Below are 72,089 nucleotides of genomic sequence, written 5' to 3'. Positions count from 1 at the left end.
ACTCAAGCAAGGAAGCTTAGTCTCATGAGGTATGATGGTCGTGTGGAGAAACGGCTAGATAAGAAGCTTCTTCGATGCTGGGAAGGCCCCTTCAGGATAAAGCAAAAGTTCAAAAATAACACCTATCTTCTAGAGGATGCAAGTGGCCACCAAGAGGTTCCCGGATGTGCCAATGAATACCGGCGGCTAAAGATATTTTACCCTCGAGCACCATGGCCAGCAGACCCCCAAGACAAGTATGGAGGATCTGCTAGGGGGGGAAAGATGTGACATGAAAAATTGATATCTTTCATTTTTCAATTTTGTGCATATTTTGATGGTTTCTCAATGGTAATAAGGTGGAAGCTTGTCCAAGAAGATTACGGTGCCCACAATGGAATAACAGCGTGGTGATGCGGCGGCTTGGCGGCTACCCCGATAATAACAGCATTCTATCTTCAAATGTAATGGTTTTACTTGATTTAGGGTGCACATATTATAAATGCCACAAGTATGCTTGATAAATACTTTGGTATGGTAGATAGGCTAGTGATGTGGAAAATAAAAGTGGGCCTTCATGCTCACATGGATTCTAATTGTATTATTAATATGGTATTCACCATAAGGCTACAAGTTGGAAAGTGTGGAAGGCATGTGGAGGAGTGTGTGTAGGTGCATAATTGGGAAAGATTCTTCTAGAATGCCTACATGGAAGAGGAGAATTCTGCCATGTGTAAGTGGGATCTCCACCTACATGCCACTTGGACTTGGCTATTATCTCATCACACTTTCAAAGTCAAAAAGTCTTCAATTTAATAATCAATAGAAGACTTAGCCTAAGAGGACAATTGATGGTGACATCTACCCTTATGTCACTGAAGGGTTGAAGATTTTTATGTTGTAATTTGTAACAATGGAAGAGAGGGTGATTCTCCACCTATAAAAGGAGCCCTCCTCTCTCCCTTTCAAATCAAAGAATGGAGCCCTCCTCTCTCCCTTTCAAATCAATGAATGGAGCCTCCTCAATTGAGCATTTTGTGTCATTGCCATTCTCTTATCTTTCGAACCCCTATTCAAACACTCTCTTTATATGTGAATGTCTCATTTAGCATTAGCTCCTCATGCTTAACCCAATTTTGGACCTCTTTGATGATTTATGATAAGTGGGATAAGGAGTTATTATCTTGGTGGGCCTGTGACTTCTCAAGGTAGCCTTATTGCCACCCTCCTTTGGAGGTACCAATGGTTTTAGCGGTAATGAGCATGCGGAAAGACTTTGGGGACCATAGGTAAATCTTTACGAGTGTCCACTGAGCAATGTTAACCCTTACCCTCTAGCTTGAATCATGAAGGAGATGAAAGGCAAGAGGCTACAAGTGTGTTTTGATTCTAAGAAGTGCCTGAAGTTCAAACCCCAACTTTGTGTCACACTACCATGCACAATCTTGATAATTTATGCATGCATGAGTAGATTATAGTCCTTGGAAGATTATTATAACATTCACCTATTGGCATAAGGAGGTATACAATGGCCATAGGGCCATTATGCCAAATGGATATCAGGGGGTGGATATTACTGGCCTAGGGCTATTCCTCCAAATGGGCATGTTCGGGATAGATAATGTACTTTTTAATATGTTTTGATTTTGATTTGATACCATACACCATTACTAGTTGATGTGCCTTTTCCCTGAAAAAGGTAGACAAAGCATTCTCTTCTTCACTATCCATAAATACATTTTTTTCCTTCTATGTGTACACTTGAAGCTTAGACTCCTTGGGTTAGCATGGTTGAGGATGTGCTACAGAGTGTAACTATAAAAAAATATTTATATGATTATATTACAAAAGTGTTATCTTGATACAATTATTATCTTAATTATAATACCCTATTTTGGCTCTTGATGAGAGTAGTATTAAAATCCATTTTGAAGCTCTTGAGTATCACAATTTCTTAATTGATAATATATACTTTTTTTTAAAGAGTTCATTACATACAAATGAATTTAAAATATCATGAATAAGCTATTTAAAAGTTGTGTAATTTTGAAAAATAATTACACACTCATTTTTAAAGAAGATGTGTCCTTGATGTGACAAAATGCATAGAAATCAAATTTAATAAGAATAACACTTTTGTAATTAAAAAAGATTTCCTTTATGCATATTTCTATGCATAGAAATAAATTTTAAATCGACTATTAGTTTTGCAAATCAATGGAGTCTTACACATCTAGATCAAAACCAATGGATTACAGGTCATCACATGGACTATCTCATCTAGCTCTGCTATCATGAAGTTTTGGCATCTACTATGTAGTGATATTATTTATGATAAAAAGGTTACATGGTTACATAGAGAAGCATTTTTTTTAATGACCTCATCTCAAAATTATAGTTAAAGGTTACGACCATATGTGTTTTGGAGGTCCTTAGCCCTAAACCTATGTTCTACCTATATCACCTTATCCTAAGCATATTGTTTCTTTAATTCAATGATTTGTAAGATTTTTTTTATTATTTATAAGATTTTATTGGCTACTATTTACTATTTGGAATGAGATTTCAAAGATTTAACTGTGATAAAAATTTAAAAAATCTCATAAAAAATGTAAGAATATCTCAAAGTTAAGAAAAATAGCCCCCTAAAAGCTGATGTTTTACATCAAAGTTGATGCAAAACATCAACTTTTCCACAAAACTCAATGTTTTTCCATCAAAATTGATGCAAAACATCAACTCTACCACAAAACTTGATGTTTTGCATCAAGCTCCAGAGAAGAAAGTTGGAGGATCAAAGGTCTATTTTAACTAACGGCCTTTTTTAGCAATTCTATCTGCGATGGCATGCTCAGACAACCTATTCCATAAATTTTGAGTAGCAATATAACTATGTTTTGATGCGATGTGTAGACGTTACAAAGTGATATACTCATGGAACCAATCGCTCTGTGATGTCTGTAGACGTTACAAAGTGATATACTCATGGAACCAATCGCTCTGTGATGTCTGTAGTACAACATATTGAAACATAATTGTGTTGGTACTCAAAATTTGTGGAATAGGTTGTCTGACATGGCCACATGAACAAAATCGCATAAACAGACCATTTTTGAAAATCGACCTCCGTTCCTCCAACTTTCTTTTCCACATCATCTCAAACTTAATGCAAAACATTAAGTTTTGTATTAGAGTTGATGCTTTAAATCAACTTTGATGCAAAACATTGAGCTATGTGGGAAAGTTGATGCTTTGCATCAACTCGATGCAAAACATCAAGTTTTGTATTAGAGTTGATGCAAAACATCAAGTTTTATGAAAAAGTTGATGATTTACATCGAGTTGATGCAAAACATCAGCTTTTCCACAAAACTTGATTTTTTGCATCAAAGTTGATGCAAAACATCAAGTTTTGTGGGAAGTTGATGTTTTGCATAACGTTGATACAAAACAAGTATTGTAATAAAGTTGATCTTTTGCATAGAAAGTTGATGTTTTACATCAACTTGATGCAAAATATCAAATTTTCATAAAAGTTGATATTTGTATCAAGTTGATGAGAAACATAAACTCTTAGCTGAGAAGTTCTTCCTCAGCATTAAGTTGGCCGCAAATGTTGTAGCTAAAACATCCTTACCATGTGTAGTAACCAGTAGGATTTGAACCTAAGTCCCTGCTGCCTGATATTTTAGAAAAAAGTATTTCCAATCTTGATTTTTGTTCTACAATTCAATTTTAAAGCTGAAGAACTAGGAGCAAATACACATGGTGGGACCATCTATGTTGATGAGAGGGGGATGCATGGTGAGCCTGGACTCTGCCATGCATATGTGTAGTAGTATGCTCTCCAACATAGGGGACCTTGAATCTACTGTCGTCGCTCGTGAAAGCTCCAAGCTCTTCTCTACCACCATTTCAGAAGCCCTAAGCTCCTCTCTTTTCTCTTTATACACAAAGATAATGTCGCGAGCAAAGATTGCATCTCTTAGCATCCTTGGCATGTCCTCCAAATAATTATAACCAGAGTTTATTCTACACTACCCTTAGACATACCATCTCTCAACATCCTTCACATGTACTCATAATAATTATAACTAAAGCTCATTCCTCCACCACTCTTAGATATAACACCACCTACATTCATGATAATGGCTATTTGGATCAAACATCAACACATTCATATTATGAATTTCTACCACCACCACATATGTACATGATAGAGGCTATAATTTCTTCCATCCACCCTTATCTATATTGCATAATAACAAGAATTTTCTTCATGAAAACAAATGCCTATGTGGGTTGAAATTTATATCTATAGGCTATATGATGTCTGCCTCTAAAATTATCCTGCCAAAAAAATATTTTAATTTTCTACTCTTTTAACATGCTTAGGTTTACTCAAAGCCCCCATAGTTACCATCTTCTACATATATATATGAATATAAGTCTACCTTTGCACACCTATAAGTTGACCTCTTTAAACTCTTAGCATTGGTTGTATATCATGCCCACTATCTGCCTATAAATAATAGAGCAAATAATTATGTCATGCAAACTGTCAAGGTAGGCATATACTGAAGGCTTTGCTATTTGGGTCTAGAAATAGACTCACGGATGTTTGTAGAGTTTTTCATAAATTATGGAGCTTATATTGTTGTGTATTCTAATATTTTTTGAGTGTGTTGAAATTAGAGCAATGTGATGAGCTATCGTGGATCAAATACTAGAATCAACATCATTAACAAAGTGATTAGTAAATAATTAAGATGTGATTAGTGAGTAATTAAGAAATAGCTTAATGTAGGCATGGATAATCAAAAACCAGCAAATTCTCATTAGGCCAATGCCTCAATTTATAGAGTTTACATCCAAGCATCAAATCCCACTGATTTCTCCTTGATTCACTCCACCTCTCCCAGAATATCTCCACCTCTTTTGCTTGATTCTCTCCACCTCTTCACTTTTCCCAAAATATCTCCCCGAATATATCCACACTTCCTAAATCTTCTCATGCTACCCTTTATTCTCTCCCAATAGATTCTTCTCACCTTTTCACAGGTTCTTTCACATTTACACATCCTCTTTTACAGCCTCTAACCAAGGGCTTGTTCCCGCACACACCCTATTCACTTGTATATTTCAACACCTCCTCTCAAGTGAATACTCCTAGAACACCTAGACCCTATACCAAGTTTCCCTCTTACTTGATAGTCTGCGGACTAGTGTCCAGCACACCTCCCCTCAAGTTATCTTAGCACACGTGTACCAAGTTTCTCTCTTACTTGATAGCCCGTGACCAGTGCCTCAAGTCCCTAAACTCATAGTCCTTGACACTCTCTCTCTCTATGTGTCCAAGGCTACTACAAGTGCCCGCGACTTTGACTAAAGTGCTCACACATACATCTATCTACCACGTGGCCTACATCATCGGTGGCTCAGATGTGGTTTTACTTTGTTGGGGCAGGTTACATTGGGTTGTAGGGTCTCTCTCTCTCTCTCTCTCTCTCTCTCTCTCTCTCTGAAAAGATGATCCAACTCCACTTCCTTTGGAGCCTCCATGAAGTTTGCCGATGTCGTTCCTTCTCCACTGGGTTTGTTGTAGCTGTCTCTTGCCATGTGTCCTAGCCTTCCATAGTTGTGGCAAGTGAAGGTCCTTCCTCCTACTCTGCCTCTTCCTCGTCCTCGTCCTCGAGAGAATCCTCCTCAGGTGAAGAATTCTTTTTCTTCTCCTGCTGTTGAGTGGAGCCATTTCTTCTCTTGGCCTCTGGTCTCTTGCTCTAGTAGAGTTGCTTCTTCTATCTCGTGTAGCTTCAATTCAGGTACATTCTTTAGTGTTGCTATAATGTTTTCATATTCTCCTTTGTCCACACTCTTCAGAAGTACAGCTAGTGCCTCATCATCTTCTACCTTTTTGCCAATAGCTGCCAGTTGTTGCTTAATGCTTTTATATCTGTTCAAGTGTGTGATTAAAGGTTCACTTTCCTTCATGTCAAATTTGTAATGTCAAATTTGTAGAATTGCATTAACAGATTTATCTTTGAATTTTTTGCTTGTGTGCCAAATAATTTATTGAGTTCATCCCATGCATCTTTTGCCCATTGTATCCCTGTGATGTGATGAATGATTTCATCATTTAAACTGAGTGCAATAAGTCCCAATGCTTTTTCATTCTGTTGGAGCTCTATATATGGCTCACTCTACCTAACTTGGTCTCACCTATATATATGTATCTTGTCCTCAATATGAATCAGTCTTTGGGAGCGTACATGATGTGTCTCTTGTCTCGTCTCTTTCTCTCTACATTTCAACATGGTATCAGAGCATGTATGAGGGAAGCATCTATGTCTTCTTGTTAAATTCATGATTATAATTTCATGTCTTACAAGATTGTTCTTTGATTATGTGTTGTCTACATGATTTTATAGCTTAACTTGTTGTAATTAGAGTTGTTTCTTAATCGCGTCCTTAAAACCAAAACCAGTGCAGGTGCGTAGATTGTATTGTGCTGGTGAATCCTATCAAAAAAGTTTGTCAAACGGAGTTGTGAGTCAAAAGTTATGACAGTTCAGGCAAACTGCATCTGTAAAACAGCAAAACAGGTTCTTTGTGTGAGCACACAGGTTTCGTCTTCATCAAGTGTCTTTGTGAGCACACAGGTTTCGTCTTCGTCAAGCGTTTTTAGCAACCCGCCCAAATCTAGCTTCTTCGTCAAGCGTTTTTAGCAAACCGCCAAATCTAGCTTTTTCGTCAAGCGTCTACCAATGAATCTTGCGTCCCACGTCTCGGATTTTGCTATTTTTAGCAAAGCGACCAATCTAGCTTTTTCATCCAGTCTTGCGTCCCACATCTCGCTATTTTGAGGACTCTTTTCTTATTGACGTCTCTTATCTCTTGTAGTCGTCCTTGTCTATGGTGTGCAAATTTTGTGATTTTATCTTATACGTCTTCTCATAGATAGATATGGCTATGACTGTTCTCGTCAATGGTTTTCCTTCTGGCCAACGTTCTATTCCTTCTTTTCAAGGCCAAGGGTTTCCCGGTTGGAAAGCAAAGATGCTGTTAATTCTTGAAGGCGATGAGCTCTCAGATGTTGTTATTGGCAATTCTCTATGTCCGTCTCAGCCTATTATTCCGAATTCTGACAACGTTCTTATCAACGGAAGGCCCTGTTTTTGATGCATGGCATCTTGCTTATATGGATTGGCAGAGGCGTGATAAAGCAGCTCGTCGGTATATTCTTTCTGCTCTTAGTGATTCTCTCATGCTTGATGTGTATGACTTTCCTACTTCCCATGACGTATGGGAGTATCTTATAGCAAATTTTCAGAAAAAGTCTGTTACAGAAACACTTTATTTGAGAGGTTTGCTTTTAAAGTTACAGTATGAAGTTGTTACTGCTATGACGGGACATATTGATTCTTTCAAATCTATTATTAATCAACTTGCTGCTGCGGGTGATCCTGTTCCACGAAAGCAACTTATTACAATTCTTCTTGATACAATAAAGGATCCGTCTTATGACAACATTGTTACCATTCTTTCTAACAAGGACGGTCTTGATTTTGACCAAACTTGCATATCTTTGATTGAGTATTCTCAACGTCAACAACGACGTAGTGTTGGTCATGATGCAGCTATGTTTTCACAACAAGAGGAGCCTGAGTCTCAACAGTTGGAACGGGCCTTTAATGTGCGAAGGTGTTCTTTTCAACGAGGCAACCGTAGAGGTGGTCGTCGTGGTGGTAGTTTCTCTCGTCTCAAATTTCCTAACAAGCATTGTTCTTACTGCAATAGGAATGGTCATACTGAAGATGACTGTTGGGCACGTCAATATGATGAAGAACACAACATTACCACAAAACAACCACGTTTATCTAGAGATTCTTCTTCTTGTGATTATTGTGGAAAATCTGATCATCCCTCTTCCATGTGCTTTAAGCGTTGATTTGATGTAGATCGAAATCGAGCATATGCAGCCGAGCATCATGATAATGTTATGCCTGAAACAAGTTGTGTTTTATGTTCAGTTCCCCCAGACAGAATACTTCATGTACGTGATGGTTCACTTTTCATTATTGATTCTGGTGCTACAGGAAATATGACATATGAATCTAAGTGGCTACATAACTATCATTCTTTACCTGTTAAGCGTGTTGTTTATCTTGCTGATGATACAACTTGCCAAGTCAAGGGCATTGGAGATTTATATCTTGGCACCTTATCTTCTTCAACTCGAGTTTTACGAGGGGTTTTACATGTCCCAGAACTTCAACGTAATCTTCTTTCAGTTGCAAGACTTGTTGATCTTGGTTTGTTTGTTGGATTCGACCACACCAAATGCCGCATTTAGAAAGATGGACAGATTATTGCAACTGCTTCTCGTAATGGCAATTTGTTTGAGCTCTCTCTTAATGATGCTGTAGCAAATGTTGTCACTGCTCCAGGGGATCATGATTGCAAGATATGGCATCATCGCTTTGTTCATGCTGATTTCTCAAAGCTTCTTAATCTTCATCGTCAAGGTCTTGTACGCGGAATGGATCTTAAAGCTCATCCTCATATGGGAATCTGTGAGTTTTGTGCTCTTGGCAAACACAATCGTAAACCCTTTCCTCTCTCGAATTCAGTTCATTCTCATGATTTGTTGGATCTTGTTCATATCGACATTTGTGGACCTTTGCCTCCATCGAGAACACAACATCGTTATTTCATTACGTTTATTGATGATTACTCACGGTATACAGTTGTTTTCTTGCTTCAACAAAAATCTGAGGTGTTATCTGTTTTTAAGCAATTTCACAAGGCTGCCGAACTTCAAACTGGACGTCGCCTCAAGAAACTTCGCAGCGATATTCTCCACCTGGACGTCGCCTCAAGAAACTTCGCACCGATAATGGTGGAGAATATGTGTCTCGTGAGTTTGAGAGTTATTGTACGGACCATGGTATTCATCATGAACATACAATTCCATATTCACCTCAACAGAACGGTGTTGCTGAACGTAATAATCGCACGATTATCAATGCTATACGATGTATGCTGATTCATTCTGGGTTATCTCGTATCTTCTGGAGTGAAGCTCTCTTGACAGTAGTCTTTGTTCAGAATCATCTTCCTACTACTGTTCCTTCTGGTAAGATACCCATCACAGCATGGACAGGTGAAATTCCTTCTGTATCTCATTTTCGAACCTTTGGATGTATTGCTTACATTCATGTTCCTAAAGAAACACGAGCAAAGCTTGATGCTCCTGGCCTTAAAGTTATTTTTATTGGGTATTCTGACACTTCCAAAGGCTACAAATTCTATGACCCGTCCTCCAAGAAAGTGCTTGTGAATCGTGATGCTATTTTCAATGAACAGCTTATGGGCGGTACATGGTCCATGGATGATTCTGATGATACTAAATCTTTGCTTCAAGCTTTTCCATTCTTGTGTGATGATGAATCTTCTTCTATAGAGCAAATTTCCTCTTCACAACCATCTAAAGAGCAACTTTCCTCTTCACAACCATTGATTTCGAATGCTGTCATTGATGATGTTGACATTTTTATTGATCTGCCTATTGATTTTGAGCATGGTTCTTGTCATGTTTATGATGAAGATTTTGAGGCTAATGTTTTCTCTACTTCTGAAGATCCAGCCACGTACAGTGATGCTATATGTTCTCCACAAAAGGATCAATGGCAAGAGGCTATGGAAGCAGAGTATGATTCTCTTATCTATAAAGGTACATGGATACTCACTGAGCTACCTCCTGGCCGTACTGCCATTAAGTGTAAGTGGGTATATAAGACAAAATTTAAAGCAGATGGATCCTTTGACAAATTCAAGGCACGTTTAGTTGCCAAAGGTTATTCTCAAGTTGCTGGCGTTGATTATCACGAAACCTTTTCACCAGTTGTTCGCATTACTAGTATTCGGGTTTTATTGGCATTTGCTGTTCAATTTGACTTAGAAATTCATCAGATGGACGTGCGCACAGCTTTCTTGAATGGAGATTTGAATGAAGAAATTTACATGGAGCAGCCAGAAGGATTTGTTATTGCAGGGAAGGAAGATCTTGTTGCTCGTCTTCATAGGGCTTTATATGGTCTTAAACAAGCTTCACGGGCCTGGTACATCAAGTTTGATCTTTTTCTTACCTTCCATGGTTTTCTCTCTTGCTCTTCTGATCCCAACTTATTTACCAAACACCAAAATGGTAGTTTTGTAATCCTTGCCCTTTATGTGGATGATACAATCCTTGTTTCCAATGATTTGGGATTTCTACACCAAAGTAAGCAGTTGTTATCTTCGGCATTTGATATGGTGGATCTTGGAGAGCTTCACTCGTGTCTTGGCATTCACTCGTGTTACCATGCCTTCACAAAACACAGTGCAAGGCACCCAATGACCACATACTGGCAACACCATGGAAGAGAGTGACCCCTTGGATTCTAGGATACACCCAATGGGATCACCAGAGTCCAACCCTCCTCCCACAGCAACACCAACGCACACACATGCAGGCCCTTCTAGTGGGAGTAAGCGTGTGAAGAAGACCCCACAATGTAGCCACCCCAGAGATCAAGATAAAGAGGCCGATGATGAGTAGTTTGACTAGGTTGGTGAAAACATTCCCACATTGTGTAGCACCATAGGTTGCAAGACCCTACTACTAGGACAGGGTCCCCTACCTACTCGGGAGGAACTTGATACTACACAGGTACCACAACAGTAGGAGGAGGAGGATTCAGACTATGAGAGAGACCAAGGGGAGGTTCCTGCAAGTGCACGCAAGCGTAGAAAGGTCAAGATCTTCAAGCCAAGGAAGTCCCAACCTCGCCAATGCACCAACACAACATAGAGACCTCTAAGGAGAAGGATGCGCCAAGGGCATAGGGCTCTACAAGAAATCACGTTTTATCAGAGGAACACTGAGTTACTGATAAGAAGATCCCCTTTCGCTCGCACAGTGAAGGAGATTCTCAAACGATACAGAACAGAGTTCCGTGTGTAGGGGATTGCCCTTGAAGCATTGCAAGAAGCCATCCAGGCTTACCTTGTTGGGCTTTTTGAAGACACCAACCTCCTTGCAATACATGCAAAGAGGATTACCATTTCTGCCAAATGGACATGCAACTAGCTCGGCGTATTCGAGGCGAGCGAGACACAATCTAGAGATCTTAGATGTTAACCTACTTTTTGAAGCAACTCTTTTGTTTCAAACTCCCTTTTGTAACAAGCCTATCTGGCTTTCATTTGTAACCTTCTGATAATTTAAAATTTAAGTTTCTCTTACAATGTCTCGGTGTCATCATGCTTGTTTAACATGGAGTGTCTATCATATGCCAGTTTGTCACCCAAGGCATTAGAAATGCTCTTGGAGGACTGAGGAAGCTGTGCCAGAACAATGCGAATTTGGCCTCTGCAAAGCGATGTACGCTACAAATTTGCACTATTCTGGCACTTCTCCCCTAGCCACTCAAGATCATTTTTGATGCATTTATAATGAAGTTGAGTACATTGATGCATTTATAATAAAGTTTACAGTAATTGTGAGAAATAGTAGTTCACAAGATAAAAACACCTTTAATCATGTGTAAAAATACATTGTTTGTCATCCAATGCATCAGAATTGCTCCTAGAGGACTGGGGAAGCTATGCCAGAACAGTGTGAATTTAGGCTCTTTAGGTGGTGCAGGCTCCAAATTCGCACTGTTCTGGCATTGCTCCCCCAGCCACCATTGAGGATTATTTCTGATGCATTTATAATGAAGTTGAGTACACTAATTGTGAGAAAAAGTAGTCTACAAGATAAAAACACCTTTAATCACGTGTAAAAATACATTGTTTATCATCCAATGCATCAGAATTTCTCCTAGAGGACTGGGGAAGCTATGCCAGAACAGTGCGAATTTAGCCTCTACAGCAGCCGTGCAGGCTCAAAATTCTTACTGTTCTGGCACTGCTTCCCCAGCCACTCAGGATTATTTCTGATGCATTTATAATGAAGTTGAGTACACTAATTGTGAGAAACATTAGTTTATAAGATAAAAACACCTTTAATCACGTGTAAAAATATATTTTTTATCATCTAATGTATTAAAATTGCTCCTCGAGGACTAGGAAAGTTATGCCAGAACAGTGCGAATTTAGGCTCTGTAGTAGCGGCGGCGATGCAGGCTCAAAATTTGCACTATTTTGGCACTGCTCCCCCAGCCACTCGGGAATATTTCTGATGCATTTCTAAAATGAAGTTGAGTATATTGATTATGAAAAACAGTAATTTACAAGATAAAAACACCTTTAATCGTGTGTAAAAAATACATTGTTTGTCATCCAATGCATCAAAATTACTCCTCATCTCGACGACTGGGGAAGCTATGCCAGAACACTGCAAATTTATGATTTACAACGGCTTACAGCAGTACAGGCTCAAAATTTGCTCTGTTCTCGCACTTCTCTCCCAGCCACTCATGATTATTTCTGATGCATTTATAATGAAGTTGAGTACATTCATTCTGAAAAAGAATAATTTACAAGATAAAAACACCTTTAATCATGTGTAAAAATACATTATTTGTCATCCAATATATCATAATTGCTCATGAAGGGCTGGGGAAGATGTGCCAATACAATGTGAATTTGGACTCTTCAGTAGTGGCGGTGAAGGCTCAAATTTGCACTATTGTGGCACTGCTCCCCCAGGCCCCCAGGGTCATTTCTCATGTATTTACAAAAAAATTGATGGTACAAACTAGAAAAAACAATGATATACTTGATGAAAATAAGCTTGCAAAAGCTGTATTGTATGCATAAGAAGAAATGATACATCATCTTTACAAAAGCTTTCTTACAATATTGAGCTTCCTTCTCTTGTTATTGGGCAGAGTGTGCTCAAGGAGTGATTGGGCGATTTCTTGATGAGGATCCTCTATGCCTATGCTTTTGGCTATACCTGTACGAGCAAGAAGCTTACCCCTAAATCCAGAACCAAAAACATCGAAGGCAAGGGATTTTTTAATCAGAACTATACATTTGGTGCTATGCGCCATAGAGGCTACACAAAGCACCTTAGAGAGGGTTTCCAAAAAGAAGAGAGTGAAGGTAGATTGAGGGGTGTAGTCCCTATGGATAATCGTGATGCCATCCATCCACAGGAAGCCGACCACGATAGTGCGCCAATGTAGCATCATGTCCATGGACCTTGGCCTGGTCTCTGCTGTCGTCGCCTCTCCCAGCAAATGCGTCAATTTCAACCACCCTTCACAATCAAAGGAAAAATCAAAATATTTTCCTATACATAATTTTAAATGTTTCTAAGTTGTAAACGGTCAATTATTACCTCTTGCTCAGTGTCTTCTTTTGCCAAAGTGCTGGTGGGGGTGGAGAGGTCAATCGAGGACTTAGCCTCATCCTTTTTAGGTGCTTTGGTCTCCTCCATCACTCTAGCAGCGAGGGTATCCTTTTCAGCATCTAGATTTTCTTGTAAGGTTGTGAATTCCTCCTGTGGAACTAGGGCTTGCTCGGTGGTCTCAACCATAGTTTCCTTGACCAAAGAAATTTTCTCTGTGATAGATTCTCCAAGGGGTAATATGACACTATCTAGGTGAGGACTGAGGTTGGACGTATCAAGGTCCACCTCACATCGCTTGCATATAATGCCCAAGCATTCATTCATTCTCAAGCCAGCTGCCTTTTTAAGGTCATGAAGAAATAGGTATTCTTCACATTCCACCACAATGGTGCTTGTTAGGGGTTAACTTTACCTAAGTGGGAATATCCGAATTCTATATATGTGAATGATCCTTTTGGGTAGTTGCTTAGGAATTCGTGAGAAGGGAAAGATATGAAGAGATGTAGTTAGTTGATCATGGGAAGGCGCATAACTGATATTCAGAATTGTAGAAGATGAGGAAGCGGAAATGTAATCCCTTACATGATTATGATATCAATGAATTCTGATCATCTGTTCAGGATTATTGTGTGTAGCGGATTTTCTGCATGATGTTTTGTATTCAGTTTTACTGTTATGATTTTCTGCTAAAGGGAATGTCTTTGTGCTAGTGTTTGTTCCTTTATGATATTTCCATTACCAAGTATCAGGCATTTAGTGCCCAGATACACATTGGCGATCCTGCGGTGTTCGCATACTCAGCATACACACTTGGCGATTCTGCAAATTTTCCATGGGTTTGGAAACCAATTTGAAGGCATGGAAGCATGGCAATGTTTGCTCTCTACATGAAGAAGAAGGTGCTGCAAATTTTCCATGGACATGGCAATGGTTGATTCACAAGAGGCAGTAATTGATTGAATCAGCAATCTGTAGTAGAATCAAAAAAATCTGCTCCGAAATCTGCAATCTGCAGCAGCAGAAATCTGTTTTCCTGAATCTGCAGTCTGCAGCAACAGCAATCTGTTTTTCTGAATTTGCAGACAACATCTGAATCTGTAGCAGCCTGAATATCTGAATCTGTAAGCCTGATTGTTACAGTTATTTTCTTGACTGTCTTTATGAGTGGAGAGTACAATTTCAATGACAGTAGAAGCAATTGATGTGATTGAGGCGACGTTTAACCAATGCAAGCAAGAAGGGCTCATCATTGCTACAAATGTGAGACATGGAGAAATGCCCACAATCAATTTATGCAAGTAAGCATACATTTTACATTTTCAAGGAGTCATACATAAAACATCAATTTGAAAATGCTAAGTACAAGCCAAAGCAACCACATATTGTGCATTGTTTGGATCTCGGTATAGCACCGAGCTCTCCTTGCTATGTGCTTATGCGGTCTCGCATGGGTGTGGTGCACCTATTGCGGGCGCTAAGGCATGTTATGAGTATTTTCTAAGTGATATGATGGCTAAAAAGAAGAAGAAGAAGTGTGCAATTTGCTTGAAACTTGACCATATCATGGATGATTGTCAATACATTTGTGAAAATTGTTGCATGGGAGATGATTGTAAGAAGTTTTGCATGGTGGATATGTGCACAAAATTGCATAAGATCATCATGAGATTCCATAATGCATCATCATGTGAGAAGATGAGGAAAGTCAGGGAGAAGTTAGATGATTTTGAGGTTTTTCTTGAAGATGCATATGAGTATCATAAAGAGCATAAGGGTAGAAGATGTCGATCTTGTTCTAGCAAGAAGAGGGTGAAAATGTTAGAGAAAGCTTGTGTGAAATTGAGGGAGAAGTATGAGGATGATTTTCAGGATGAGAGTGATGATGATGATTGGTTTATCTACCCAATGGTGATGCCAATGATTGGTGTGAAGGCGGTGCATGAGGGTGTGAGCCAAGAGAGCCACCAAGAATCCCTAGATACCCCTAGCCCAACATTAGAGCTAGCTCATGGAGTAGTTAAAGATCATTCATCCAAACAAGAAAATGTGTATGATGAAGATGACATTGTGGTGGAAGATTTTCTTCTTTGTCTTCAAGATGTTGAGTTTCATGTTGATGAGATGTTGGGAAAGAAGGTTACAAAAGAGGACCTAGCGAGCCAACAGAGCCAGGTAGTGTCCCTAGATGACCCTAATTCCACATCTACAATTCCTTATGAGTTTCTTGAAGGAAATCATGATGCACAAAGTCAGCTAGTGGAAGTGGGTAGAAGCCAAAGGCGTGAGGAAACCCTAACTATCCCCAAATCTGATTTGCATGAGGAAGAAATTATCAATGAGAAGCATGTTGTTGATGTGCTCAATGATGGGAAGTGTGGTTTTCTATTTGATGTTGTGGATGATGACCATATGGATGATTTTTTCATGATGCATGATGTTTTTGATGTATATGAGCGTTTTGGGCAATGCCATGATGACGCCAAAGGGCCACATGGTCCATTATTTCTCACAAACACTGAAGAAATTCAGAAACAAGAAGTCAGCCACAATCAGGAAGTCTTTCCTGAAATTCAGGAAGCTTATCAAATGGTGAATCTGAAATTAACTAACCAATGGAATGATCAACATAATCAAAGACAGATGCAAGGTGGGCAAATTTTTGCACAACAAGAAGTTGGAGCCTTTCAGTTTGAAGTGTTACTCAATCAAGTTTTCAGTTCAGTGAATATTTGTGGTGTTCAATTCAAACCTGAATATCCAGTGACTCAAAAATCAGTTATTTCTACCAAATCCATGATCAAGTTGGATCAGATGGTACAAAAACAGAATCAGATCAATTTCAGGTGCAATCTTGAAATTGAAAAAGAGAAGGAGATGGAAAAGATGATTCAAATCAGTTCAAAGATGATTCAAACCAGTTTGAATCAGTCATTATATGTAGGAGACATAATCAGAATGGATCAGATTTGGTTAAAACTAATTCAGTTACAGGTTTTACTATATCAGTTTCTTGGTTCAGGGAGTTTTTGTCAAAGTCAGGTACTATCTGAATGTTCTGTACCTAGTTCATGGGTAATCAAGGCACAATTGATGTTCCAGTCGTCAATTTGGAGCCGGTGGAAGATTCAAAGATTAAAGATGATCCGCCGAAGCTGATGGAGCCGGTGGTGTTACCTTCGTAATTTATGCTTTTCTAGTGTTTTAGGATTTCTAGTTTAGTAGGATTTTGTTTTCAGTTTGTAGTTCTGTTTTCTTTTTGAAGCAATGTAAAGACAATGGATGGTTTGATCAGGGATTTATGGGTCCGAGTCGGGTTTTCTCGAAAACCCAACCACCGGGCTGTGCCATGTGTTAGGGGTTAACTTTACCTAAGTGGGAATATCCGAATTCTATATATGTGAATGATCCTTTTGGGTAGTTGCTTAGGAATTCGTGAGAAGGGAAAGATATGAAGAGATGTAGTTAGTTGATCATGGGAAGGCGCATAACTGATATTCAGAATTGTAGAAGATGAGGAAGCGGAAATGTAATCCCTTACATGATTATGATATCAATGAATTCTGATCATCTGTTCAGGATTATTGTGTGTAGCGGATTTTCTGCATGATGTTTTGTATTCAGTTTTACTGTTATGATTTTCTGCTAAAGGGAATGTCTTTGTGCTAGTGTTTGTTCCTTTATGATATTTCCATTACCAAGTATCAGGCATTTAGTGCCCAGATACAGTGCTCAAGAGATTGATCTCAAACTCTGGCAGCACCTTGCTCTCCTTGTGTGGGGAAGATGGCCCCACATCTTCTACTACAGCGGCCTTTTTAAGGTCATGAAGAAATAAGTATTCTTCACATTCCACCACAATGGTGCTCAAGAGATTGATCTCAAACTCTGGTAGCACCTTGCTCTCCTTGTGTGGGGAAGATGGCCCCACATCTTCTACTACAGCGGCCTGTTTAGCTCTCTAGATTATGCACCCTCTAGAAAGTTCTCTAATGCAAGCTGCTCTTCCACACCAGCACTCGTACACCTAGTTCCTTCAATACCTTATCATCACTCAAATACCCTGCCAATTGCAATGCAGGCATCTCTACCTCCTCATCCGAATCCTCATCGCTGATGAGGAACGCAAAAGTGGCGAGCCACGAGAGGAATATAGTTCCTAAATTTCCCTTTCCCAACCTCTTCACCTCGCGCTTATTGAACGTACAGTAAGCTCGTGCAGGGATGTAGATGTCGATGAAGCGTTCAAGGTGTTGGACGTAGGGGCGGGCATATTGTTGAATGTACTTAAGTAGCTCAACAAGTTCCCATCGATCATTGCGGCAATGGGGAAAGGAGATGGAGTGAGGAACCAAGTATTGCTCCATGTATGCAATCTGTATCTCATAATGTTGGGATGCAAGGGCAAGCGACTTTTCAAAGTCGACTTCACGAGCAAACATGGCAAAGAGCTTGCTCTTGCCTACCCACGGGGTGGTGGAGAGGAACTCACAGAAGTTGTCAAAGTGGGTAGCCATGTGAATGCAAAGAGATAGTGTGAGCTCGTGCTTGGTTTCTATCGCGTGAAAATGAGAAAGAAGGCACCTTTGGCTATTTATAGTTAAAATTTAAAGTTTTACCTTTTCACACTAGACCGCTAGATAAAAAAATCATAGTTTGCAAAAATATTAAGATTTCAATTAGATTAGTTAAAAAAGAGCCTGCTAAAAAATTACAAGCATGTCATCTAGTCTAAAATTGTTATAATGTCTTCATTTTTTGCATCTCTTGTGACATTTACTTCATGTTGATCTTCATCTCCTTCTTGACTTGAAAGCTCGTTTCATTGCCTTTACCTTGATCCTGAAACTCTTGCCCCTCACATGCATCAGAATAGAAGCTATTTTTCCATATACCAAGTTCATCTTCAAGCTCTTCCACATGCCTACTATGTGTTGGTAGGGCTATGCACCTTGCTGCTGAAAAATCAAGGTCCCCCATTTGCCATGATTCTGAGACCATGGTTGTCCCCTCCTTACGCTTCCCAATCTGTAAAAATATAGAAAGTGGCACAATAACCAGAAAGTGTAAGGGTTATTTCTAGACATGTAGTGGAGTTAGATATACCTTTCTTCTCATCAACTTGAAACTTGCATTAGGAAAAAAGCGAGCTCATTTTGGGGCCTTTTACGGTTTGCAAAAATAAGCTCCCAACCAATCAACAGAGGGTCAACGTAACATTGGAAATTCACAAAAATAAGAGAAAATAGATAAAAGAAACAATACTTTATGTAGGTACAAGCGTGCTACATTAATGTGGAGATTGGTTTTTTATTCTCATGAAGATAGAATCTAGTCTGACATTTTCTCTGACAAGGGCCTTCCCGCTTCCACCTTCCTTTGAACTTTGAAATGTTGTGCTACCTTTCCTTCGAAAGGTCTACCATTCTACACCACTGCCTCATTGTGCAGCAGCCTCTTCTTTTCCAAAACTGCTCCCTTGATCCTGTTTGGCTTAGAGTAAGATGTTTCTTGTCAACTGTCTGTCTGCCCACTTTCTCTTTCTTGAAACTTCACTTTGTTATCTTGTTTACATTACTTTGCTATTGTTACAAATTCACAAGGTCTCCATGGTGAATAAAAACTATGGCCATTCTTGTGGAAGACGCTCTGTGGATGATAATGCTATGAAGGCAAAATTATACCACACATCCTTACCCCGTTGACCTGCTTCTTCTATTTATTCGGTAGAGAATTCAAGTACAATCAAAACGGAAGGAACTTGGGAAAGGTTTAGTGTTTCGAAAGGAGCATGGGTGCTCATGCAACCTAGCAAAAGAAAGAGACCCCAGACAAAAAACATTTTCTTGGCGTCATGGAAGGGAAGAGTACGAGATTTTAAAATCACCAGAGGGAAGATATTGGTGAAAAAAGTTTTGATTCAGCATGTGTACATGCATAAAGAACTTGTCTTGCGAGACTATCCAAATGTTCTTCTGCAACACAGGCCTAATTGTATATTTTTCTATTGTGGTTTTGTTCTTTATGAGGTGTATGGATTTGTTCTTTATGAGGTGCATGGATTTTTAAGATGAAGCTTTCTTTCTTTTCTTATTGACATTCTTGTGTTATTTTATTTCAGATTTATACCCTTCATCGTATGAGACATGGCAAAACATCGATTGTATTCTGGGATTTATAAATGTTTTGCATGGATCGATAGGAGAACAACAATACCAAGGTCGATGTGCAACAGAGCTAGCTCAATCGGGTATATTTTTTACTAATCATTTTTATCAGTTGTTGGACAATGCTAACACACATGGTGTGTTAAGAAAACAAGACCTTCCAGCATGGAATTCAGTGGATTGGCCTCTCCCACATTTTAGTGTTACAGAGGCAAATAGGGCCAAGCTTTTCAAAGAAGTACAGAAAGCTCTGAGGCCCAATATTGCCACAAGGATAATAAAAAATTCTTTATGCATGCCTCTCACAGTTTTTGTAGACTTGTTTAATACCTTTCAACAAGTGAAGGTTTCAAAAACAATGTTCACAGTTAAAGCAACAAGTCTAGCATGCATGCCATAATTTTCGGATAAAGGTTGGGATAAGAAGACATGTAGTTCGGTGTTTTGTGAGGTTGTCCAACCTTCTATGCAACTGAAGTACATGGTTGCATCACAAAATTTTATTTTTTCTTTTTATTATAAGCGCAGTCGAATGCTAGGCACAAAACTAGTCCCAATGGATCAAGATGAAGATTCTTTTGGTGCAGAAAATAAACTTCTTGATATTGATGTTGTTGAGAATGGTGATGTGCTAGTCAATATCTCATTAAGACAATGTTGCTCCCTAGCTCAATTGCGCAATGACATTCTATTTGAGACAAACGGTTCTATTTCAAAGGACTTTTTATTTATCTACAACAATAAGAAGGTACACCATTTGACTTATCCTAGTCTCATTAAGCACTGCTATTAGTTTACTTTACCCTATTGTTTCATATTGCTTTTTTGCAGGTGCTCAAAAGAAGAGAGAGTTCAATAAAATGCAAAGACATTGAAAATTTGAAAATTGCACAGACTCCATAAACAAAGGTATAATATTCAGTAAAGTAAAATTTTGTACAGAAGTGTTTAATTGTATATGTAGAACATATTCTTGACAACCATTTTCTATTTATCTAGAGCCTGATCCAGAGGCTGCTCTACATGATCCAAGCTCACTGTATCATCTTTTTTTGGAGAATCTATTTTCTGCTACTCCATCCTGTCATGTACAATCTCTTGGTGCTGCTCCATTGTCTCCTCTACTACCCCTGGAGCATCTATTTGCTGCTGCTCCATCTTCTCCTCAATAACATCAGCACAGCAACAGGTCCTTGTTCCTGTGGCTTCTCCTCATCAGTACTAGGTCCTTGTTCCTGTGGCACCACATCAGCATCATCTGTGTCATCAAGGTGTATGACACCTTCTCGGACTTTAGAGCTCTCACCCAACTCGACAGTAGATGGTACAATAGGTTTGGGGGAGGCATACTTCAAAAACTTTCAAATTGTATCAGCTCTCAAACTATATACATAGTTTGAGCTGAAGCTATCTTCTCTCATCTGCAATGGCATATGATGATTTAGAACACTTTGTACCAATATCAATTATTTTGAAGCTAAATGAAAATTATTTTTTCTTACAAGGTCTGGCTGTCCTATCTCAAAATAGCTTGAAAGTATATATTTGGCACTGATCAGCACTCTCGAGCCGTAGCTACTTGAATCATCTTGTTGTGGTGTCTGTACAATTGGAAAGATATGTTAGAAACTATTAATATCTGAACAAAATAAAATTATTTAATAAGTTCAAAGGCATAGCATGAAATAGACATCAGTAGAGGGAACGACTTTCTATCTCTAAATTTAGATCTATTGAATCCAAAAGATTGACATTAGGAGGACAGTGATCCAATGCATCTAGAAGCCTTCTAATACAACTGCAATACATATAATTTAGTTAATGTGCATTAAATCAAAATAATGAAGTTTAAAGTTAAAAATGGCACACACACCACTTACAATTTCCGCTCTCTGTGTGTGTTTTTAAGAGAGTTGAATAAAAAGCATTGCTTCTTCTGGATGTCAATAGAAGCAAAGCTCCAGTGGTCACTTCCTAAGGAAAAAAGCATTAAGAAATCAAAAGGCTACAAGAGTTCTCAATCTTAAAGAAGAATCCCAAAAGAAGCAGTCACCCACATACTTGTTATGGTATGGAAGTAGAAAAACATCGACAACATCAAAATCGCAGTGTCTGAACCAATTTGAAATATCCATGGGAGTTTCCTTTGCATCTCTTAACTTGAAGGAAATGGTAGGATCAATAATATGAACCGTATGCTCTACAGCGTGGTTAAGCCAGCTTCTCATCATGCTGCATTGGACCAAACAATAATTAGGGTAGGGTGTAAAGGAGGTACAAGAAGGATTGTTTTGCAAACAAATGTAAAATAAAAGACACTTACTAGACCATTGCAAGAATGATAGTATGTGAGCAATACTCATTCTTATGAGCCAATGCTGCCAAGCATGGTTTTGTCAAGTCAAAATTATTCACTGAAGTTTCATCCTCAATATGGACAACTATGTTAGGGCCCAGCTCCTGCAATCTTCTCTTTATGTGCAGCTCCATCTGTACAGTCTCCACATCTATTATAACAGATTTGGAATCTTTTATTTGCTGCTTCAGTGACTCCTCATAAGCAGCTTTCCCTCTCTGGTGTTCTTTGAGTGGGTTACTTCAACAACCTTAACCTCATCTACCTTCAACTTTCTTGTAGGTGGAATTAATAATATATCTCTCATTTTGATGTCCTGCCATTCCACACGATGGACCAGCTTGTCATACCTCCATCTCACTCTGGACAAAGTGTTGAAGTCTTTGGCCATAAGAGTTACCCTCCTGTGAGCATGGGCTGCTACCAACATTGCATCTTCAAAATATTTCTCCAAGTAATCCTCTGCCATTTCCTGTAAGGAAAGAATGGCAGTCCTGTTCCACCTGAAACCAAGGTGCCAACTATCACATATGTCTTTCACTAGTCTCTAAAAAGGTGCCTTGGGGATTGCAAAGCCTATAGCTTTTTGTTTCTTCCTGATCTCCTTTAGCACACCTGCACCATGTTTCAATCTCTTGGCCTTTTGCTGGAGCAGGCTCATTGGCTTCCCCTTCCTGCCATGTGCAACTCTTCCCTTTGGAGGCACACTAAATTCCTTGATACCTGCCCCAGCTGCTGCTGCTGCACAAGCGCTGGCCCCTTGCAGCACTCCTTGCAGTTGACTTGGTTCTTGCCATCACTCTGACAAGCTGCATACAAAGCAATGGAAAGAGATTACAGCCATGGAGAACATGGAATGATACAAGAAGGCAATGACAGGGGTGGATGAAGCAACATTTATAAATTTGCAACAAAACGCGATTTTGGCAGTTTGAAATTCCTAACAACTCACTCTCACATTTTCCTGCAAATACCTGAAGTAACATGCTATTACATTCCTACAGTGATTTCTCTGTCTTTACAACTAAATACAATATGGATTGAGTTTATGCAAGGAGTGTACGGCCATGGATAACTTGGAAAGACACAAAACCACAATGATAGGGGTGGATGAAGCAACAATTTTATATTTGCAACAAAACGCGATTTTGGCTGTTTGAAATTCCTAAAGCCTTCTCCTCGTGTTTTCCTGCAAATTCATGAGGCAGCATACTGGAACATGCCTTCAGTCATTTCACTGTGTTTGCAACTGGGTGCAGGCTGGATTGAGTCTATGGACGGCAAGAAGTGATCAATCTCTCACTCAACCAGCCCAATTCAAAAGTCTTCCTGCTTGTGGTTGCAGTGGAAAAATCTAAGGAATGCATATAATATTTATCCTAATATCTAAGCTATATCACATCCCAAAAGTATGTGTTTTATACTATTAAACAAGAAGATAAGGATATAGAGAGTCTTACTGACCTGGAAGCTATCTGTGGGTGTGTTGTGCTGGTGATGAGTACCTTGTGCTGGGGATGAACCTGTGCTGCTGGTCAGAATGCTCATGGTGCAGAGTAGGGAGGTAGAGAGGCAAGAGAGCTGAGAGGGGAGGGCCAAGAGAGGAGAGATTAAACAGGAGGAAAAAGATTAGTGCAAAATACAAACAAAGCAGCTACTAAATACCACACATGTGGAATGGAGTCATTTTTTCACAAGTGTGGATAGGACCCAGATCTCTTGGAGTTTGAAACTTGGCACGTGTGAATGGGACACTTTTTGCCTTGGAACTTGTGCCAATCATGATTTCATAATCAGATCCATAACCACTCTTCCCTCCCCGTCTTTCATCCCTAGCAGCACCCTCCCATCATCATTTTCCTTCCCCCTCTCTGATCCCTTCCTACCCAACACACACTCCATCCAGACTGCAACCTACCTGAAGAGACTACTACCAGTGCCAGATCTACAGGTTACCTAGGCTGCAGCTCAAGTTTGGAAGAGAGCAGAAGATTCACCAGTGCAACTCCAACAGCATGGAAAAGGAAAAGAAAGGTCAAAGATCTATATTCTTTTCAATGTTTTTTGATATATATTTCTTCCATCCATAGAATTCTTGAATCTTACTGCCCAAGAATCTGGTACATCACCCTAGGATTTGATTGGAGATGGATATCAATAGAACCTAGAAGTTTGCAACAAAATGTGAGGAGAGTGCTTAACATTTTCCAAATGGCCCTATATCGCGTTTTCCTGCAGATTCTTATATTCCTTTTGGTTTTCATTTCTTCCTCATTGTTTTGCTTTCTTTGGCCCTGGGGAATTCTTCCTAGTATCATCTACTATCCAAGAATCTGTGAGATGATCCTAGCATTTGATTGGAGACGGATATCAATAGAAATGGAAAATTTGCAACTAAATGCGAGGAGAGTACTTGACATTTTCCAAATGGCCCTACATCACGTTTTCTTGCAAATTCCTGTGTCCCTTTTGGTTTTCACTTCTTCCTCATTGTTTTGCTTTCTTTGGCCTTGGGGATTTCTTCCTTGATGATGAGAAAAGTTTTTGCTTTGGAACAGTTGATTCTCAGGCCCCTCCTTTCAAGAGGAAGCTAGACTTTTTTGCTGCTATACTTAGACCACAGCAATCACCAGGTGAGTCATGTGTGCTCATGAAGGGAGTCGTTTGGTGATATCCTATACATTCCCTGATTACATATGTCAGTATATAGAATTCATGATATATAATTTTTTGTTCAGGCAAAAGAAAGAGACTGGAGCAGAAAGGTGAGTCTTCCCTTCCAAAACAAAAGGAACCAGAAGAGGACAAATCTCTAGATTTGCTCCTATTTGACTTTCTTCACAAATGCAAGACTCAGAGGAACTTCCACATATACCACAATATTTTCAACTGGGAGTTCACTATGAGCTCTGTACTGGAGCATCACAGAGATTTTCTTTCAGACCATTGGGATACCTTCAAACAACTGACAGAGGCAGGAAGAATTGTGGAAGGTGAAAAGGTTTTTGTGCATATAAATCATATTGTCTCCATTGGACAGACTGAGGTACCATGTAAATAGAAGATTTGACAGCCTGCCTGAGGAATATAAATTCAACTGTAACTTGCACACCAGAAAGTGTAGAGTGCTTGAGGGAACCATGGCATTCCTTATGTACATTGTCTTCCATCAGCACTTTCTAGAAGAGCAAGGGCATGAGGCTGAAGAAGAAGACACGTCTGAAGTAGAGAAAAAAGAGGATGTTCTTGTGGCAAAACAGAAATGGCAGAGCAGGAAGAAGATATCAACCTCCAGGATGAGGTGCTGCAAGTGGCTGCTCTTGACCTTGTTCAACTGAGGACTGAAACTCTTAGGGCAGCACAGCCAGTTGAAGATTTTGATGTTCAGAGCACCAACTATGCAGTGCCCATGCTTCCAGGTGTCTTGATTGGTGGTAAAGATTATGTTTTCCTCCATGATATAGAGTGTATGTTTAATTTGAGGGAGGACCATGCCATTTCCCTTATTGCCCAGGCTTCAAGGCTTGACAAGGAGGTTGGCATAGAGGATGACCATTCACTACTGGCTTTGGAAACAGCTTTTGATCCTGCAGAGGCCCTTACTATTTGTTTTAAAGAGGCTGAAAAGTTCCAAGAGCCAAATGAAGCTGCCTTCCAGCTCACGGAGGAAGCTATGAATCTCTCAGCACTATACAAGGGAAAGCTTAAAGAAGAGGCTGGATTGGAGGGGAGAGGAATAAATCTTTGGAAAGATGAACTTCTTGTTGCTGATGAAAATGAGAAGGTATGATCTTGTTACTTCAAATCAAATACTTTATCTTGTGTTTAAATGTTTTGAAGTTGTGTGTTGTCTCACTCCAATCTTTTGATATGTGGCAGCTACAAATTGAGGATGACACATTCCTCCAGAGAACAAGTGGAAGCAGGCCGGCTGGGTTTGGCAAAATGTCAAGCCTAGCTCATTATATTCATGATCTAGGCAGTGCTAAGATCTTGATTTACCATAGGCAGTTGAGCAACAATGGAGAAGCCATTGTTTACTTCTTTAAATGTTTGTCTAGGATTTTAGGTGGACATGATCTTTCATGGCAAAAGGAAAAGATCATTTTGATAGAGAGGTTGTCTGCCACCATAGATATATATTGGGGATTATGTGAATAAGCAAGCCTCTAGGGCCTCTTACTTTTTGTCTGACACTTCTTATGCATTAGCATGTGGTGTTAAGGAGCCCAAATGTCTGGAGGGCTATGGAAAACATAAGCTCATAAGGTTTCGAGAGCCACCCATGATTGCATCAGGCGACACAATCCAAGAAGAAGAACACGTGGAGATAGCTGAAGACAAGGATACCCCTCCCAGACAAGCAACAGAGGCAAGCATTGATAAACAGACAGTCGACATCAAGCCAACAAGGAAGAAAAAGAGTCCAATCAAGATCAAAAAGAGAGTTCCAATTGGCAGGCCCTGGGAGTAATAGGATTTAGTCATCAAATATAGCACAAACATTATGTTGAAGTTGAACTGATTTGTACAAAGTCTTTGATCCTCATCAGTTCCTTGTCCGTACAGACGATCAGTACCCTTTTGCATTTGTCCCTTCAACATACAACACTCAGTACCTTATTGGTAAGGATCAATAGTGTGTCTAGCATAATTAAGTAGTATTGATTGAATTTCTTGTGTGTATCTCATGGATGTATTGATGCTTGTTAATATAGATCACATGTTTCACAAAAGAAATACTTTTGATGGAGTCTCAAAACATATAGGCATAACACCAAGAGTCACTTGTTCCACAAAATAAAAATCTATTGATTGAGTTTTAAAACATGTGGACATAACACCAATAAGTTACAAACTTCTATTCATGTTTACTTGTCCATTTATGGTTTCTAAATATCTTCGAATCCCTCCATTGTCTATGTCTCTCTGCTGCCATTGAATTGTCCAAAGTTTGTCTTCGTCTTTGCTTTTGGGCTAGAATAAAAGCAAGCTTGACTTTGGAACTAGCAACTTTTCTTTTAGCATGCAGCCTCTGTAGAATGCCTCGGTAAAACCATTGGAATACTTCCTTCAGACTATTTGCCTTTTGACTCCCTCCGTAGTGTTGTGTGTGTCTGAAAAATGCATTACGTGCCATGTAGTGAGACTTCTCCATGCCTTGGGTAGACCAAATTGCTGGGCATCCATACTTTTTGACAAAATAGGGAAGGTGGTTGTAGATGATATGCTGTTTTCACAGAGACATAAGAATGCATAGTAAGTTATAAAAAAAAAGAGGCTCACACTTAAGTAAAAGAAGAAGACAGAACTTTACCATGTAGTGAGTTATATTGCAGGCTGTCCACGCATCTTTCATTGACTTCCCAAAATGTTTAATTGCCTCTTCAAAGTTCTTGTAATCACTCTTTGTCCATGTTACATTGTCACAGAACATGAAGAGTTGATCAAGAGACCTCCTTACCTCTGCCTTCACATTTCATGCTTCCCCATCTGCCTCATGATCTTTCACGGCATTATGGACTTGCTTCCACAATCCATAATTAATCCTTGAAACTATTCTACCTTGCCTTACTTGCTTACTACTGTGTTTAGGTCGAGACAAGAATCTTCTTGCCTTAACACCACCAATAGAGGGCTTGATTGGTACCTCCTTTTGCCATTGGTAGACTTTTTTAAATCCTTTGTGATATGAACATCACCTCCATGCAGACCTATATCGGATAACACTTTTTCCAATGCTTGAAGAGCATCCTTTCTATATTTCTCGGGACGGAGTTTCCAAGCAAATCCAATATACAAAAATACCAATTTCTCAATAATTCGACATAGACCGTGCAATGTGCATATGTGAACATTACAAAGTGGAATGTCAAGAATGGCCTTGAAGTCAGGGTCAACTTTATCTCTATTAGGTGCTCTCTTCCACCATTTGGAATCCATTACTTGAGCTGATTCTTTACAGTAAAGACAAGGAGACTTTGAGTTGCCTGCTTTACTAATGTTATACATGCACTTAAGTGTTTTATTAAGATCCCCCACCATGTGCCACTCTACTTGAAAATCACCTTTTCTTGCAACATGGAGATTCTATCCTTGCACTTGTCTTTTAATTATTCTTGGTATTTTCGTGTGGTGAAACACCCAATCTAGTGTTTCATGGTCTTCTGTCTTCACCTGTGATTATAGAAAACAAAAGTCTTACTATAAAAGATTTGAAAACAATGACTAAAATCAAGTGCGAAACAAAAAATGATCATACTTGGAACGAGCCTAACCACCATATGTGTTTCTCCGACTGCACACTAAAATACTTCGAACTCGCTTCAGTGAATGATGTATCAAGTGCTCCATTCATCAATGTAATAGTAATCCTTTTCATTCTTGATTATTGGATATAAAGTCCTCTACAACATTGCGTTTGATTGTTTTGTATTTTTTTTCTTCAATCAAACCTTTTGCCACACCACAAGAAAGCAATCCTTTCATTTGTTTAACAAGAAGAACGTTGGGATCCATATTTTCTTTTGCAGGCTCCAAAAGTTTTCTATAGTAACAACACAATATGCCTATATCATTCAACACCTCCATTCTTGTTTTGCGTTAATGGACAAAATAGATATAGTCATTTGAGAGCCTTTTTGAGTATAAAAAATAAAAAATTTCAAATTAGCATTGCTTCCTGAATTCTTCGCTTGCCACCAGTCCCAGCCTTCAAATTTGCAATGTTTTTAATCTTCCTGCTTTGTAGTCTGTCTCCAAGAACTGTTCTCTTCCTTATTGCTCTTGTCAACTCTTTTTTACTCTTTGAATGCTCCTCAATTTCATTCTGCAACTGCTGCTCGAATTTTGCACGAATGGCTATCTCTTGCATCGTGGCCCCCTTTTCTTGTAGGTACATCATTTTATATGTTTCTACAAATGCAGACTGTGGTGAAATATGACCAAGAAGTCCATTTTGTCCATCGCCCGCAAACCTCAGTAGTATGGTTGGATTGACAAATGGAGGTGTAGAGTTTTTTACTAGACATTTTGGATATATGCTTCCATTGCACCATAAGTCAATATGTTGAAGCCATTCTCTTCTCATATTTTCCCGTTGTTGAGCATTCAGCACCGTATCCTTTCGTCTTTTTTGTGCTGGAGTTTATTATTCTTCTAAGTTGTAAGATTCCTCCCTAGCCCCTCAAAATGTCCAGCATCTTCCCCTGTAATCAATCACTCTTCAGAAATATAAAAGACTTGTTTCTAACTGTTTTAACTTAGAGAGAGAAAATATTCTAGAGAGAGAATATTCAGATTTTAATATTTTTGGATAGAAAATTATCTCATCTTATTAAAATAAGTTCCCCTGAAACAGAAATTCAAAAAGAACTTTCCAATGTGCAATTGGAATTAATTGGAAATGGGTATAAAGGACCTTAGCCTAAGGGTCTAGATTTTCAAAAAAATTTGGATTATGGTCCAATTAAGGTTCCTATGGGCCAATAGCATCAATCCATGTGTAGGGAGGAGATAAATCCAATTTGTAAAAGAAGATACCCAAAAATGAGTAAATGCTCACATAAGATGAAGAGTTGAAAATGTACAAGGTTTATTAGTAAAAAACTATGAGCAATATTAAAAATATGAGATATTTTGGGTATCCAAAAATGAGTAAATGCTCACATAAGATGAAGAGTTGAAAATGTACAAGGTTTATTAGTAAAAACCTATGAGCAATATTAAAAATATGAGATATTTTGGGTATCCAAAAATGAGTAAATGCTCACATAAGATGAAGAGTTGAAAATGTACAAGGTTTATTAGTAAAAAACTATGATGTAAGGAAGGGGAGTTCTTTAAAGGAGGTGCATATTTCACATAAGATGAAGAGTTAAAAATGTACAAGGTTTATTAGTAAAAAACTATGAGCAATATTAAAAATACGAGATATTTTGAGTATAATGATTCCATTTTGACACATATGTAAGGAAGGGGAGTTCTTTAAAGGAGGTGCATATTTCACATGCTTGAATGAGTTTTAAACTCATAAAAATTGAGATATTTCATCTCTCCTCTCTCCTCATTCAAGTCTAGTTCCAAAAAGTTAGCTTAACTAACCTAAAAATGGTCAAATATTGACCAAACTGATTTAGAAAATTCTAGAATCAGTTTGTTTGGTTAGGAGCTCAATTTTTCCTATAAATAGAAGCCTCCCCCTTGTAGAAAAATAGATAGTGTTTATGCATCGTTACTCTACTCCACCTAAGCCAAGAACTGTGAATTCATTAATAATTCACTAGTTTTTGGAGCTTCCCTCTTTCTTCAATCCCCATTGGTGGCTCCATCAACATACTTAACCAATTGATTGGTTGGGGGCCTCTACCGTGAACAAAGAATCAAGCAATTTGTAAGGTAATTAGTGAATTTTGATCATTTTCTATAATTTCTCAATGTTTCTCTCTTCTCAACCCCTCTCAAGCTTGAGAAGCTTAATTAGAATGGTTTTTGAATGCTATTGAAGTTAATTGATGAATGTTAGTGAAGAGTTACATAATTTGATGAATGCTATTGAAGTTAATTGATTAATGATAGTTAAGAATTACATAAATTTTTATTTATGCTTAATTCTAATGGTTTTTATGTAATTTCTCTCTCTCACTCAAGAAATGGTCATACTCATGACCCATTCTCAATCCAAATGAAGCTTTTCCTTAATCCAAGATTAAGCTATGCTTGAGGCCAAATTAATGGCTTTTTTCTATGCTTTTAGTTTATGTATTTCATGAATATTGATGATTCAATCCATTATGGATTATTGATCCAATTAGGGATCATTCTAATTATTTCTTAATGATAAGCTTTATCCCTTAGAAAAATTGAGATTTATCAGTCATAGCAGCGGAGCTATGGCAAAATTTTTATAAAAATTACGCATAAAATAATTTCATTCAAAGCATGAAAAGAGGACTTCCTACCATATTCTAGGAATTATCATCCTAGATTAATTGAAGATATTCATTGTAATCATAGAGAAATTGATTTATATATTATGCATAATTGATTTTCATGCATAGAGGTATGCATAAAAGATTATTATTTTAACATAAAAGTGTTACTTTTATCATAATTAGATTTCATGCATAGAGGTATGCATAAAAGATTATTATTTTAATGTAAAAGTATTACTTTTAGCATAATTGAATTTCATGCATAGATGTATGCATAAAAGATGATTATTTTATTATAAAAATGTTATTTTTATCATATTTGGATTTCATGCATAGAGGTATGCATAAAAGTTGATTATTTTATTATAAAAGTGTTACTTTTATCACAATTGAATTTCATGCATAGAAGTATGCATAAGAGATGATTATTTTATTATAAAAGTGTTACTTTTATCATATTTGGATTTCATGCATAGAGGTATGCATAAAAGTTGATTATTTTATTATAAAAGTGTTACTTTTATCATATTTAGATTTCATGCATAGAGGTATGCATAAAAGTTTATTATTTTATTATAAAAGTGTTACTTTTATCACAATTGAATTTCATGCATAGAAGTATGCATAAGAGTTGATTATTTTATTATAAAAGTGTTACTTTTATCATATTTGGATTTCATGCATAGTGGTATGCATAAGAGTTGATTATTTTATTATAAAAGTGTTACTTTTATCATATTTGGATTTCATGCATAGAGGTATGCATAAGAGTTGATTATTTTATTATAAAAGTGTTACTTTTATCACAATTAAATTTCATGCATAGAAGTATGCATAAGAGTTGATTATTTTATTATAAAAGTGTTACTTTTATCATAATTGGATTTCATGCATAGAAGTATGCCAAAAAAAAAGATATTCTTTTTTTATTAAAAGAGTGATTTTCATCATAAATGGATTTTATGCATAACTTAGATGCATAAGAGAAATTCTTTTATTCTAAAAGTGTAATTCCTACCAAATTGAATTTATGCGTAGGAAGATGCATAAAAGATTGATTCAAAAGTGTCATTCTCATCTAAACTGAATTTATGCATACGAAGATGCATAAAAGATTGAATTTTAATTCAAAAGTGTCATTTTTATTTAAAATGAATTTATGCATAGGAAGATGCATAAAAGATTGATTTTACTTCGAAAGTATTAATCTCCTTAAATAGAATTTATGCATAAATAAATGTGTAAAGAAATCTTATATCAAATATAAGAATTCTCTTGTATTCTATAAATAGATATGAGATGTAATAGGATGTGATAAGAGGTGTATAAGATGTGATAAGAGGTGATAAGATGCTTATGAAATAAGTTAGGAGGTGATAAGATGAATTAAGATGTGATAAGATGTGTATGGGATGAGGTAAGAAGTGTATGTGATAGGATAAGATGTATATGGGTTGTGATAGGGCGAGAATGGATGTGATGTAAAAGATTAGATGTGAAGGCATATGGGGTTATATGAATGGGAATGTGAAAATGGATGTATGTATGTGGATGTGTGGATGTGGAGATGGGAGTGTGGATGTATGACTGTGAAAATGGATGTATGCATGAAGATGTATATGCATAGATGTGAATGTGGATGTAGATGTGGATGTATAGATGTGAATGGGAATGTGGATGTGGATGTAGATGTGGATGCATAGATGTGAATGTGGATGTAGATGTGGATGTATAGATGTGAATGGTAATGTGGATGTGGATGTGGATGTGGATGTATAGATGTGAATGTGGAATGTGGATGTAGATGTGGATGTATAGATGTGAATGGGAATGTGGATGTGGATGTATGTGAATATGGATGTAGATGTGGATGTATAGATGTGAATGTAGAATGTGGATGTGGATGTATGTATGTATATGGATGTAGATGTGCATGTATAGATGTGAATGTAGAATGTGGATGTGGATGTATGTATGTATATGGATGTAGATGTGCATGTATAGATGTGAATGGGAATGTGGATATGGATGTATGTATGTATGTGGATGTGGATGTATGAATGAGGACGTGATAGTGGATGTATGCATGTGGATGTAGATGTATGGATGTGGATATGGATGTGTATGTATGAATGTGGATATGGGATGTGGATGTATAGATGAGGATGTGAAAATGGATGTATGCATGTAGATGTGGATATATGGATGTGAATGTGAATGTGTATGTGAATTAATGTGTCGTCGATATGAGAAAATGGATGAGAATGAGTACACACTGAATGGAATGTGGAATAAGTAATGTGGATTAAGGAGGGATAATGTGGAAAGACGAGAGTTCGATTTAGAAACTGTATTTTGTGACTGTTTGTAAATGACTGTTTTATGTCAAGAATGCTGGGAAATCATTTTGACCATCTGGTGGATGAAGGTCATGAAGACCTAACTGTTAAAGTTGCAACTGCTGACGGAGAGTCAATGGAGGACGTCTCGCGTAGCAAGGTCGACCGAGGTCTTGACCAGCCTCGGTTCGATTTAAATGGTGAGCTTCCGGTACGGTGGATGAGGGACCAAGGAAGCGGCCTATGAGTGAAGCGCTAGGTCACCTGCGAGAAGGATCCTAGAGGGTGCTGACCATACGGTGCTCGGGCTCTGGGTCGCCGAAGATACCGGGCATGGATCTGGTTGATTGACCTTGCTGGTCCTCAACGGATGAGTCCATGGCTCTTTTATATGGATCTGTGGGTTGATCTTGCTGATCTTCCACGGAGATTCCATTCTATTATATGAATATATTACCGGTTACTATGAGCTAGGAACTATGGAAAAGGCCCCTGAGAGAACAGGTGGTGAGCGTTCTGGTTGCCAATGATGCCATAAGTATACCGATGAATGAATGACTGGAAATAAGGATTCAACCAGAGACTTTGAGGATTGTCATCAGTGACATAATGGTTTCATTAAAGGATTGTTTTAAAGTTAGCTGATGCTAAGAAAAAGGCAATTTCATATTGGGTGTGTAAGTGGTGTGGCTAATTTTATGTTTGCATGAATTTCCGGCTAGGGGGCCTTGGAACTCTTTTCCTTAGTGCACGGGACAAAACCTAACCAAATTCCAAATTGGATCCCATCACTACAGTGGTTGGACGGTTGGCTAACCCATGGGATCGGATGGGGTTAGGTTGGACTGATGGATCCGTAAATCGAGACTCAAAAATTCTGTTATTACGATAGATGAAGTAAATCCCGGATAGTAATTGTTCTATGGATAGGAATCAACGGCTGTGCCTCTTGATGGCGAAAAAAGCGTTGATCCCAATGATCCAAGTGCAAGTTTCTTCCTTGATCTGACCGAGTATCTTTATAGGTGCAGTCGGATCAGATTGATCACTAATGGTCTTGACTACGTTAGAGTAAAAAGTTATCCTAGAGGAATCGCCCGTGCTTTCCGGATAAGGGAAGTTTTTTCGGGTTTGGTTTTGGAAAAACCGACGGATTAGTCTTTTGTCCGGATATCCGTGGACGAGGCCCCGAATGTGGGACCCCTGTCCCGCGCGGGAAGTACTACTTCCGCTGCTAGTACCCCGAAACTGTTGCTCGGTGGGAACAGGGATCTTACAGTTGGTATCAGAGCGATTAAAGATCAACTGAGAAGACAAATATGTCAAAAATTTATCAAGAAACACAAAAAGGTTGTAATTGTGTGATATAATTCATACAATTTGATATTCAAACTGAAAAATTTGTAATTTAGTAATTGGGTTTTCAGATGGAAGTACCGCAATTGTATGGAACCCTGACTTGCTTGAGGCCTAGACATGATGGTATCTATCTTAAAGTTCCAAGTATCATGACTACCCGTATATATCGAGAGTATAACTGCAGCTCTTTACTGACAGTATATACGAGTAAATCTAAGACTTGAAATTATAAGCGTTAATGCTATCCAGATGATGATTTCGAATGTGGTTGATATGATTTTTAATTCTGTTTGAGAATTGATGAATTGATTTGGATTCTGATTGAAAAATGATGATTTTTTGAAATTTAGTTGAAATGTAATAAGCTGAGCAAAACCACAATGTGGATGATTGGGACGAGTCCCTCTAATGATAAATGAAGTTAAGGGATGACAAATTGAGAACTTGCTTAACTAAAATTCCCGTGGAGGAATGATCACAAGGAAATTTTTCAGTCTAATGGACCATTATCGTGTTAAAGATATGAATGAATTGTTATTTAATACTGAGTTCTATATAAGGGATATTTATCTCCATATTCTGTTGGGTTGACCAGAATATAAGGAACCCCAGAATAAATTGGATCTTAAGCAAAAGAGTTGTCCTCTACTTGCGAGATGAGGACATTTCGCACTTTTTAAGTGGGGTAGAATGTAAGATTCCTCCCCCAGCCTTCGAGGTATTCAGGAGTAAGAATCTCCTTTTTTGATCTCATAATTATTCCCTCTAAATAAAAGAAAGATTCTGTTTAAAAAAGAGAAGACACTTTACCCAGAATACCTTCTCAAGAGCCCACCTGTTTTAAGGTTTCAGAACGATGAGTTCAGAAGTGAGAACCGGTGTTTTGAATGCCAAGGTTTTGGTCATCAGTGCCCGACTCCTACCATGAAAAGGGCACAGGGAAGTCTAGAACCCAAATTCAGAGACCAATTCCTTCATACCAATCTAATCAAGGTCCGTCTCTCGGACAAGATTGCTTAACTCCATTAACTAGGTCCGACCCATTGATTAGGGTCTAGATGACCAGTCAAATGCTTGGCGACTTAGAGCAACAGATACAAGCAATTCATAAAGATATAAATGCTACCCAGGATCGACAGAGACAATATACAGATAAGAAGAGGACAGTTAGAGGATTCAAAGAAGCAGTTATAGTCTTCATTTGAATACGGACCAAAAGAATTTCTTTATCTCTAGGGGAGTATAAGTAGTTATCCCCCAAATATTGTGGACCAAAGAAAGTAGGTGACTTAGCCTACGAGCTTCTTTTATCTCTTCATCTCAAAGTTCTTAATGCCTTCTATAGAAAAATGTGCCAAACCCAAATCATGGAAAGACGGTAAAACTTCAGTGGCAAGATACCGTTGGCTTCTAAGTTACGCTAGCTCCTTCCTTTATATAAGTCGTAACTTTTACTTGTCGCTCACAGTAATCTTACTTCCATCGATCTCCCTTCTTCTTAATCTCCTTCATGGCTTGGCAACAGGAATTAGTTTTATCCATGATGATTTCTCACCTTCAAGACGCAAGTGAGTCTGTGAAGAAAGATTTTATAGAACAGTATGAGCGCTCACTTTTTCCTCACTTGGGAACGTCTGTAGCTCAGACCAAATGGCGGACCTATCAAGACATAACTAGGGTAACACCCTGGGGTCAGCAGCACTTTCGTAACAATGTCCGCTTGGCCATGGTTATTGAAGCCTTGGGTTTGGGTCCCCGATACTACTGCGTCATGAGATCAAGACATCTTGGGTTTTCTGAGCGGGTCTTCTTACTGGCGTGTTTTCTTCCTCATCAGAAGATATGCCTTTACCCCGTTTTTGGCTTGCCTCGCAGAGGTCCTCTTGTTAGATCACCTCATACCACTGAGATAGGTGCGGCAATAACCAACAGAATTATTCCCATAGATGACTTACCTTATACGTGCGCAGCTTGTGAGTGCTGCTTTTGTGATCATATAATGGACGGGCTTATGGAAGTGTAAAGAGTTCTTCTATCTTATTGTATATGTTCCAAGAATGAATAAAGTTTAAATCTTATTTTTGTCTTGATCCTTACTCTCTTTGAGACTTTTTTAATTGGTGGTTAATCTTAATTAAAAATCTTCTCTCAGTCTCATACTTGTGCATCTTGCGAAATTACCCGCAGTTTGCGAGATGAGGGCATCTCGCATTTTTCAAGTGGGAGAGAATGTAAGATTCCTCCCCAGCCTCTCAAAATGTCCAGCATCTTCCCCTGTAATCAATCCCTCTTCAGAAATATAAAAGACTTGTTTCTAACTATTTTAACTTAGAGAGAGAAAATATTCTAGAGAGAGAATATTCAGATTTTAAATATTTTTGGATAGAAAATTATCTCATCTTATTAAAATAAGTTCCCCTGAAACAGAAATTCAAAAAGAACTTTCCAATGTGCAATTGGAATTAATTGGAAATGGGTATAAAGGACCTTAGCCTAAGGGTCTAGATTTTCAGAAATTTTTGGATTATGGTCCAATTAAGGTTCCTATGGGCCAATAGCATCAATCCATGTGTAGGGAGGAGATAAATTCAATTTGTAAAAGAAGATACCCAAAAATGAGTAAATGCTCACATAAGATGAAGAGTTGAAAATGTACAAGGTTTATTAGTAAAAAAACTATGAGCAATATTAAAAATATGAGATATTTTGGGTATCCAAAAATGAGTAAATGCTCACATAAGATGAAGAGTTGAAAATGTACAAGGTTTATTAGTAAAAACCTATGAGCAATATTAAAAATATGAGATATTTTGGGTATCCAAAAATGAGTAAATGCTTACATAAGATGAAGAGTTGAAAATGTACAAGGTTTATTAGTAAAAAACTATGATGTAAGGAAGGGGAGTTCTTTAAAGGAGGTTCATATTTCACATAAGATGAAGAGTTGAAAATGTACAAGGTTTATTAGTAAAAAACTATGAGCAATATTAAAAATACGAGATATTTTGAGTATAATGATTCCATTTTGACACATATGTAAGGAAGGGGAGTTCTTTAAAGGAGGTGCATATTTCACATGCTTGAATGAGTTTTAAACTCATAAAAATTGAGATATTTCATCTCTCCTCTCTCCTCATTCAAGTCTAGTTCCAAAAAGTTAGCTTAACTGACCTAAAAATGGTCAAATATTGACCAAACTGATTTAGAAAATTCTAGAATCAGTTTGTTTGGTTAGGAGCTCAATTTTTCCTATAAATAGAAGCCTCCCCTTGTAGAAAAATAGATAGTGTTTATGCATCGTTACTCTACTCCACCTAAGCCAAGAACTGTGAATTCATTAATAATTCACTAGTTTTTGGAGCTTCCCTCTTTCTTCAATCCCCATTGGTGGCTCCATCAACATACTTAACCAATTGATTGGTTGGGGGCCTCTACCGTGAACAAAGAATCAAGCAATTTGTAAGGTAATTAGTGAATTTTGATCATTTTCTATAATTTCTCAATGTTTCTCTCTTCTCAACCCCTCTCAAGCTTGAGAAGCTTAATTAGAATGGTTTTTGAATGCTATTGAAGTTAATTGATGAATGTTAGTGAAGAGTTACATAATTTGATGAATGCTATTCAAGTTAATTGATTCATGATAGTTAAGAATTACATAAACTTTTATTTATGCTTAATTCTAATGGTTTTTATGTAATTTCTCTCTCTCACTCAAGAAATGGTCATACTCATGACCCATTCTCAATCCAAATGAAGCTTTTCATAAAGCTTTTCCTTAATCCAAGATTAAGCTATGCTTGAGGCCAAATTAATGGCCCCTTGCAGCACTCCTTGCAGTTGACTTGGTTCTTCCCATCACTCTGACAAGCTGCATACAAAGCAATGGAAAGAGATTACAGCCATGGAGAACATGGAATGATACAAGAAGACAATGACAGGGGTGGATGAAGCAACATTTATAAATTTGCAACAAAACGCGATTTCGGCAGTTTGAAATTCCTAACAACTCACTCTCACATTTTCTTGCAAATACCTCAAGTAACATGCTATTACATTCCTACAGTGATTTCTCTGTCTTTACAACTAAATACAATATGGATTGAGTTTATGCAAGGAGTGTACGGCCATGGATAACTTGGAAAGACACAAAACCACAATGATAGGGGTGGATGAAGCAACAATTTTATATTTGCAACAAAACGCGATTTTGGCTGTTTGAAATTCCTAAAGCCTTCTCCTCGTGTTTTCCTGCAAATTCATGAGGCAGCATACTAGAACATGCCTTCAGTCATTTCACTGTGTTTGCAAACTGGGTGCAGGATGGATTGAGTCTATGGAAGGCAAGAAGTGATGAATCAACCAGCCCAATTCAAAAGTCTTCCTGCTTGTGGTTGCAGTGGAAAAAGCTAAGGAATGCATATAATATTTATCCTAATATCTAAGCTACATCACATCCCAAAAGTATGTGTTTTATACTATTAAACAAGAAGATAAGGATATAGAGAGTCTTACTGACCTGGAAGCTATCTATGGGTGTGTTGTGCTGGTGATGAGTACCCTGTGCTGGGGATGAACCTGTGCTGCTGCTGATGGTGCAGAGTAGGGAGGTAGAGAGGCAAGAGAGCTGAGAGGGGAGGGCCAAGAGAGGAGAAATTAAATAGGAGAAAAAAGATTAGTGCAAAATACAAACAAAGCAGCTACTAAATACCACACGTGTGGAATGGAGTCATCTTTTCACAAGTGTGGATGGGACCCAGATCTCTTGGAGTTTGAAACTTGGCACGTGTGAATGGGACACTTTTTGCCTTGGAACTTGTGCCAATCATGATTTCATAATCAGATCCATAACCACTCTTCCCTCCCCGTCTTTCATCCCTAGCAGCACCCTCCCATCATCATTTTCCTTCCCCCTCTCTGATCCCTTCCTACCCAACACACACTCCATCCAGACTGCAACCTACCTGAAGAGACTACTACCAGTGCCAGATCTACAGGTTACCTAGGCTGCAGCTCAAGTTTGGAAGAGAGCAGAAGATTCACCAGTGCAACTCCAACAGCATGGAAAAGGAAAAGAAAGGTCAAAGATCTATATTCTTTTCAATGTTTTTTGATATATATTTCTTCCATCCATAGAATTCTTGAATCTTACTGCCCAAGAATCTGGTACATCACCTAGGATTTGATTGGAGATGGATATCAATAGAACCTAGAAGTTTGCAATAAAATGTGAGGAGAGTGCTTAACATTTTCCAAATGGCCCTATATCGCGTTTTCCTGCAGATTCTTATATTCCTTTTGGTTTTCATTTCTTCCTCATTGTTTTGCTTTCTTTGGCCTTGGGAATTCTTCCTAGTATCATCTACTGTCCAAGAATCTGTGAGATGATCCTAGAATTTGATTGGAGATGGATATCAATAGAAATGGAAAATTTGCAACTAAATGCGAGGAGAGTACTTGACATTTTCCAAATGGCCCTACATCACGTTTTCTTGCAAATTCCTGTGTCCCTTTTGGTTTTCACTTCTTCCTCATTGTTTTGCTTTCTTTGGCCTTGGGGATTTCATGCATAGAGGTATGCATAAGAGTTGATTATTTTATTATAAAAGTGTTACTTTTATCACAAATAAATTTCATGCATAGAAGTATGCATAAGAGTTGATTATTTTATTATAAAAGTGTTACTTTTATCATAATTGGATTTCATGCATAGAAGTATGCCCAAAAAAAAAAGATATTCTTTTTGTATTAAAAGAGTGATTTTCATCATAAATGGATTTTATGCATAACTTAGATGCATAAGAGAAATTCTTTTATTCTAAAAGTATAATTCCTACCAAATTGAATTTATGCGTAAAAAGATGCATAAAAGATTGATTCAAAAGTGTCATTCTCATCTAAACTGAATTTATGCATAGGAAGATGCATAAAAGATTGAATTTTAATTCAAAAGTGTCATTTTCATTTAAAATGAATTTATGCATAGGAAGATGCATAAAAGATTGATTTTACTTCGAAAGTATTAATCTCCTTAAATAGAATTTATGCATAAATAAATGTGTAAAGAAATCTTATATCAAATATAAGAATTCTCTTGTATTCTATAAATAGATATGAGATGTAATAGGATGTGATAAGAGGTGTATAAGATGTGATAAGAGGTGATAAGATGCTTATGAAATAAGTTAGGAGGTGACAAGATGAAATAAGATGTGATAAGATGTGTATGGGATGAGGTAAGAAGTGTATGTGACAGGATAAGATGTATATGGGTTGTGATAGGGCGAGAATGGATGTGATGTAAAAGATTAGATGTGAAGGCATATGGGGTTATATGAATGGGAATGTGAAAATGGATGTATGTATGTGGATGTGTGGATGTGGAGATGGGAGTGTGGATGTATGACTGTGAAAATGGATGTATGCATGAAGATGTATATGCATAGATGTGAATGTGGATGTAGATGTGGATGTATAGATGTGAATGGGAATGTGGATGTGGATGTAGATGTGGATGCATAGATGTGAATGTGGATGTAGATGTGGATGTATAGATGTGAATGGGAATGTGGATGTGGATGTAGATGTGGATGTATAGATGTGAATGTGGAATGTGGATGTAGATGTGGATGTATAGATGTGAATGGGAATGTGGATGTGTATGTATGTGAATATGGATGTAGATGTGGATGTATAGATGTGAATGTAGAATGTGGATGTGGATGTATGTATGTATATGGATGTAGATGTGCATGTATAGATGTGAATGGGAATGTGGATATGGATGTATGTATGTATGTGGATGTGGATGTATGAATGAGGACGTGATAGTGGATGTATGCATGTGGATGTAGATGTATGGATGTGGATATGGATGTGTATGTATGAATGTGGATATGGGATGTGGATGTATAAATGAGGATGTGAAAATGGATGTATGCATGTAGATGTGGATATATGGATGTGAATGTGAATGTGTATGTGAATTAATGTGTCGTCGATATGAGGAAATGGATGAGAATGAGTACACACTGAATGGAATGTGGAATAAGTAATGTGGATAAAGGAGGGATAATGTGGAAAGACGAGAGTTCGATTTAGAAACTGTATTTTGTGACTGTTTGTAAATGACTGTTTTATGTCAAGAATGCTGGGAAAGCATTTTGACCATCTGGTGGATGAAGGTCATGAAGACCTAACTGTTAAAGTTGCAACTGCTGACGGAGAGTCAATGGAGGACGTCTCGCGTAGCAAGGTCGACCGAGGTCTTGACCAGCCTTGGTTCGATTTAAATGGTGAGCTTCCCCGGTACGGTGGATGAGGGACCAAGGAAGCGGCCTATGAGTGAAGCGCTAGGTCACCTGCGAGAAGGATCCTAGAGGGTGCTGACCATACGGTGCTCGGGCTCTGGGTCGCCGAAGATACCCACATGTGCGTTGTGGAAGATATTGGAACAAGGAATAAGAGTTGTTTTCTTAAACCGGGCATGGATCTGGTTGATTGACCTTGCTGGTCCTTAACGGATGAGTCCATGGCTCTTTTATATGGATCTGTGGGTTGATCTTGCTGATCTTCCACGGAGATTCCATTCTATTATATGAATATATTACCGGTTACTATGAGCTAGGAACTATGGAAAAGGCCCCTGAGAGAACAGGTGGTGAGCGTTCTGGTTGCCAATGGTGCCATAAGTATACCGATGAATGAATGACTGGAAATAAGGATTCAACCAGAGACTTTGAGGATTGTCATCAGTGACATAATGGTTTCATTAAAGGATTGTTTTAAAGTTAGCTGATGCTAAGAAAAAGGCAATTTCATATTGGGTGTGTAAGTGGTGTGGCTAATTTTATGTTTGCATGAATTTCCGGCTAGGGGGCCTTGGAACTCTTTTCCTTAGTACACGGGACAAAACCTAACCAAATTCCAAATTGGATCCCATCACTACAGTGGTTGGACGGTTGGCTAACCCATGGGATCGCGGATGGGGTTAGGCTGGACTGATGGATCCGTAAATCGAGACTCAAAAATTCTGTTATTACGATAGATGAAGTAAATCCCGAATAGTAATTGTTCTATGGATAGGAATCAACGGCTGTGCCTCTTGATGGGGAAAAAAGCGTTGATCCCAACAATGATCCAAGTGCAAGTTTCTTCCTTGATCTGACCGAGTATCTTTATAGGTGCAGTCGGATCAGATTGATCACTAATGGTCTTGACTACGTTAGAGTAAAAAGTTATCCTGGAGGAATCGCTCGTGCTTTCCGGATAAGGGAAGTTTTTTCGAGTTCGGTTTTGGAAAAATCGACGGATTAGTCTTTTGTCCGGATATCCGTGGTGGACGAGGCCCCGAATGTGGGACCCCTGTCCCACGCGGGAAGTACTACTTCCGCTGCTAGTACCCCGAAACTGTTGCTGCTCGGTGGGAACAGGGATCTTACATAAGTCGATGTGAAGATGGTGTAATCGCTTCTTCTGAGATTGTGACTCACTAGTATCGGCCATTTTTTGTGCTTCTGAGGTTGCAAAGTTTGCTTGTCAATCTCATAGTCTTTTTGTAACATGAATCATGGAAGTGTGGCGGTATCCATGCAATCATCAAGTTCAGTGATGGATTCTTTATGAGAGGCCTGCACACGTCATCAAAAGAGATGCGGAATCTTCAGGAAACAAAAAAAAACTAAGGAGAAATTTAATGCAAAATCATGTTAGTTAGACAAAAGATTATCTTATTCCTTTCTGAACTGACAGTTCTGTAGTCCTTATTAACTGACAGTTTTGAGCCACGTTTCCATATTTTACTATTTTTGAGGTCTTTTAGGAGAGAAATAAATTAAAAAATAGTGAATTTCTTACAGGGCCCCAAAATGAGCTCCCTTTTTCCCTAATGACTCGTCCACATTGTCAAAGCCCATGATGCTAAAGTGTTGACGCAGGTCTACTAGGCTCCAATGCTTGCTTGCTACCCCACGTCTCGGCCCATCAGCAACGGCACGGCTCGTCGGTCCACCATTTCCACATTTTGGCAATATCACCGTCAAGGCGGGGAGGGCATCCCCCGAAGGCACTCCGCACCACGTAACCTCACTCGCAACACGAGAGGCATAATATGCCTACCTATAGTGCTTGAGTGCTTCTATGTGTGCCTAACATGGGTCCGTTCTACGCAGCTCCATTGTACCTCATCCCTATAGCATACCCCCAAGGCACCAAGGAAGGGACCAGGAGCCTTGGATAGTATTCCCACCCAACATACATGCCATCACCAAATTTGGGGACTTTGTGAATATGAAAAATTACCCATCATGCTATATTTCATTACAAAGGTCTTGAAGAGTAGATTCCAAATGTCCAAACTTTGCTCAGTTCTGAGTTGATTTGCAAAAATTTCACCATTCACCCATTTTTGTAGAGAGAGAACGTGTAGAAATCCTTAAAGGGACCATTTTGAGTCTAAATTTCCCCTAATGAAGTGTATGCAAAGAAATGTATGGACATGAACACTCACTCACAGTGTTTGTAACATGTTTTTCCAAAGGGGGAAAATCATTACGATACATTACGCCTAGCATCTCAATAAATTTTATAGTGTATTTTTATTTTCTTAACAAATTTTTCTAACGAGGTCAAGATACTGAACTAATCTTTATCTGAATAAACCAGATAGAAGGGAAACTATTACAGACTTAACTTGAATGACTCAACGCTTTTTTTCTCATTGAATCAGGCAAAGCTGTTGATTTATTCTTTAGAGAAGTCTTCAGGATTCTAATTAACTACTCGAGTTCTAAGCGTATTCCTATCTATCAATTTTATTATTAAAACTCTTCAGATCCATGGGTCAGCCACACCGCCCACAACCACTTGAATAGTAGAACCAGACAAGTACTCACCCACCCATAATTGAATGCCTCTTTTAACTTTTGCTTTAGAATACAGATACGCACACACTCCTCTTTAAACTTTAACTTATAAAACAATCCATTGACAAACAGTTACTAGCTACACGTTATAACTCGAAATTCCCATTGAGTCTTTGTTTTTCACAAAATAGTATCACTCTGGACTCTCCATTGAAACTTGCGGATCAACAACGGGGTTGTTGCAAGATTAGGGTGTCCAGTTTTATCCAGTTTGTGCTGGACTGAGACAATGCTTGGAGAGCAAATTTTGGGAGGCAAGGTACTTAAAACGAGATCAAGCAAATAATAGAAAATACGCTTGTCCTTAAATTAACTCAATATAACTTAAATTAATATAAATTAGTCTAATTAATTAAAATTAATAAAAAATATGATGAAATGATAACAAATGATCTTTCCATACTTAGAGTGATCCAATTTATTTTTCCATAGATGCACCATTACAAGTACACTAGTCCCTATAGGTTTTAGATGATTCACATCAAAAATGTAATTTTACTAATTAGATTATTAATATTTGCAGGCCTTCTGACAGTCTGGAAGAACTTTCAAAAAGAGATCATTAAAAATCCAACCATTGGATTTGAAATTTTTACTAACCACCACATTCTACTAATGTCTCAGTATCTACCCACTCTTTTGATCTACAAGATTGGGGATTTTAAGTGGTAGCTAGTGTGGGTACAAAATGTGGCGTATATTATAACAGTTTAAAGACCTTAAAATATTTAAAGAAAATAGACAAATATCTTAAAGTTTTCTCAAAAAATCAAGTTAAGCTCCATATTATGTGAAGATCTAAGGTACAAAGTGAAAATCTCATATGAGTTTATATGTAAAAGATATTAGCATTTTATGGAATCAGTTTAAATTTAAGACAGGGTGTATACATTGACTTTGTACCTAAGAAAATGAGAACTTTTGACTATCTAATGCTTAATCGAATTATGCAACTATATTTTCAACTTTGAATATGATGTTCCAACAAAAGAACTTCAAACGAAATTCCTTCATTTACTGGAAGAGATTAGCCACTAAAGGTAAACAAATGCCTGTTTTTTCACTGTTTTCAGGGTGCCTGAGTGGACAAAACTGGGCACCCTGATCTTGCAACCACCCAACGAGATCTAGTAATAGATTACAAACATTGGTCCATCATACAATATCTTCCTCGACATACGCATGGGTGTCCTCAGCACAACGAGCCCGTGCATCACCTAGTCCGAACCCTCCAGGATCCTCCTTAGGTGTCCTGGCACTTCACTCAGGGACTGCTTCGTTGGCCCTCGTCCATCGTACCAGAAGCGTACCATTTTAACCATACCGAGGCTGGTCAAGACCTCCGCAGGCTTTGCCGCGTGAGCTGTCCATTGAACACTCCTCGCTAGCTGTTGCAACCGAACTTCCCTTGTAAAACACATATACCAAATGCTCCCTCGAGCATTCTGGCGCAAGACAGTCCTTTAAGAAAACAAGGTTTCTATGCAAGTTTTCAGTTTTGATTTTCTTTTGAATACAATGAGTATATCTTAATTCCGTATCCCAAGACTTCTAGATCACAGTCTGGATTTCCAAGTAAAATTCCTCGAATTCTGAATTCTTAATCCTCAGATCAAAATCAAAGGTCTCAACTTAGTTTCAGAATCGGTGGGTGATTTGAGTGTAGATTATGGGACTGCTCACATCGTCATTTCTTGAAACTGAGGAAGGAGTTATGTCTTGGTCATAGTCTGATTCAGGTTTTGAGTCTGGAAAGGTTCTTCTTGAACTATCTTTATCAAAGAAAAATATTTCAATTACTACTTTACTGAATTTAAAACTAATCACAAATTCCTCAAAGACTAAGAGCAGTAAAGGATTGTGTGAATTGAAAGCTTGTTTTATACTTGAAGTTGATTTTGATTGATTTGAATATGCATGCCTTGAAAGATTATGGACTAGAGATGAGTGTAAGATGATATGTATGACCTCTGATTGCTTTGTTTTATAAGAGGTCATATTGAGTAGTTTAGCTTAAAGGAAACTCATATGGTGGTTTACATAGTAAATATAACCGCAAAACAGGTGCCCACACACTAAATTGACCCTTAATTTTAGTAACGGTCTCGCATGAGGGGGGGATGATAACTTTATTTGTCAGAGAGAAGTATTAAAGAAAGTGAGTTCATCTCACAAGAAGAACAAAGTCCGTGTTCATATAATTCAGAGATTCCGCATGGGGTGGCCAGTATTCGTGAAACAAACTTGACACCAAACCGTATCATCTCTAATTTGGTTCGAGATCATGTTTTTAAAAGGGATTTCTATCTTTATCATTTTCGTGCATGATAATCTACTAATTCTTGTGGGATGTTTTTTTTTGCTTCTTCCAAATCCTTGAGGTGATTTTTATGCAGTAGAGAGAGAGAGAGAGAGAGAGAGAGAGAGAGAGAGAGAGAGAGAGAGAGATTTTGACATTCGGGCAAGTCGTCCTTAGACAGGAAATACTAGATAGAGAATGCGATTTATGCCCTCTGAGAGACATGTGATAGAAACCAAAAAAGAATGAGATTTAGAAGAGGCATACTCGGAATAGCCGCGATGTCCAGCATGGAGGTTGGGTGGACAAGCGTGAGAGAAAATTCCTAGATTGGCTATAACTTTTTGTTGGTGATTCTCTCTCTCATTTTGAGATTTTGTATTGGAAATTATTATGTTACTTTGGATTGTCAAAGACTATGGTTTATTCATAATCTCTTTGTTTTCTGAAGTATGATGTGTTTTTTATGTAAATCTTGAGAAATTTTGTGCATAGATCATGGAATAGAATATGGGTACGTTTCACTAATGAGACCCGATATGAGAATGAGATTAAGGTCAGTTGTCCTTAGTCAAAGAACACCAAATTGTGAACGAGATTGATGCCCTCTAGGAGCAATGTGGTAGAACCCAGAGAGGATGAAATGAGATGGAGGAGAACCCGGGATGACTACGATGTCTAGTGTGGAGGTTGGGTGGACGGGCATTAGAGAAAGCCCTAAATTGGATGGATTTTGGTCATAATGACTAACCATGTTGTCGAGAATGGTGATGATGACAGAATCTTTGAGATAGACACATACATGGTGATTGATTGAGATGATATGCTTTAATTAATAGATATTTATATTATGTGAATGTGTTTTGAGATTCTATGATTCTTTTCTTATGTGATAAGAATCTTGGATATGGCATGCATGCTTATTTTTCTATTTGAGAGGATTGATTTGGTTATATTTCTATGTAGAAATAGTGCAATTCAATGAGTTTCAATGTTTGCTTAGATTAAGTTGTACAGTTAAGATATGGTTAGATTTTGGGCCGTCACATCTATTTCAAGGTCCTTCCTTTGGGACCTTCTTCTTTGCTACTATCTCTTCCTTCAACACTATTGGATTCTTCCTGTATGTCAAAATGTTAGCTAGTGTAACGCTAGCATTGGCCTCCACCATGCAAGTAAACTGGAACTCATGTAGTTCAATTAACCACTTAGACAATCTTTTATAGGGAATGTCAGACTAGATCAGATGAGGAAGCAGGGAATAATGGGTAAGAATAGTGAAAGGGTTTGGGAGTAGTTAGGATCTAAAGTTTGGGAGTATGTAGGCTTTGGGAGGAGGTAGGATCTAAGCCTCCTCAAAAAGCAAACACGAATCCCGTGTTCTACCTCTAAATAAGCCCTCTCCCCTTGAGTCTTTGTTCTATTGACAAAGTATGCAGGTCTCATATAAGAGTGTTCTTTCGCCTTCTATAACAGTACTGCTCCCACAACATCCTCACCAACACTAGGGTTCACAAAATTCCTTGCTCCAGCCAGGAGGCATGATTACTAGCAAAGTACTCGGGATCTCTTTCACTTGCATAAAGACATCTTCCTTCTTGGAGAGATAAAGATTTACAAGATAGAATATTTGACTAGTTTATGACTAGATTCTAGGTATAACCTTCATTAGGGACTATTTTGTGAAGAGTTTATCTTTCCATGTGTTTAGAATCAGATGTTAAGGTCAACATGAAAAAGTGTCATTCTCATCTAAATTGAATTTATGCATAGGAAGATGCATAAAAGAATGGAATTTCAATTCAAAAGTGTTATTCTCATCCAAATTGAATTTATGCATAGGAAGATGCATAAAAGATGGATTTTTAATTCAAAAGTGTCAATTCTCATCTAAATTGAGTTTATGCATAGGAAGATGCATAAGAGATGGAATTTTAATTCAAAAGTGTCATTTTTATTTAAAATGAATTTATGCATAGGAAGATGCATAAAAGATTGATTTTTAAATGAGATGTGATAATATGTGATAAGATGTATATGGGAAGTGATAGGATGTGAGAAGAGGTGTATGAGATGTGATAAGATGCGTATGGGAAGTGATAGGATGTGAAAAGAGGTGTATGAGATGTGAAAAGATGTGTATGAGATGTGATAGGATATGATACAAGGTGTATGAGATGTGATAGAATGTGTTAAGATGAGTTATGATGTGTTAAGATGTGTATGGGACGAGGTAGAGAGTGTATCAGATGGGATAAGATGTATATGGGATGTGTTAGGGCGAGAATGGATGTATGGATGTAGATACGGATGTATGTATGTATGTGGATGTGGATGTATGAATGAGGATGTGAAAATGGATGTATGTATGTAGATGTGGATGTATGGATGTGAATGTGAATGAAGATGTGGATGTGGATGTATGGATGTAGATTCAGATGTAGATGTATGTATGTGAATGTGGATGTATGAATGAGGATGTGAAAATAGATGTATGCATGTAGATGCGTATATATGAATGTGAAATTGGATGTATGATGTGGACGTACGAACATGGATATGTATGTAGAATAATGAATGTGAATGTGTATGTGAAATAATGTGTAGTATATATGAGTGAATGGATGAGAATGAAGGTTTTGGTCTTCATTCGAGTACGGCCCAAAAGAAGTTCTTTATCTCTTGGGGAGTATAAGAAGTTATCCCCCAGATATTGTGAACCTTATCTGAATTCAAAGAAAGTAAGTGATTTAGCCTACGAGCTTCTTTTACCTCCTCATCTCAAAGTTCATAATGTATTCATGTAAGCCTTCTATAGATATATGTGCCAAACCCAAATCATGGAAAGACGGTAAAACTTCAGTGGCAAGATACCGTTGGCTTCTAGGTTACGCTAGCTCCTTCCTTTATATAAGTCGTAACTTTTACTTGTCGCTCACAGTAATCTTACTCCCATCGATCTTCTTTCTTTCTTAATCTCCTTCATGAATTGGCAACAAGAATTAGTTTTATCCATGATGATTTCTCACCTTCAAGACACAAGTGAGTCTGTGAAGAAGGATTTTATAGAACAGTATGAGCACTCACTTTTCCCTCACTTGGGAACTTCTGTAGCTCAGACCAAATGGCGGACCTATCAAGACATAACTAGGGTAACACCCTGGGGTCAGCAGCACTTTCGTAACAATGTCCGCTTGGCCATGGTTATTGAAGCTTTGGGTTTGGGTCCCCGATACTACTGCGTCATGAGATCAAGGCATATTGGGTTTTCTGAGCGGGTCTTCTTACTGGCGTGTTTTCTTCCTCATCAGAAGATATGCCTTTACCCTATTTTTGGCTTGCCTCTCAAAGGTCCTTTTGTTAGATCACCTCATATCACTGAGATAGATGCGGCAATAACCAGCAGAATTATTCCCATAGATGAGTTACCTTATACGCGCGTTGTCGTGCCACGGCACGTCTATGGTGTGAAATCATGCATGTGAGGCCATCAAATACAAATCCAGATGCATGAGTTAAGTGCCATGACGAGTCATTATATGATGCCTGAGTATATATGTTTATATTGTATATGAGATTCAATAAGATGAGTTGAGGCTCAGCCAGGTCTCAAAGCTTCTGACAGTGTGGTGTGAATTGTGGAGGATTTTTTTTATGCTTATGGAGAACTTTGGGGCTAGCAGACACCTTGTGCCTTGATAGGACTGGATTATGCTTGTGGTTCGACTGCTTTATTGATTCCATGAGATGATGAATTGCTCATAAGCTGTGCCTATTATGGTTGAGTTGATATTAACACTGAGACAGAGGATTTTATGGTACATAATGGTTGCGGTCTTGATCGTATGCTTTAGATGGCAAGGTTGTATATGCAGTAAGGATACCGAATGAAGCCTTTTGATGTGGTGTGGGAAACCTTAGCAAGGATAAAGGTTGATTTTTTTTAATATGGTTATTACTTGAAATGTAAAATGTGTGGGATGATAGGCGCAGTGGAAAAATTAAAAATGGAAAAAGCTTGATTATAGCTGCAAAAGGTGGTATGGGCCGACGTCCTCGCGGGGAAAGAGAGGAAGTGGCAGGCGGCGCTTATCTAAGGGGGCTCTGCAGAAAAAAAACCAGGGAAGAGGGACGCTGCAGGAAACCAGAGAAAAGTGGGGGCGACTTGTGGCGAGGGGTAACTGCAGGCTCTCGGGTATAACTGGAGCAGCGACGGGCTGCTGGGCTTGGGGGACACACGGGATGCAGAGGCGCTGCAGAGGCGCTGCAGAGAAGCGCAGAGGAGCTGGGAAGCTACAAGAGAAGCAAAGGTGATGGGCAGCTGCTGCAGCAGAGGAGGGCAGCTGGAAGAGAAAAGGAAAGGACGCCGTGTGTAGTGGGGGGGGTCATTTTTGCAGAGAGGCGGCTCGGGTGCTAGGCATAGGGTGTGATTCTGCGACCAAAGGGGAAGCCTTGTGTGTGGTGGCTGGAGCAGCAACTGGTGGCTCTGCTGGGAGCCGACGGGAAAGAAGGCCCGTGTGATTTTGTGTTGGAGCAGCAGCCACAGAAACGCTGCAGAAGAGCAGACCCTGTGTGTTGTGTTTGGGTGGCGTGTGCAGCCACAGATACTAAGAGAGGAGCCTATGAAGAATATTCGGAGACATCACAAACACCACAAACTCCATCTTGTTCTTGGTGCTGGAGATCAAGTTTATAATAAAGATTTTATCTTTGGTTCTTGAACCTCATGTCAGAAATATCATTTGTATTGGGTTCATTGTGGAGGTACTCAGCTCTTTGAGAATAGAATATGAATGGTTTTTAAAACATGTAAAAAAATCAGCACCTTTGAGTTGTATCTCATGTAGATTTTGTGTCGTCATGTAATCAAGCAAGAGGTTATGTGAAATGAGAATGTGAATGCCGTCTTTGGTGACTTGTTACTTTCACAGCCAGAAGCCTCGCACTTTCCCAGCGACACCGCCCACGTCACGACAGCTTTGGTGAACCCGACGTGAAACCGCTGGGGTGAGAGTACGTAGAGATGGCTAGCAAAATGGAGCATTTATATGCAGAGATGAAAGAGCTTGAAGAGCGGTTCAGGAAGATTGAAGAAGAAAAGCGAATTCAGGAAGCAGTGGAAAATGTGGTGCAATTGGTATATGACAGGGTCAATATATTTGATGGTTATTATCCAGAAAGCTATCTAAGGTGTTATGAGACAGAGATGAAGAATCAAGGGGTTCCAGAAAACATGATGATTGCATCTTTTGCATACCTTGTAAGTCCTGATTTAAAAGATGAAGTGCTGGAACTAGCAGAGTATCACTCCAAACGATGGAATGATTTTGCAGATGCACTTATTTATGCGAGTTCCAGGTATAATGTGAGTTGTGATAGTGTTCCAGCAACAATCCGAGCCAATTTAGAAGCGGTTGTTGATGCATGTCTTATGGAAGACAATCAATTGCTATTCAAGGCTGATACAGAGATTGTGGAGGCTGTTTATGCTAAATTGGGACTGCAAAAAGCCATTAGTGAGCAACAAGGCCTTCACAGTGCAAAAAGGGATGCTTTGCTACAGCCTCATAAAGATGCAATGGGTGAACTGTGCAAGTATAATCTGTTTTCTGAGGGTGCAGACATACAGGGTCCTATGATCATACCACATGATGTATGTATGCCTATGCTTGAGGAGACACTTGATTCAGAGAGCTTCAGGACAGGTGTTTCGAAGGGCATTCCTCTGGTGTCGTATCATATGTGTGAAGAAGAGCAGAAACCAATGCTTCTTGCTGAAAGCATGATTGCAGAGTTTGAAGATCTAAGACAAGAAGAAGATGCTATCATTACTGCATTCTTATCTGGTTATGATGCTTATAAGCAGGATGATGTACATGAATATGCAGACGGGCCACAAGTATGTGTGATTGATTTAGAGGGGGTGAGTGATATGTGTGATTCCAACAGTGATGTTGCTTCTGAGGCTGGTTGCCAAGGTTCTTTGGATTTGGGTTATTCTGGAATGCTAACAGGGTGTTCCAACAATAAACAGGGTGATGCTATGTCATCAGTGTGAGGGTTACCTTGCAACCACATTTGTGAGCAACAATCTCGAGCTTGGAAGCCTGTTTATGATGATGATTTGGAGAGGGAAATTGAATCTGTCTTTTTGGATCATGCAGGGTTCAATGACATACAGATTCAAGGGTACTTGGGTGAGGGACCCATAATTCTAAACCCATCTGCAGACATGTATCAAGAAATACTGGGAGATAACATGCAGGATATGCAAAGTATGGTCACAGAACCTCAAGAGGCTGCATATGAGCAACCAAAAGAATATAGCTATGGGGGTATGGATGTTCATGATAATCAACATGTGGGATTGCAAGATGATAATGGCTTCAATGCGATTGATCTTGGATTGGATGCTATCTTAGATGATGCATTGGATGATTTCATGGTATATGATAGATCCCCATCAGCTTTGGACTCTTCTATGCTTGATGCTAGTCAACTGTTGGTTGCAAGTGAGGATGTACAGGTGTTATGTAAGCCAAATGATTGTGATGAGATTGATTCAGATCTGGAGGCTATTCTCGATGATGCCTTGCTGGACTTTGTATGTGTTGATGCTTTTCCTTCTTTGGATGAGAAGAATGAATGTTTATCAGTGGGTGAGTTGGATCCGGGCACAGTACATTTGGATGGGATGTTACCAAATGTGTGTTCCATGCTGTTAATGCAGTTGTTATTTGGTGTGGCTATACAATATCTGGTGCAAAGGCTTCAAACATGGCCTGAGGAAATTTTTGAAGCAAATCATTTTGAAGAGCATCCCACTTTGAATGATGAGGGTAATCATGCATATGCAGGGAATCTAAGTGAGGATAGGGCTTCATATGAGCAAAGGATATGGCACATATGCCAAAAGCGGTTGGTATTTGATCGAGGTGGGAAAGCAGAACCATTCAGATGTGATTGCTACGATACAGGACCTGTGTGGCACATACCAGAGGATGTGCAGGTTTAGAGGGGGTGGATGTCGTGCCACGGCATGTCTATGGTGTGAAATCATGCATGTGAGGCCATCAAATACAAATCCAGATGCATGAGTTAAGTGCCATGACGAGTCATTATATGATGCCTGAGTATATATGTTTATATTGTATATGAGATTCAATAAGATGAGCTGAGGCTCAGCCAGGTCTCAAAGCTTCTGACAGTGTGGTGTGAATTGTGGAGGATTTTTTTTATGCTTATGGAGAACTTTGGGGCTAGCAGACACCTTGCGCCTTGATAGGACTGGATTATGCTTGTGGTTCGACTGCTTTATTGATTCCATGAGATGATGAATTGCTCATAAGCTGTGCCTATTATGGTTGAGTTGATATTAACACTGAGACAGAGGATTTTATGGTACATAATGGTTGCGGTCTTGATCGTATGCTTTAGATGGCAAGGTTGTATATGCAGTAAGGATACCGAATGAAGCCTTTTGATGTGGTGTGGGAAACCTTAGCAAGGATAAAGGTTGATTTTTTTTAATATGGTTATTACTTGAAATGTAAAATGTGTGGGATGATAGGCGCAGTGGAAAAATTAAAAATGGAAAAAGCTTGATTATAGCTGCAAAAGGTGGTATGGGCCGACGTCCTCGCGGGGAAAGAGAGGAAGTGGCAGGCGGCGCTTATCTAAGGGGGCTCTGCAGAAAAAAAACCAGGGAAGAGGGACGCTGCAGGAAACCAGAGAAAAGTGGGGGCGACTTGTGGCGAGGGGTAACTGCAGGCTCTCGGGTATGACTGGAGCAGCGACGGGCTGCTGGGCTTGGGGGACACACGGGATGCAGAGGCGCTGCAGAGGCGCTGCAGAGAAGCGCAGAGGAGCTGGGAAGCTACAAGAGAAGCAAAGGTGATGGGCAGCTGCTGCAGCAGAGGAGGGCAGCTGGAAGAGAAAAGGAAAGGACGCCGTGTGTAGTGGGGGGGGTCATTTTTGCAGAGAGGCGGCTCGGGTGCTAGGCATAGGGTGTGATTCTGCGACCAAAGGGGAAGCCTCGTGTGTGGTGGCTGGAGCAGCAACTGGTGGCTCTGCTGGGAGCCGACGGGAAAGAAGGCCCGTGTGATTTTGTGTTGGAGCAGCAGCCACAGAAACGCTGCAGAAGAGCAGACCCTGTGTGTTGTGTTTGGGTGGCGTGTGCAGCCACACAGATACTAAGAGAGGAGCCTATGAAGAATATTCGGAGACATCACAAACACCACAAACTCCATCTTGTTCTTGGTGCTGGAGATCAAGTTTATAATAAAGATTTTATCTTTGGTTCTTGAACCTCATGTCAGAAATATCATTTGTATTGGGTTCATTGTGGAGGTACTCAGCTCTTTGAGAATAGAATATGAATGGTTTTTAAAACATGTAAAAAAATCAGCACCTTTGAGTTGTATCTCATGTAGATTTTGTGTCGTCATGTAATCAAGCAAGAGGTTATGTGAAATGAGAATGTGAATGCCGTCTTTGGTGACTTGTTACTTTCACAGCCAGAAGCCTCGCACTTTCCCAGCGACACCGCCCACGTCACGACAGCGCAGCTTGTGAGTGCTGCTTTTGTGATCATATGATGGACGGGCTTATGAAAGTGTAAAGAGTTCTTCTATCTTTACTGTATATGTTTCAAGAATGAATAAAGTTTAAATCTTGTTCTTATCTCGAATCTTACTCTCTTTGAGACTTTTTTTGTGTGGTTAATCTTAATTAAATTTTTCTCTAAGTCTCATATTCGTGCATCTTGCGAAATTATCCCAAGTTTGCGAGATGAGGACATCTCACATTTTTCAAGTGGGAGAGAATGTAAGATTCCTCACCAGCCTCTCAAAATGTCCAGCATATTCCCCCGTAATCAATTCCCTCTTCAGAAATATAAGAGATCTTGTCTCTGCCTGTTTTGGCATAGAGAGAGAAAATATTCTAGAGAGAGAATATTCAGATTTTGAATATTTTTGGATAGAAAAATATCTTATCTTATTAAAATGAATTCCCCTGAAACAGAAATTCAGAAAGAATTTTCCAATGTGCAATTGGAATTAATTGGAAATGGGTATAAAGGACCTTAGCCTAAGGGTCTAGATTTTCAGAAATTTTAGATTATGGTCCAATTAAGGTTCCTTTGGGCCAATAGCATCAATCCATGTGTAGGGAGGAGATAAATCCAATTTGTAAAAGAAGATACCCAAAAATGAGTAAATGCTCACATAAGATGAAGAGTTGACTATGTACAAGGTTTATTAGTAAGAAACTATGAGTAATATCAAAAATATGAGATATTTTGGGTATCCAAAAATGAGTAAATTCTCACATAAGATGAAGAGTTGAAAATGTACAAGGTTTATTAGTAAAAAACTATGAGCAAGATTAAAAATATGAGATATTTTGAGTATAATAATTCCATTTTGACACATATGTAAGGAAGGGGAGTCCATTAAAGGAGGTGCATATTTCACATGCTTGAATGAGTTTTAAACTCAAAATTAATGTGATATTTTTATCTCTCCTCTCTCTTGAATCAAACCAAATCAAAATGGAACCAAATCGAATAAAAAAGGAACCAAACTAGATCCAAATCTAGTCCAAATTCAACCAAATTGAATTTGGAAAATTCTAGAATTCAGTTAGAGCTTCCCTCTCCTATAAATAGAACATGAGTCCTTTGAAAAAAAGAGAAGAATTTTACTATACTAGAGTTATGCTGAAATAATGCTAATTTCTACTATTCTCTAAAATTCTCTCCAAATTGAAGAAATTGGAGCTTCCCTCTTTCTTCAATCCCCATTGGTGGCTCCATCAACATCCTTAATCAATTGATTGGTTGGGGGCCTCTACCGTGAAAAAACAATCAAGCAATTTGTAAGGTAATTAGTGAATTTTGATCATTTTCTATAATTTCTCAATGTTTCTCTCTTCTCAACCCCTCTCAAGCTTGAGAAGCTTAATTGGAATGGTTTTTGAATGCTATTGAAGTTAATTGATGAATGGTAGTGAAGAGTTACATAATTTGATGAATGCTATTGAAGTTAATTGATTAATGATAGTTAAGAATTACATAAATTTCCATTTATGCTTAATTCTAATGGTTTTTATGTAATTTCTCTCTCTCACTCAAGAAATGGTCATACTTTTATCATATTTGGATTTCATGCATAAATGTATGCATAAAAGAATTATTATTTTAATATAAAAGTATTTCTTTTATCATATTTGGATTTCATGCATAGAGGTATGCATAAAAGAATTATTATTTTAATATAAAAGTGTTTCTTTTATCATATTTGAATTTCATGCATAGAGGTATGCATAAAAGTTGATTATTTTATTATAAAAGTGTTTCTTTTATCATATTTGAATTTCATGCATAGAGGTATGCATAAAAGTTGATTATTTTATTATAAAAGTGTGACTTTTATCATATTTGGATTTCATGCATAGAGGTATGCATAAAAGTTGATTATTTTATTATTAAAGTGTGACTTTTATCATATTTGGATTTCATGCATAGAGGTATGCATAAAAGTTGATTACTTTATTATAAAAGTGTGACTTTTATCATATGCATTAAAGTTGATTATTTAATTATAAAAGTGTGACTTTTATCATATTTGGATTTCATGCATAGAGGTATGTATAAAAGTTGATTATTTTATTATAAAAGTGTGACTTTTATCATATTTGGATTTCATGCATAGAGGTATGCATAAAAGTTGATTATTTTATTATAAAAGTGTGACTTTTATCATATTTGGATTTCATGCATAGAGGTATGCATAAAAGTTGATTATTTTATTATAAAAGTGTGACTTTTATCATATTTGAATTTCATGCATAGAGGTATGCATAAAAGTTGATTATTTTATTGTAAAAGTGTTACTTTTATCATATTGGATTTCATGTATAGAGGTATGCATAAAAGATATTCTTTTTATACTAAAAGTGCGATTTTCATCATAAATGGATTTTATGCATAGCTTAGATGCATAAGAGAAATTCTTTTATTCTAAAAGTGTAATTCCTACCAAATTGAATTTATGCATAAGAAGATGCATAAAAGATTGATTTTTAAATTCAAAGTGTCATTCTCATCTAAATTGAATTTATGCATAGGAAGATGCATAAAAGAATAGAATTTCAATTCAAAAGTGTTATTCTCATCCAAATTGAATTTATGCATAGGAAGATGCATAAAAGATGGATTTTTAATTCAAAAGTGTGAATTCTCATCTAAATTGAGTTTATGCATAGGAAGATGCATGAGAGATAGAATTTTAATTCAAAAGTGTCATTTTCATTTAAAATGAATTTATGCATAGGAAGATGCATAAAAGATTGATTTTTAAATGAGATGTGATAATATGTGATAAGATGCATATGGGAAGTGATAGGATGTGAGAAGAGGTGTATGAGATGTGATAAGATGCGTATGGGAAGTGATAGGATGTGATAAGAGGTGTATGAGATGTGAAAAGATGTGATAAGATGTGTATGAGATGTGATAGGATATGATAAGAGGTGTATGAGATGTGATAGAATGTGTTAAGATGAGTTAGGATGTGTTAAGATGTGTATGAGACGAGGTAGAGAGTGTATCAGATGGGATAAGATGTATATGGGATGTGTTAGGGCGAGAATGGATGTAGTATGGATGTATGTGAAATAATGTGTAGTCTATATGAGTGAATGGATGAGAATGAGTACACATTGAATGGAATAGGGAATAAGTAATGTGGTCCGAGAGTGGATAATGTGGAAAGATGAGAGTTCGTTATAGAAACTGTATTTTGTGACTGTTTGTAAATGACTGTTTTATGTCAAGAATGCTGGGGAAGCATTTTGACCGTCTTGAGGATTAAGGTCATGAAGATCGAACTGATAAAGTTGCAACTGCTGACGGCGGAGAGTCAATGGAGGACGTCTCGCGTAGCAAGGTCGATCGAGGTCTTGACCAGCCTCGGTTTGATTAAAATGGTGAGCTTCCGGTACAGTGGATGAGGGACCAAGGAAGCGGCCTATGAGTGAAGCGCTAGGTCACCTGCGAAGGATCCTAGAGGGTGCTGACCATACGGTGCTCGGGCTCTGGGTCGCCTAGGATACCCACGCGTGCGTCGAGGAAGATATTGGAACAAGGAGTAAGAGGTGTTTTCTGAAACCGGGCATGGATCTGGTTGATTGACCTTGCTGGTCTTCAATGGATGAGTCCATGGCTCTTTATATGGATCTGTTGGTTGATCTTGTTGATCTTCAATGGATGAGTCCATGGCTCTTTATATGGATCTGTTGGTTGATCTTGCTGATCTTCAACGAGAGTCCATCTTGATAAGTGATTATATTGCCGAGTATTATGGGCTAGGAACTATTGAAACAGCCCCTGAGTGGATAGATGGTGAGCGTTCTAGTTGCCAATGATGCCATAGATACTCTGATGAAGGAATGATGGGAAATTATGAATTAACCGGATAAATTGGAAGACTGTGATCAGTGGTACTATGGTTTCATTAAAGGATTGTTTTAAAGTTAGTTGATGCTAAGAAAAAGGCAATTTCTTATTGGGTGTGTAAGTGGTGTGGCTAGTTTTATATTTGCATGAACTTCCGGCTAGGGGGCCTTGGACCTCTTTTCCTTGGTACCCGGGACAAAACCTAACCAAATTCCAATTTGGATCCCTTCACAACAGTGGTTGGGCGGTTGGCTAACCCATGGGACTGGATGGGGTTAGGCTGGACTGATGGATCCATAAATCGAGACTCAACTTTTGTTATTACGATAGATAAAGTAAATCCCGGACAGTAATTGTTCTATGGATAGGAATCAACGGCTGTGCCTCTTGAATGGGAAAAAAAGCGTTGATCCCAATGATCCAAGTGCAAGTTTCTTCCTTGATCTGATCAAGTATCTTGAAGATGCAATTGGATCAGCTTGATCAGAAATGATCTTGACTATGTTAGAGTAAAAAGTTTTCCTGATGAAATCACCCGTGCGCTTTCCGGTAAAGGAAGTTTTTCCGGGTTCGGTTTTGGAACAACAGATGGATTAGTCTCTTATCCGGATATCCGTGGGTGAGGCCCCGAATGTGGGACCCCTGTCCCGCGCGAGAAGTGCTACTTCCGCTGCCAGTATCCTGAATCCGTTGCTCGGTGGGAACAGGGATCTTACATAGCTTAAACAATTGTAGAACATTGAGACTGCGGTCATAACCTGCGGTGTACAAGCACACTTGCCTTTGCATAGCACTATCTACCACCTAGTCTCACTTTATCTAGTCTTTACTCACCTCTTTTAGCACTCTTTAAAACTCTAATCAGCCTTTCACTTTTATGCTCACGTGTGAGATTGTCATTACTGGTTTTTTTTCAATAAAAGGCTTTACTTGTATCCATTGTTTTTTGCAGCTTTTGCTTCTACCGCGCTCGAGGACGTGTGCAAAATAGGAAGGGGGGAGTGTTGCGTGACGAGTGGTGATCAATGCAAGGATGTAACACAAAGATGCAAGCAGGAAAACAAGAGACTTGATATTCTTATTTAGGGCTCTTGTAAAGAGTTCCAAGTTGTAGATGAGTGTGGGAGTGGGCTTAAGAATAATCCCACATGGGAAGTTTTGGGAGTTTTAGGAGTTTTAGTATAAAAAGTGGCTCATTTGAGAGCTTAGGGACACATTGGGCTACACTCATGTTTGAGCTCTCTTGAGACTAGCTCTCCCTCTTTTTCATAGAGGTGCAAGCTCTTCTCTTTCCCCATCTACACTATTGTATAAGCAATGCTCTTTTTAATTCAATGCAATGAGATGATGATTGTCTCTCTTCTCATCTCTATTTCTCTAGTATGCATGCTTCTTTGTGGATGCTTGTGGATTCTCTATTAGGCTTTGTGTGGTAGTGGATTCAAGCTTAAGCTTATCCATAGCTTGTAGCTTATCCATGGGCAAGGCATTTCTTGAGTAGTGATTGAGAATGCATGTTTATTTCAAGTTCCATTAAGCTTCAAGGTTTGTGTGCATGCTAGGGAAGTAAGAGCTTGAGAATGAAGTATGCTTTGAGCTTGTGTATGCATTAGCTTAGCTTTCTTCTTGTATTGGATGCATGAATGAGTGGGATGATGAGTGAATGAGTTATGGCAAGATTGAGCTTGTGTGTGTAAAGCCTATGTCAAGGTAGTGGTGTTCATAGCATTTTCTCCATTCGTGGATAAGCTTTCGTGCACCGGTACAGGTTGAATCCCTAGCTCCGAAAGGGATGCGAATCCCATTGGATTGAGCTACACACGGATCATACTACTCATGCTACAAGTGAGAGAGTCTTCCGTCTCTCCAGTGTAAGTGTGGGGCCTATCCCCCAGGCGGGTCATCAGTGTCCACCGCCTCACTAGATGAGCTTGATATCTCACCGTTCCCCTCGAGCTTTCAACTCCATCTCATGTACACCTAGCAAAGCCCTAAATCTGCGGAGCTTCTCCATACCCAATGCTTTGGTGAAGATGTCAGCTACCTGATCCTATGTGCTGACATAAACAAGGTTAACATCTCCTGCCAAAACCTTCTCTTTGACAAAATGATAGTGGACCTCTATATGCTTCATGCGAGCATGAAAAAGTAGGTTCCTAGCCAACTGTATACTGCTAATGTTGTCACAAAGAATGACAACTTGTCTATCCACTGATAGACCCAAATCTGCAAGTAGTTTTCTCAACCAAGCTACCTTACATGCTGCCATAGTAGCACCTCTGTAATCGGCCTCTGTAATACTAGATAGAGAAACCCTAGGCTGCTTCTTGCTGCTCCAAGTCACAGTAGTACTTCCCAAAGAAAACATGAAGCCAGGACAACATGTCCAAGCCATACTATCTCTGCAGTAATCCAATACCATGTGGTGACCTAATCACCTCAATGCCCAAGAAATATCTAAGCTCCCCCAGATCCTTCATCTCAAACTTCTGTCTAATCAAGATCTTTATATCAAAGATCTCTATATCATGGTCCCCCGTAATGATCAGGTCATCTACATAGATGACAACAAGTACAACCCCTCTATCACTGTGTCTCACATACAGTGAGAAATCTACCTTGGCTACATGAAAGCCAATAGTGACAAGATATTCAGAAATCTTGTCAGACCATGCTCTTGGTGCTTGTTTTAAGCCATACAAGGATTTCTTTAACCCACAAACATGCTCGGGATGACTCACATCCTCATAACCAGGTGGTTGCAACATATACACCTCTTCCTGCAAATCCCCATGCAAGAATGCATTCTTTACATCCATGTGATGTAAAGAACATTACTTTGATGCAGCCACTGCTATCACAACTCTCACTGTTGCCATCTTGGCAACTGGGCTAAAAGTTTCCTCATAATCAATGCCATATGTCTACGCATATCCTTTGGCTACCAATCTAGCCTTGTACCTGCTTATGCTTCCATCACTGTTATGTTTTACTTTGTACACCCACTTGCATCCACCAATGGCTTTCTTGCCTTCAGGCAATTGCACTAAATCCCAAGTCTCATTTCCATATAGTGCATCCATCTCCTCATCCATAGCTTTCTCCCAACACACATTTCCAATAGCCTCATCAGTGCATGTGGGCTCTACAGCCTACACAACTTTTGCCATGTATGCATAGTGATGTGCCACATAACCATCATAGGTAAACCTTTGCACACACGATTCTTCACTCTCCCAGATCTTCGCAGCTTTGCATTCATGGCTTCCATAGCCTTCTTTACACCAGGTGTTCTCATAGTTGGTATCCCAAGATCCTCATCAAGGCTCATCTCTGAGCCAATAGACTCTCCATCAACATGAGAATGCCCTGCAGAAATGTCAGGCATACTAAGGGGCTCAACCCCTTTCTCTTTGCCTTTATGTGATGTACTAATCACATTTGTAGGACTGATATTATGACACAGCCTACCACTCCATGGTCTATCAACAAGTGAACCACTAGATGAGGACTCTCTTGGTCCACTCAAAGACTGTGATTGCTGACTTGCATTCTGTGCAACCACATTTCCACACTCACATTAGCCCCAACAACAACAACTTCTTTTTCAGCAGCATACCAGCTGCTCATCTCATCAAAAACAACATCCTTGCTTACCCTCATCTCACGTGTAGCAGGGTTATAACACCCGTATCCCTTTTGCTCAAGGGAATATCCAATAAACACACATTTTTAGCTTTTGGATCCAACTTAGTTCTCAGCTCATCTAGCATATGCACATATGCAATGCATCCAAAGACTTTCAGATGAGACAAATCAGGTTTCTGCCAGTAAACCTCTCCTCTGGATTTACATCATATATGGCTACAGTTGGTGGAGTCCTGTTCATATGTAAACTGCTATAGAAACAACCTCAGTCCAATAGCTATGCGGCATATTCTTCTCTTCCATCAATGCTCGCGCAATCTCAACAATGTGCCTGTTTTTCCACTCAGCAACTCCATTTTGCTGCAGAGTGTATCTGCATGTAAACTGTCTCCGAATACCATTCTTCTTCAAAAATTCAGAGAACTCATTGGAGAAGTACTCTCCCCCTCCATCTGACCTTAGGCACTTTACATATTTCCCTGTTTGCTTTTCAACCATTACTCTAAAATTCTAAAAATGAGTGAACACCTCACCCTTCTCCTTCATGAAGTATACCCACACTTTCCTTGTGTGGTCATCAATAAATGTCACATAATACCTGCAGCCTCCCATAGACATGGTCTTTGTAGGACCCCATACATCTGAATGCACAACATCTAGTGCATTTCTGCTCACATTTCTGTTACATGGAAATACATGCTTTGTTTGCTTTCCAAATTGGCATGCTTCACATATTCTCTGCATACCTTCAACTTTAAACTTTGGTAGCCCTGTCACAATTCCTTAAGTCTGCATAGACTTCATTCTCTGCACATTCACATGTCAAATTATTTTATGCCAAATGTTTGTGTCTGCAACAATTCCTAAACCATTTGCAAACATCGCAGTTCTCACTTCATGCATGTTTACATTCAATGTAAACATTCTTGGTTGCCTTTTGCAACCAACCTGCACTTGTCTTTAAAGTCTTCAACGTAACAACCATCAGGGTTAGACCAAACTTGCAAACCCTCCTCAATCAGCTGGCCAACTGAAACCAGATTCTTTGTTATTTTCGAAACATGACGTACATATGTAAGGTACTTCACTTTGCCATCCTGCATAGACAATGGCACAGCTCCACACATGGGCAATTGGATGAGCAGTGTTGTTGCGTGACGAGTGGACGAGTAAAGATCAATGCAAGGATGCAACAAAAAGATGTTTAGGGCTCTTGTAAAGAGTTCCAAGTTGTAGATGAGTGTGGGAGTGGGCTTGACAATAGTCCCACATAGGAACTTTTGGGAGTTTTAGAGTTTTTGTATAAAAAGTGGCTCATTTGAGAGCTTATACACATTGGGCTAAACTCATGTTTGAGCTCTCTTGAGACTAGCTCTCCCTCTTTTCCCATAGAGGTGCAAGCTCTTCTCTCTCCCCATCTACATTATTGTAAGTTCTATTTTTGTTAATTCAATGCAATGAGTTGATGTTTGTCTCTCTTCTCATGTCAATTCTCTAGTGTGCATGTTTCTTGTTGATAGCTTCAAGGTTTGTGTGCATGCTAGGGAAATGAGTGTTTGAGAATGAAGAATGCTTTGATCTTGTGGATGCAATAGCTTAGCTTTCTTCTTGTTTTGGATACATGAATGAGTGGGATGATGAGTGAGTGAGCAATAGCAAGATTGAGCTTGTGTGTGTGTTAAGTCTATGTCAATGGTAGTAGTATTCTTAGCATTCTCTCCATCAAATGGATAAGCTTTTGTGCACCGGTACGGGTTGAATCCCTAGCTCCGAAAGGGATGCAAATCCCATTGGATTGAGCTACATGTGGATCATACTACTCTTGCTACAAGTGAGAGAGTTTTTCGTCTCTCCATTGGTGCCGCTGCCGGGGAGAAGACTCAAATCCGGTTGAGAGTGTGTGGAAACCACCACTATTTCCTCTTTTGGTTGCAAAACCATTGAGTGATTAGGTTAAGTTCGGGTGTGCGATCCCGGTGTGAGTGGATAAGGTTAGGATAAGAAAAACCCATTGAGCGGTTGAGGTTTCTCCCGCATTGTTTTTTATGTTTTATTGCTTTTATGCTTTTTCAAGTACCATTCATTATGTTTTATTGCTTTTATGTTTTATTGCTTTTATGCTTTTTCAAGTACCGTTCATTATGCTTACCTTCATTGTTTTTTGTCATTTCATGCTTTCATGCTTTTCGCTAACATGTATGTAATTAGTAAAAAATAATGCTCGGCCAAGGATTACTTGTTTCTTCATGATCTCGGTAGGCATGACCAAAAAAATGCTCACCGAGGGCCTGTTTGCAGCATAGATAACACTTTGGTATTCTTGTTATTGATGCCTTTTACTCTCAAAGGAGAAGTGGTCCACTGCTTAGTGCAATCATATTAAGCTTGTGGAATCTACGTTGGGATCTTGGCTACTCCCCAAACTTCAAACACCAAAGTGGAAACCATGCCACACATAGCGTAGGCGCCCACGCTCCATAGAAAATACAATCTTATATTGATCAGCTGGCCAACCCCGGTGGCTGCTGGGCTGGCAAGCAGTGAAGTGCGCGAAGGTACTGGCCGGTGCAGCTGTGGAAGGCGTCTTTGCACACGCCTTTCCTTAGAGAGTGAAGTGGCCGCTCTGCTGTGGTCGACGCAGGCGAAGAAGGCGAGGAGAGGCCGTGTAGGAGGCGTCAGGCTAAGCACCTGCAGCTTAAGCGAAGGCAGTTGAGTAGCAGCGGGCGTCGAAGCCATTGGTCGTCTGGCTAGCGAAGGGCGCAAGTAAGCAAGCTGTCAGCTCTGGCTAGCGAAGGCAGTTGGGTGGCTGTGAACCTGGCCGAAAATAAAAGCAAAGAGGTTGCGAAGGCATGGAGACTGTGAAGAGTGGCCGGCGAGAGGCAGCTGTTGTGGAGGCGACCGGCAGCTGAGGCCGGCGAAGAAGAAAGAGACGGCGTATGGGCGACTGGCTGTTGGCCGGCTGAAAGCGAAGGTGAGAAGGCACTGAGGGAAGCGGTGGCTGTGAAGGTGGCCGAAAGAGAAGCAAAGTGAGGGCGGCGACTGCAGCAGAGGCGAGCGAAGGAAACGGAAGGCAGAGTGAAGGAGTGGCCGGGGGCGCACTGACCGCCTCGCTGTGAAGGAGCTGGCATTGAAGGCGGCAGGAGCCAGCTGGCTTTGAAGGTGGCAGAGAAGACGCAAGGAGGCACGTGAAGGGAGCGCACGATCCGGAGGCGGCAGATAAGGTTAGTGATTTTTTCTAGTTTTTATTATTTATTTATTTATTTATTTATTTATTTTTGTTAATTTCCTTGTTAATTGTATTTTTTTAAAAGAAAAAAAAACAATAAACAATTAAAAAAACCATAATTAAAAAAAAGGAGAGAAAAGAAAGAAAGAAAAGAAAGAAAGAAACAACCAAACAAACAAACAATTTTTGTGTTTTCATTTTGAGTCCATATTCTTTGCATAATCTACATTTTTAAAAAAAAATTTGTAATTTTTTTGTGCATAATTAGTGTAACTTGCATTTTTTAAAATTTTGTAATTTTGTGCATAATTAGTATTTTTGTTTAATTAGTAAAAAATAAAAAAAATATTAAAAAAAAGAGAAGAGAAGAAAAGAAATAGAAATAGAAAAAATTCTGTAAATTATGTGTTTTTTTTAAGGAATCCATATTCTTTGCATATTCTGTAATTTTTTATTTTAAAATTTTTGTAATTTTTTGCATAATTAGAGTAACTTGCATTTTTTTAAAAAAAATTATAATTTTGTGCATAATGAGTATTTTTTACGTAATTCATATTTTTGTGTAATTAGAAAATATATATATATATATATATATATAATCAAAAAAAAATATAGGATAGATAGTTACACACATATTTATTTTAGTTGCATTTAGTGGATAGGTAGGAATAAAAAAAACAAACAAACAAACCAATTTTTTTTTTGACCTTATGCACTTGCGGCGGTCGGGACGTCACATAGACACTGTCATAGGGCCTAGGGCACCTTCTAGAGTACCTACGCAGGAAAGTGGGACCCAATCGGTATGAAATTTGGCAGATATTACTGAAACCTTTTTCGAATCCCAATCTAATACCCTTTCCAGAACAACTAGCTCATTCTCCATGGACAATCTAGGGCCGTAAAATAGTCATCCCTTAGCCCCAAATAGGACACCCACAAGATCTTTTAATCCATTTGAAGCCGACACCATGGGGTTAACACTCAATGTGAGACTCCAATATGTCTACACGAATGCTCAAAGAGCTGAGATCTTTAGGGATCCACAACAACGGTATCTAGTTAAGATCGCAGACTTTTTCTCAGAGCTTGATAGAGCACCTCTAGTCAAGACCAGGGTAACATGTACATGGGTGGAGATGGTGTTCGCTACGAAGTCACCTATCATCCAAAGAATGTAGACAAATTAGGGGAGCTCTCTAAAAGCGAGTTCTTAGACTTATCAAAGCTTTCCAGAGCAAGGGAGTCTAGAGATCATTGGCTCATTAAGCCGGACATGCTTGGACCATCCAATGCCCCAGTCCTCAAAGCCATCCATAGATGATTTACTTCTTGTAGATCTAAATTTGGAAAGGGATAGGAAAGGCAAGAGCAAAATGGATCAGGGGGCTGAGAACCAATGGGAGCTTGTACGACAAATTCCAGTGACAAAGGTCTTACAGGATGACCCACTTCAAGAGGTCTATAAGGACTCTTTAGAAGGATATTATGCCACAACTAGATTTCCAGAGCTAGATCTTCCTCTAGCACGTGTGGTGGTAGTCGAGAAGCTTGCAGGACACATGAACCAAATCATTGATAAATGGGCCAATGAATACCGAACCTTAGATTGGAAGGAGATTCGGGAGCTCATGTGGAAAGGACAACCATTATTCATGGAAGTGTTCTCAACAAATACAGCTAAACCAGGAGAGACAGCCTTTCTTGGAGAAACTGCTGCTCCTCCCCTACGAGAGTTCATTAGAGAGGGACCCTCAACATCAAAGTGGACCACTGCAAGTAGCCCAACTCTAGCACCAAGATATTATCCTACACCAAAAGTGCGACCACAGGTCACACCACAACAACATTTTTCTCACTATGACAATCGGAGGGTAGGGGAGCCAACTCGGCCTCCCATACATGCACCTCCTGAAATGAGGGTAACAAGATCTTTGGAGGGGGTTGGTGAGGCAGGTAATAGGGGACCCACACCAATTTGGGATGCATGTGGACCATCTTACCAAAGAGAGGAACAATTCCCACTGAGAGTGAGAGGCCGTAGGCCCTATGATGAGTATTCAAGACAAGTAAGGCCTTCAACTCTTTAGAAACAGGTAAAGAAGTACGAAGGGTCGGGAGATCCATATGACCATGTAGCAGCATTTAGGCAAGCAGTTCGAGCTGAGCAAGTGGCTGACAAGCATACTCAAATTGAAGGATTTGGGCTCACTCTTGAGGGAAAGGCCCTTGCTTGGTTTCAAGCACTAGAGGCTTCAGACAAATCTTCTTTACGAGTTCTGGAAGAGAGGTTCATTGCTGCTTTTTCCTTGATGGGGATTCAACATGACACGGTAGCAAACATCTACTCTTTCAAGCAAGGCGAGAATGAGAGTGTTAGAGATTGTGTAAATAGGATGAAGTAGTACATTAATCGTTGCCCAGAAGATGAGAAGCCCACCCAGAGTCGATTAATTTCTCTCTTCTTAAAAGGACTCAAAAATTCAACACTGCATACACATCTCTATGCAAAGAAGCATACAAATTTCAATGAGTGTTGCCATGATGCTATGGATCTCACAGATAACTTCAAATTCCAAAATGGTATTGGCCCTAAGGTGAAACCTAGAGATCAGTGGGTTGACGACCAGAGTTCAAGGTTTAGTGCGCTAGTAAATCCAGACCAGATAGCTAACCTAGTACTAAGGAGATTGGGACAAACCTATCGCCCACCCATGCAGCCACGGCGAATGAGGAGTGTACTACCTACAGGTCCTCATCTTTGTGGAGCATGTGGCGGTAACCATAAAACCAAAGAATGTAATACCTTTTCTCCTCTAGTCACAAACCAACCCACAAAGAAGTGGTGCCAGGCCTGTGCTTGGAACTTTACCCACACCACATAGGAATGTACTCGCATTGCAAGAATGAGATAGGAGCGTGAGCAGCAAAGGGGTGGAGTGGCTCCACAAATACATCAACAGTATACTAATTTTGAACGTAAGCCACTGATGGCACAAGAGCAAGCACGACCTCTTGGAGCTCAACCTCCTGCTCCTGGGACTACTCCTATGAGGGTTGTTGACTACGACAATTTAAATATGTGTAGAGACTTGGTAAACCTAGGCTATGTGGAGGAGGAATATGCATCATATTCATCCAAGGAAAATCTCTTTGAAAGTCCCGCATACCCAAGACAAGCACTGGCCAGGGGAACAAAATTCTTTGATGTTGCTAGGTGGCTACCAACCTAGGACTCCAGGCCCCTTAGGTCAATGGCAGCAAAGGAAAGTAGAAGCCAAACTAATGGGCTCTTGTTATGAGTGCGGAGAACCCCATTGGGCTTGTGATTGTCCACATCGCTCAAGGCAAGCAGCAAAGGAAAGTAGAAGCCAAACTAATGGGCCCTTGTTATGAGTGCGGAGAACCCCATTGGGCTTGTGATTGTCCACATCGCTCAAGGCAAGCAGCTCGATCCAATACAACAGTACCACAGTTTCCACCAATTGAAAGATTTTGTCTAGGGTGTTGTGTAGAACACTTACCAAAGGATTGTTTGCTGAAACCACATGAGGAAGGCACATCTCAACCTAAGGTCTCACTCAACCTTGTAGGGGCAGTTCCATCACCACCTTCTTCATTTGAGAATGAGGATGTCGTGCCACTTAGAGTCATGACTAGATCACAGACCCGAATGCCGAAATGCAGACTGATGAGACACCTCGAACTAGGGATGCAAAGGCAAATCTAGTGGACAAGACCCTACATTCCAATAGAAAAAGGACCACTAGGAGGAAAAAGAACCGCAACAAGCGAACTAAGAGTGCATCCACTAGTTCTCAAGAAGCCTCTAAACAAAACATGAGGGATCAAACTTTTACATCCCAAGAAGTGCATGAGGAGCATCAACCTCAACCCGGGCCTAGTGCTAAACAAGATGAGGCTAGTACGACAGAGGATAGTTCTGGGGGTTCTGTTTTTGTGGATAAGGTGAATGAGACTCTAGATGCCATCATTGATGCTCATAGAAGTCGCATTGCAGCTTTATCTGAGCTACCCAAGAAGCTTCAAGAATACCCAAACCCTCGTGAGGAGAAGATCAATCTAGCTGTACATCAGCAACTCATTAGGGAAGCTCAATTAATACTTGAGGGACCACCTCCACCCATTCCTCGGGGCCCAACCTCTCTTAAGCCAACATTAGAAACCATACCAGAAGTGTCATCAAGTCGGAAAATGAAAAGTGAGCTCATCTCACAAGCTCATAGCGAGAAGTCTGCACCAATTGACACCCCATTGAAAGAAGGTATTCTGCCACCACCTAGCCTTGCCTTCCCATGCAATGATGAAGTTATTGATGCTAACGAGGACATGGCAAATGAGATGTGGGCAGCAGTTCATGAGAAAGTTAATGAGAACATGTCCTCTATTATTTCACCTCCATTCTCTGAGGTAGATTTTACCAGGGGCACAGAAAACAACTTTAGACGCCCAAGCATCCAGGAGGAAGTTCAAACAATTATTTCTCCTAGAAGTAAGCATACAATGAAAACCTTACCATCATATTTGGGAGAATATGAGAACTGTTCTCAAACCTTGAGGATACCCTCCATGCATAAAAGGTTGACAAAGGAGATGGATATGGGTATCGTGCAAGCTATTTTTGTCAGCACCAGTGGCTTGTACCTTACCTTTGCTTGATTTGATAAAGCTTCGACCTGAGTTGTGGAATGATATTGCCACATGTTTGTCAGAGCAGGTATTGCTACAAAAGAGTCACCATCATTGTACTATACACCTTGAGACAAAGCATGTTATGCCAGTTCCTATCAACAAAGTAGGAAAATTTTGTGAGGATGATCAGGGAAATGCTACCCTCCCATTAGAAGTGTGAAAAGTAGCTTCAACTGCAATACTTGATAGTGGTGCAGGAGTGGGCATTGTGACAAGGTCCATTTGGGAAAAGTGGGGCAAACAAGAGCATACAACCACGCCCCAATAGTCCACCTACAGTGCACACAAATTAGGAAGGGGGGAGACATGCAATGTCGACAAAGAGCAAAGAGAAGAAATCTGCACAACAGCAATGCATCAATGCAAACGAACAACATCAATGAGCACTACAACAGGTGTATTCAAATCATAATCTTTTGTTCTTTATGTGCTTTTAACTTTTGGATATATTGTTTGCATGTTCACACACAGTTGGCTGGTTTAAGTTTTAGATTAGTTGTTAAAATGTGGTGAGTGATTTCTAGATTCTTAGAGGACTTAGTAGAAGATATTTCTATTTAAAGATAGTGTAGGATATATACCAACGGAGTATACCAAGTTCTTATGCTCTCGAAGTATATTAGTTATCCCTAGTGGTAGCTACCTCTTAGGTATGGGCTAGGTGCTAGGATTAATAAAAAATTTACGAAAATCATAAAAAATATATACAAGTGAATCGAGACATGACGTGTCTACAGCCATGTGGAATGCTTGACCTGGGGTTGTCTTAGCACCTTGGGGCCGATGCCTTGGTTTCCATGGGGTGAACACTGACGTCTAGGAGATTAAGAAAAAAACCTTCAAGGACTCTATCGCCTTGATAGATGTTGGTAGGCCTCTGGGGTACATTATGGGCCCTCGAGACCGATGCCCTCATCTTCATGGGGTACTCCTTATGTCACAAAAGAAAGAAAAGGGTCTGTCGCCCTTGAGATACTTAGCGGCCTTTAGATTCTCTTGGCGGAGATCTATTGGCCATTGCTTGGGTCTCATTGGGATGGAACCTTCCTCTTTATCATCTTTTACACACGCACCAAAAAAATTTAAAAAAAAATTAAAAAAAAAATAGAAGAAGAAGAAGAAGAAGAGGTCCAATCACCATTGCTCATATTTAGGAGTAGGTTTGCCACTTAGGAATAACTTAAATACTTGTAGGACATTGAGACTGCGGTCATAACCTGTGGTGTGCAAGCACACTTGCCTTTGCATAGCACTATCTACCACTTAGTCTCACTTTGACTAGTCTTTACTCACCTCTTTTAGCACTCTTTAAAACTCTAATCAGCCTTTCACTTGTATGCTCACGTGT

This window comes from Cibotium barometz, chromosome 58 (genome assembly GCF_041138505.1).
Source record: "Cibotium barometz isolate CiBa-2024 chromosome 58, ASM4113850v1, whole genome shotgun sequence".
NCBI classification, from domain to species: domain Eukaryota; kingdom Viridiplantae; phylum Streptophyta; class Polypodiopsida; order Cyatheales; family Cibotiaceae; genus Cibotium; species Cibotium barometz.
Note: the sequence above shows the minus strand (reverse complement) of the source record.